General features: G+C 37.9%; 1 long non-coding RNA gene across 1 annotated transcript; it reads right to left on the bottom strand.

Moving 5' to 3' along the window:
• Nucleotides 1-6,604: 6,604 nt before the first annotated feature.
• Nucleotides 6,605-57,561, bottom strand: LOC112849712 (uncharacterized). Its single transcript, XR_015255776.1, has 3 exons — nucleotides 57,334-57,561; nucleotides 9,581-9,749; nucleotides 6,605-8,979 (listed from the first exon to the last, which is right to left on the bottom strand). It is a non-coding gene; the product is annotated as an uncharacterized LOC112849712 (long non-coding RNA).
• Between the last annotated feature and the right edge of the window lie 3,600 nt (nucleotides 57,562-61,161).

Genomic DNA, 61,161 nt, shown 5'->3' with positions numbered 1-61,161 from the left:
AAATCCACTTTATTTGTCAATGCCCACTGATTTAAAAAATATACAGAATTTGAACCACTTATTTTTCTTTAAAAAAATGGCATGATAGTTTCTTTCACCTTTGATTTGAACGGGATGGAGGAGGGGAAGTATCTTTGAAAAAAAATAGCTTTTAAAGTCTGCTTTCTTCAAGCACAGTACTAATGAATCAAGGCGGTTTGAAGTTACAAGCTTCTGGTTTTGAGCTGTCATTTTCTTCACTCACTCTGGCTCCAAATTCCCCAGCTTCTGCTCCCCTGCCACTTTTGTTCAACCTGTGCCTGTTGTTATTGGTGTTGATATAATATACACAAAGCAAGATTTGCCTTTATGGTTGCCATGGAAACACTGCTTATTAATAAAAGTCTTTCTTCTGAAAGGAATTGTGATGTGATGCATTCACCCAGGTCTGTAAGCAAGTTTTCTACATCCTGAAATTACATATTTAATAAAGACCTAGCTCTGAAAAATTGACCTCTGGCATTTACTGTCCCCTTTAGTGACCTTGTACTGTTTCACAAGATACGCACTATTTTTCCAAAGTTGTGACCACATCCTTCTGGCCACAGGGAACTAAATATAATAAGTAAAGCAGGGAATAATTCTCTTCTTCCCTACAGCACCCTCCTTCCAATTTGAAAACTTGTGACAATTATTTACATGTCTCCCTGCTCTATGCTCCAGTCAAAATTATGGCTGAAAATACTTTGTAAATTTATCCAATAGCATGGTGTTTACAGCTGGCATGATCCAGTTGAGAAATTTATTGCAGATTGTCTTATATCGTGTGTTGTGTCCTATATATTTACATTGTCACTTCCACTGACTATGAGTCAAAGGCAACAGCACCCTGTCCTGTGCTAATTATATATTCCTCTCTTTCTTCCCTCTTGCTTGCCTTACTAGCTTAGGGATGAACAGTAAATCACTCAGTTGACAAATGTTTATTAAGCTCCTACTGTGTGCCTAGCACATTCTAAGAGCTAGAGATACAGCAGTGAATAAGATATGTTTCTAGATTTTAATTATATCTGGAGAAAACTTGATTTGCTTTGGGTATAAATAATCTTTTCCTTTTGCCCCTTTTGATTAAAAAAAAAAAAAAATGCCACCCAAACTGTTTTGTTGGTGCTGTTCATCACTGAGACCCTTTTGTTCCTCATTTAAACACATAAAAGTGACAGTTGTAAATGGAAAAGTTAAAAAGATGCAGCATTGCTCAAAAGCAGTATCAGTAACTTTGATGGAAAAGTAGTGGGGCAGAAGCTCTGGAAATAACTGGAGAATGGCTGGAATTTTAACTCCTGCAGTGTGAGATGGTCAGGAGACCAGAGTCTGCCCATTGCTTGAATTAGAGGCCTGGGGTAAGGAGCACCCCAGCCCATGAAAGGAAGAGAAAAACAGCTTTTGACCAACATCTGGGGTTACAGCTTATGTAAAGTTACTTAACCAAGATGATCCGGCACCCAGGTCTCATGCTCACCTGCCTACTGACACAGTGCCTTCATCTATATTTGTTCCAATACAAATACAGATGAGCTCGGAGTAAGCTCAGAGTCTGGACTGGGGTTCCCAGTTGTCTAGGCGGTGTATTAGTGGGAAAGGTAAATATACAGAGAGCATATGGGATGCCTGGGTGGCTCAGTGGATTAAGCACCTGACTTCAGCTCAGGTCATGATCTCATAGTTCATGAGTTCGAGCTCCACATCAGGCTTTGTGCTGACAGCTCAGAGCTGGAGGCTGCTTCAGATTCTGTGTCTCCCTCTCTGCCCCCGCCCCCCCCCCAGCTTGCACTCTGGCTATCTCTCACAAAAATAAATAAACATTAAAAAAATTGTTAAAATATACAGACAGCATAAGAAAACAAGTAAAGAACATGGGAGGAAAAAAAAAAAAACTTCCCTAAAAATGAGCTTGAAAACCAAAATTCCAAAGTACACCAGAAATATAACTGAAAAGATAACCAAGAAAGTTAAAGATTGGGGTAAATAATCACTCTGAATAAAGTGGAAATAAGAGAGCAATCTGAAAAATTAAAGCAAGTATGTTTAAGATTTTAACAAGATATTTCAGAGAGAGAAAATATAACAGTCTTAATATAAAGATTATGAAACCAAAAGCAATAACATATGTAAAGGAATCAAGTAAAAACTTTGGAAAGGAAAAATATTATTATAGACAAAATAACAAACAGAATGAACTCAAGACTAAATGCAGTTGGAAAGAAAATTTTAAGACATTAGGAAAGGGGCACCTGGGTGGCTCCATTGGTTAAGTGTCTGACTCTTGATTTCAGCTCAGGTCATGATCTTATGGTCCATAAGATCTAACCCCTCCCATTGGGCTCCATGCTGACAGTGCAGAGCCTGCTTGGGATTCTCTCTCTCTCCCTCTCTCCCTCTCTCTCTCTCTGTCTCAAAATAAATATAAACATTTTAAAAATTAAAAAAATAAAACATTAGGAAAAGTGTGCTTAGAAATATACACAGAATGCAGCCCCAGGAGGTAAGACATTGAAAATACGTATATTAAATAGTAGTCATGGTATTATACAGAACTGAAAAGAATAAAATTTCATTTTGAAATACCACATAATACATAGCAGGATGTATTTAAAAATAGACAATTATTTATTTCAGTGAGAAGATTCCCCCAAATAAGCCTTTGTCCATTGTGACAATGTAAACTTCAAAGGATGTTGGTGAAACAGTGAATTGTCTACTTACAGAATTTATTACTTTATTCACACATGTATTTAAATTACGTATTATTAAAATACAGTAATTTAGAAATGTTGTTTTTTCTTCCCCACTCACACTTTAAAAAGATTCAACCTTTTCAAATGCATCTTTGACATCAGCATCTTTGTTAGTAGAGTCTTTTTTTAAAGTTTTTAAAATGTTTGCTTACTTGTGTGTGTGTGAGAGAAAGAGAGAGAGAGAGAGAGCAAGTGGGGGAGGAACAGAGAGAAAAGGAGACACAGAATCTGAAGCAGGCTCTACGCTGTCAGCACAGAGCCCCATGTGGGCTCAAACTTACCGACCAGCAGACCATGACCTACCTGAAGTCAGACGCTTAGCCAGTTGAGCCACCCAGGTGCCCCTGTCAGTAGAATACTTTTCAAGCATCATAGCAGCATCACCTGTGCCTCAGTTGCTCTGAGATAGTCTTTTATGACTGTATGTGCAATGTTGGCACTAGACGTTCCCATTCACATACATTAGTATAGTTTTATTTTAATTTTTATTCTTCTTCTGGGTTTATATTCCTCATCCTCATAATGCAAGAAGCACTTCTTATTTTTTTTAAAGATTATTTATTTTGAGAGAGAGAGGGAGAAAGGGTGTGTGTGCATATGTGTGTGTGGGGTAGGGGCAGAGCGCGAGGGAGACAGAGGATCCAAAGCAGGGCTCCGCACTGTCAGCACAGACCCCGATCCTGGGCTCCAATTCAAGGTGCGAGATCGTGACCTGAGTTGAAACCGAGTTGGACCCTTAACCAACTGAGCCACCCACGTGCCCCGAACCACTCTTGCTTTTTAAAGTAATCTTTAACAGCCTTATATCTGATGGCCTCCAAACCTTGCAAACATAAACTCAATTCCAGAAATAAATATTGAAATTGCTCATCCTCCTTGCCTTTTTAAATACTAATTTTAGCATATGATCTTTGTAAACATCAAAACTGACATTAATTGTAGAAAAGACACCGTAGGGTAGTTTCTGGCTGACATGTTGTCCTAGGCAGTATTTTATGGCTTATGGAAGTGATCCATAACATTAGAGATTGTGTAGGGACCCATATCTATACGGTCATTCCTTTTCTATAATTGTTGGGGGAAGTTTTACCTTATATTTGAGTTACGTCATCACAAGCCTGGCAGGCATGTCTCTCATATACACCACACACACACTTACACTCACCCCCTCATGCTCGCGCACACACACACACACACACACACCTGTTGTGTGCTGCCTGGAACAGGTCCCAGCAGCTGCTGGGGTGGGTGGAATAAGACAGCTGAAGTTGCCTTTCTGTCTCGTAGAACAGCTGGTGGTGGAAGGAGACATGTTGGCAAAGATGCAGGTGAAGAGTCCAGTTTTTCCTGCCAAGCTTTTGCCTGAAAACAGTGGCAACAACACCAAATAGGCCCCACTTGAACTTCATGAAAAAGGCAAATGTGTGGCGAGAACCTATAAAGCTCAAACTAGGACAAGTCAGGTGAGGCAAATGCAACATTTAAGGTGGCCCTCAGTGAAGGCGCTGACTCTGCCCCTGCAGGCCCTTGAGGGTGAGTGCCGCTTAAATTTTGTGCCGCTCCTCTCATCCTATCCCTGCCAACTTTGCTCTTTGATGTGTAGCATCTCTAGGCTATAAGCCACCCATGACCAAGAATAACGTGACAAGAAAATCTCAGTGAGGTAGCAAGTGTAGTTTTCTCCCATTGATGCATCTGGGAGGTATTTGATAATGGACTTAAAAGAAGGACTGCGTTGAGGATTCTGAATATCAGTGTTCTTCTAGGTTAATTAAGGTGTGTTTTAGGGGCACCTGGGTAGGTCAGTTGGTTAAGCGCCTGACTTCAGCTCAGGTCATTATTTCATGGTTCCTGAGTTCTAGCCTGCGTTGGGCTCTGTGCTGACAGCTCAGAGCCTGCAGCCTGCTTCAGACTCTGTGTCTCCCTCTCTCTGCCCCTCCCCTACTCACACTCTATTTTTCTCAAATATGAATAAATGTTAAAAAAATTTTAAAAAGTATGTTTTAAAACTGTATTTTATCTGCACACATACTCACCTGCGTGAACAACAGAGAAAACGTTTAAGTTGATCAAACTATTCGAGCCTCCTGTTTGTTCTTTGTTCTGGGTTGGTATCCTTAACTGATCCCAACTAGGTTGCTTTTTTTTTTTATATCATTGACTTAATCGCCAGTTACAGAGAATGTTCTCTTCATCAGCAATTACTACGAGTTAGTGTCTAAGTAATGTTTGTCTATGGCTACAGTTACCTGTACTCAGAATTACACAGGGCTTAATGACATTCTTTTGCTCCCAGCTATATTAACAAAATGCTTGCCCTAACTATTTATTCTCCAGGAATGATATCTCTGTATTTGTGCAGCATTCCACATCTCTGATTGGTCCCCCATTGAGAAAGTCTCATCCATTTCTGGATTTTAGCCCAACAACTTCCAGGTTTGTTGTAACCTGAGCAACTCGTCCAGTGCATGAAAAAATTGACTCTCTGTTGCCCTCTGAGTTGTCCACAGAGAATACCATTGCTGGGTTCTAATATTTAACCATTTCATGTTCATTATCATGCTGGTTTTCCATATGACATATGCCTGTTTCTGTTCTAAGTTCTGTGAAAAATGAGTCACCAAAGCACAGGTGGAAAGTCCTTTAGCTCATTTATGCTTTTGACCATGAGATCCTAAAGTCCTATTTAATGCCCTTAGGGCCAAGCTGGCCTCCAATGTATGAATTAATCATCCATTCATAAGACAAACTCTTTCCTGTCTGCCTTTTCGCCTGTGTGCCCCTGTCCTTCCTGGCCTGATTCAGAATCCCTAAGGCAGGAATCACAACGTCAAATGCATGGGGTCTGGTCAGAATATATGGATGAATGAAGCTGACCGTTGGAAGAGAAGGGTTACAGCTGTGACAAACTGGCTTACAGGGCTTCTCTACAGGTCCTGCATGGACTCCAAGTTCAAACCCAGATGTAAATGAGATAGCACAATACATAGATATAAAATAAAAACGTCATGTAAAAGGTGCTTATGCACGTAAGTGTGTACGCACACGTGTGTCTGTGTTGCATTCCAATCACCCCACTTGGAAGGGGGCATTTGTTAATGTAAAGTATTGTATATTATTAAATTTGTGGGCATAAGATACACCTCTTTTTTTAATGTTTATTTATATTTGAGACAATGCATGAGACAGAGTGCAAGCGGCAGAAGGGCAGACAGAGGGACACACAGAATCTGAAGCGGGCTCCAGGCTCTGAGCTGTCAGCACAGAGCCTGATGCAGGGCTGGAACCCATGAACTGTGAGATCATGACCTTAGTCGAAGTCAGATGCTTGACTGACTGAGCCACTCAGGTGCCCTTGATACACATCTCTTCATAGAGCCAAGTAAAAGTGAAAATTTGGGGTCAGAAACATTTCACAGTTGATCCAGAAGTCCTGGAGGTAAGCTAAGTATAAGCCAGTAGTGTCTCCAGGAAGGAGAAGCCACAAAACTCAATTTCTAGATGAAACAAAATGCTAAAAATAAACTCGGAGCGGTGAGCCTGCGAGGAGGATTTAACAGCAGTGTCAGTGTCTCACTCACGCTACCAGGGAGATCAATGAGAAAACATCTTTGCCTACAATTAATGGTTGTAGCATTTCAACTTGAAAAAAATTCCAGAGCAAGCAAAAGCACCCCTGAGGCAGTACTAAGAGCAAATACACTGATGATTCTGCTGCACTTGTAACTTTCCATACTAATTCTTAAATAAGTATACCCTATTCACTTGGAATCTTGAACTATGAAAGCAAATACCACACACACAAAAACATTATTCAAAGCCCCATACATTTTATTTATTTTGAAAAGCAAAGCTCAAAAATTGGGGTGTCCTGAAATCAATCTTCTAAGTGAAAACTTAAAAAAAAAAGTTACTTGTACTAATATTCCCTAATAATTAACTAAATTTTTGGTATTATTCATAAAAAAAATAGCATACAAGCTTAAATGACCAAGGACCAAAAATTTAATTTCAGACAGTAATATCAATATAGCAAGATGATTTGATTAAGTAAGCATCAACAATGATTAAATTATATGTAGGGCTGGGTCTGAACAACTATTCTTAAATTGAAAATGTATCTACCTTTAACGAGGACATGGGAAGAAAAACAGAAAATAATGAAAGAGAGTTTGTTTTATAATGCCATATTTCTTGGTAAAACAAACAAAAACACAGTTGTTCTCACAGTATTTCTTGAAAAACAACTCTTTCAGACAGGTGAATTAATACTTGGTACATAACAGAAATGATCTGGAGCCACCTTGTGGTAGTCACCTGTAACTGGCTGTGGTGTTGAAAACCATCCTAGAACTGTATTCTAGAATAAAGGTTTTTTTACAGCTAAAAAATTATCTAATTTCTTTCAGAATGCTAGTGTTTCAAACGTAGACAACATATTTATATGGCATTAGTGCCAAACAAAAATATTTTTGTAATGGAAAGTGGTAATAGTAATTACAGTAGCTGTCAATCATTTATTCAGTGCCTTCTGAGTGCCAGGCACTGAGCTGTGGGTCTTGTGTATCTTCACGTGCCGGATGGAAAGAAGTTTTTAGGGAAAAGCAAGGTAGACTAAATCACTCTCTTACCCATGGCCCCACAGGTTTAGTAACAGGCATAGCTGAGATTTGGAGGTCAAGTTCTTAGTAACTACCAGCCCTTTAAAAATGCCTGCTGTATATCAGCCATCATGTTAAGCATTTTCTATTTGTTATATAATCATGATAATATTCTTATGGGATAAATATTATTACATACATTATATAAATGAAGAGATTCAGGCAGATTATATAAACCTGCCTTAAGTTTTAGCCCAAACTGACAAAGCTGGAATTTGAACCCAGGAAAGTTTAATCCTAAAAATCGCTCTCTTATACTGTTCTATGTTCGTCTACATCATCTACATCATAATACTTTAATTAATTGTTTATATGTGGATTTATTCATTCATCACTCAGTCACTCATACACACACACACACACACACACACACACACACACAAATGGAGGGTGTGGGGTAAGGAGAAAGAGAGAAATATTAAGACACAAGCTGCTGGGTTTGAGGCTCCAGGGTCCATCTGACAAGGTCTAGGAAGGATCTATTTTCTGCAAAGCTGGTAAATATGTTTAATGTGGCTTCATTTATGAAGGAGAAAGGTTGAGGGAAAAAACACACAGATATAGATACATCTGGTTATTATGGAGGACATGTTGAGTTGTTCTCGCTCATTTACGCACAGACACACACACACACACACGCACGCACGCACACACATGCTATGGTGCATCTTTCTTTAGCTGGCATACTCTCTCCTCCTTCCCTTGGGTAAATATTCCTTTCCAAGTTGATACTTAGACATTGGTTCCCAGAGAAGCTTCCCTGGCCTGCTTCCCCAGTCTACGTGTCTCTGTAGCTTCCACACACTCTACCTTCTGCTCTTCCTAGCACTTTGCACACTTCACTGTGATTGTATTTTCCTATCCACCATCAGACTCCAAACTCCGGGGGTCTTCATGCCATTTCCTCCCTTGGTGGACCACCAGCGTTCAATAAAAGCTTGTTGGCAACTGAATTAAGATGCTCAAAGTATAGGTCACAAAAATAAAAGCCATAAGTACCAGAAAATGCTGGGTACAAGTATAACTAGGGTAAAGCGGAGGCATGGAAGGGGCAAAGGGTCCATTTTATTTGAGGAAAGAGAAGGTTAAAAAGATTTTTCTTAAGGAGATGATATTTGATCCGTGGAAGGGGCAGATGGAAAGGACATAGGTGTCACCATAAGGATTGAGATGTGGCTTGCAAATATTAATGTACGTGAAAAATAAATTGCCTGGAGAATTTGTTAAAATGTAGATTCCTTGGCTAAATGCCCAGGAATTAGATTTCAGTAGAACCTCGGAGTCAACATTTCTAAAAATACCCCCAACTGATTGTAGTGCTGATGATCTTTGGACCTCATTATGAGGAAACCAGAGGCATGAAAAGCATGATGTGTCTGAGGCCATATGCAAGAAGTTCATTGTGGCTGGGGTTTGTGATACAAGGGAAGAATGTCGGAAGGTGTGGTTAGGAAATAGTTGAGGCCAGATTATGAAGAACCTTGTGGGTCATGCCAAGGAATTTAAGTTTTATTCTGTGGTACTATGGAGCCATTAGTCACCTAAAAGAAGAGAGTAGATAAGAGCGAATTACATTTGAGTTCACTGTAGAGTGTGGAATTCATGGGAGAGACCTTAGATGCTGTGCTCACCAGACACCCCCCCCCCCACACCCATTGCCTCAATGGGTGTTTTTTCTTTTTTTATTATTTATTTATTTTTTAAATTTACATTCAAGTTAGCGTATAGTGCAATAATGATTTCAGGAGTAGAATCCAGTGATTCATCCCCTATGTCTGACACCCAGTGCTCATCCCAATGTGTCTTCCCTAATGCCTCTTGCCCATTTAACCCATCCCCCCACCCACAAACCCTCTAGCAACCCTCAGTTTGTTCTCTATATTTAAGAGTCTCTTATGTGTTGTCCCCCTCTCTGTTTTAATATTATTTTTGCTTCCCTTCCCTTATGTTCATCTGTTTTGTATCTTAAATTCTACATATGAGTGAAGTCATATGATATTGGTCTTTCTCTAATTTCGCTTAGCATAATACCCTCTAGTTCCATTCACGTTATCGCAAATGTCAAGATTTCATTCATTTTGGAGTAATACTCCTTTGTGTATGTATGTGTGTGTGTGTGTGTGTGTGTGTGTGTGTACATACCACATCTTCTTTATCCATTCATGTGTCGATAGACATCTGGGCTCTTTCCATACTTTGGCCATTGTCAATAGCACTGCTATAAACATTGCCAATGGGTGTTTTTTCAAAAGCCTCCAACTTCCCAGGCATATTCTTGGGATCCATAAAGTTTCTATGATCATCTATTTTGCTGTGTCAATAATAGTTTAAAAAATATTTTTATGTTTATTGTTGACAGAGAGAGAGAGAGAAAGAGAGACAGAGTGTGAGCGGGGGAGGGGCAGAGAGCGAAAGGGAGACACGGTATTGGAAGAAGGCTCCAGGCTCTGAGCTGTCAGCGCAGAGCCCAACATGAGGCTTGAACTCACAAACCACGAACTCATGACCTGAGCCAAAGTTGGACACTTAAATGACGGAGCCACCCAGGCGCCCGAGTAATTTTCGATGAAGGTAATCTTCCCCCAAGTCATCTCACTAGTTGTTTTATGACTGATACCTGTAGAAAATTCTAGTGGCTGTTTGCATTTGTGTTTCTCTCTGCATCAGGCCTGTGAACCAGTAAGACAGTTCAGTGTGGCAGATATGAGTGTGCACAGTAGTTCCAGGCTACATAGGTTTAAATCCCAACTTGGTCACACTCACTGGTTGTGTGCCCTTGAGCAGGTTATACACCTCCTGTACCTCAGTTTCCTCACCTGTATAATGGCAATAATAATAGTGCTACCACACAGAAGTATTGAGACGATTAAATGTGTCAATAGCACACATGTGAAGTGTTAGAATAATGCCTGGGACAGACTAAGGACTACTTGAGTTTTCACTGTTTTTGTTACTGCTTTTTGTTAGAAACCTCTCCTAAGCTGTGGGACTTTGTTTTACTGCCATAATTGCAGTTACTTCGGCAGCTGCCTGACACAGCCACAAACCCCTTCCAAAGCCTGAGAGATATGTTCCGACTTGGCCTTACTCACATTTACTTTATTATTACCTCACTGTTAGGGAAGGAGCCTCTTGACTTTGTAGCTGAGATCCCTATGCAGAGAACATACATCTCTATCATGACCTCGCTTACATGATTAATTACCCAGGGTCATAGTGTCAAGCTTGAGATAGTAGGGAGCTTGTTTGGGCACTAAATTTTATTGTCTTCTTTCCGATATCTGAGGACTCCAAATGGTTACTGTACATGTCCCTTATTGCTTCTCCTCTATCTGGATTGGCGGAAGTTTATAGGAATAAGGCATTTGGGAATGTGGGATTTTATAAGGTTGAGCATGTGAGGGTAAGTATCATGAACTCCAGACTCTCCTCCTAAAAGAAGTTCTTACCCTGGGGCACCTGGGTGGCTCAGTTGGTTATACGTCTGACTCTCGATCTTGACTCAGGTTATGATCTCATAGTTCGTGAGTTCAAGCCCTGCATCGAGCTCTCCACTGACAGTGCAGAGCCTGCTTGGGATTCTCTCTCTCTCCCTTTCTCTCTCCCTGTCTCTCAAAATAAATAAATAAAACAGTTTTTTTTAAAAGGCAGTTCTTATCGCTCCTGTCCACTCTATTGAGGCCAACACCTTAATGTTCATGGACTAATTAGAAAGCAACAGAAGCACATGTGTTATGTGTAACTCTCATACTTACGTGGAATGATAACAAAAGGGTCTCATCACTAGCAAGTTACACACACACATAGAACCCTGGAGAAGGTTCTACTAGTGTGTTACTTCAGAATCAAGGGATCTACAATAACTCATCCAGGGTTCTCCAAAGAATTAGGACTGGTTTTTCTGTTCTATCCAGCTTGCCCTGGGCACCGGACTTTAGCCCTGGATTTTTGGCACATCTCTCTCTCTTTTTTTAATATTTATTTTGTTATCTTTGAGAGAGAGACAGACAGAAGGCAAGTGGGGGAGGGGCAGAGAGAGAGGGAGACACAGAATCTGAAACAGGCTCCAGGCTCTGAGCTGTCAGCACAGAGCCTGACATGGGGCTCCAACTGGGAAACAGTGAGATCATGACCTGAGCCGAAGTCAGATGCTTAACTGACTGTATCACCCAGGAGCCCTACTTAGCACATCTCTCTTGGACTACTTGTCACCTACAGTCCCCAGGCCCATCTCTGCTGGAAACCTCTCCCTCAACATTTGTTTCCCTTTTTTTATCCTGCCCTGACTCCGGCCCTTGGTTTTGTTGACTGCTTTCCCCATACCTAGAGTTGCCTCTCCTCATTCTGATTCTGCCTGGATTGAGCAGGGTTCACCAGGGCCCTACTTGAAGAGCCATTTGGTACTCAGACCTCTGCGTATTGGTGTCAGTGTCCAGGAGTCGGGTATACTGTTCACACAAATAACGCTTCTCTCAGGCCACACTTCACACACAAGAAAGTGGCTAAAATCTTCCTCGGTCCACCAGCAAACACTGGCCCTCATCGCCCTTCTTATGACTTTGCATTATACTTACGTTCTGTAGGAAGGCCTAATGGCTGATCCTACATGTGTAGTTCATCACTGTTTTTCTGTGTCAAGGTATTATGCCAAAGGCATGTGGTAGCCAGAAGGAAAACCCACTCTGAGTTTCTTCTTCAACTTACATAAATGAAGGGAGGTGGCCATTTTTGCCCCTGTAACTGCAATGGAGAAAAGTAGTTGAAGCTCCTACCTAAATGACAAGAAATGGGAGTGAGGAGGGGGTTATCGATCGTAATGCAGTCTATCTGTTCTTTGGTGCCATTGTCTCTCACCTTGGGCATAGAGTTCCTAGAGAGTTCCACTCTTTGTTAGGAGGTCTCCTGGGAATAATAGGACATTTGATTCGCTAATTGAAACATACTTCAGAGAAAACCAGGTCCCAGAATTCCTCCCTTGGTGGGAATGGGCTCAAGCTGGGAGCCCTAGGATTTCTGGGCCACCAGGAACAGGCTTTGAAGTAGCACCTGAAGGGAGCCGTCACCGTAGACAAGTCATTTAGATCAAAGCTGCCTGGTTTTATTCTCCTTCAGGATAGAGTCAAAATCACATTAGAATCGAGTTTGCTGGTTTTTATCAACTTCTGCCAGTCCACCACTGGAGGCAAGGTTTGCCCCTCAGCACCCTAGTCATAAGCAGATGATGTGGAAGGGGTGAGGGTGGGGAGTTCTCACTCCTTAAATTTGACCCTGAACCTATTGGCTGCTCTTTCCTAGGCCAAGACATCCTGACTTTAAATCACATGGACTGTTCAGTGTATAATAATTTATATACTTGTAATTTTTCTAGATTTTTTCTCTACCATCGTGATTAGTTATCTGAAATGCAAATGTATTGCCAACGACAAAAAATGCTTTATGGTCACTTGAATCATTAAGCTCTCTGAAAGTGCCATCCTTGTGGAATGCTTCTATAAAGGCCACAGTCCCTCAAACTCCATTCAGTACCACCCTTCTTTTTTTCCAGGCTTTGTCCCTTCTTTTGGAGGGAAGAACAAGCACTTCCAAACTTGCAGCTTTTGGTTTTATCTTTCCTTCCACACCCACATGCTCCAGCTAAGGTAAGTCTGCCACCACCCCATTTTCACTATGGGATCTGTCCTGAGAGCCTGCAGTGGACCAGGACCTTAGAAGGGACTGAGGTGATACCGACTGATATTGCTACTTTGGCTCAGATCTGGGGTCTGGGCCAACTCCCTGCACGGTGCCCACAACCTCTTACCCCACAGCTCCCTCCAAAAATTCCAGATTGATATAATGCGTTGCACCTTCAGGGCACTCCCAGCAGCTCAAGACCAAGAGGCCTATGATCTGAGGCCTTGCAAAGGGCATATGGCCAAATGTCTTTCATAGATTTGAAAATAAGTGACCTTTTGCCCCCTCCTGGCCTGGCCCTCCATCTATCTGTACTCATATCTTTGCCTGTGGAATTAGTGGCTTCAGAAGAAGTAACCCGGTGCTAAAGAGTGGCAATTCTGAGGGAGAGGGAATCTGATGAGGTTATGGAAGATTTAGCCTAATAACAGGCCCAGGCCTATAGCCCAGAGGACTTTCTTTCTCTGACATTCAGCATGTTTTGTCCTACAATAAGAATATTAATAACTAACGGCTTATAGTGCTTGCCCTGTGCCAGGCGATCTTCTAAATTCTTCACATACATTAACTCAGTCCTGTTAACCCCGACACTACTGAGAGATTTATGAGGGAGCAAAACCCCAATTCTGTAATCTCACCCATGAGTCACTTCGCAAGCAATCCAACTGTTTCTAATTCTGTGTCGAAGTATAAGACTACTGTAACAATCTCTACTGGTTGTTCTCCTTGGCCTTTCTGTAGGACAACTCCCATCCAAACTGGCCCCAGAGTTAGCCTGGTCCTGACTCTCTATTGAATGTTGACTCAGCTACAGACCTGAATGCCCCCCTGCCACTGCCCTCCCCACTTAGAGGGCACCCTATACACCTTTAGTGTTCACATCATGCCCACACTCAGCTATGTTTGGCCATTAGAGTAGAATGTCCATTACCTCTGATCTATATGATGATGCATTTCTGATAAAGCAGAACACTATAAAAAATTTCCGACAATTCCACACAGTAACTTTTCAAAATGTAACTTCAGCATATTGCCCCTGTACTCCATTGCTAGAAAAAATAAATACTTTAAAAACATCTATTTCCTTTATTATCCTTGACAGATATTTCAAAAGTCCTCTTCTATTGCTTTAGAACTCCTCTTTGGAGCCCTTCTTCATTCAATTCAAATAAAGTCATGACAGTATACCCCAGGAGGTCATCTGTCTCACGTAACTAGCAACCTGGATGTAATTTTAAGCTCAGCTGGGAATCTCCATGTACAGAAATATTTATTAGTTGGCTGACTGGAAATAGTGATGTGTTACATAAATGAATTGTCCATTTCTTTCTCTGAGTGGACAGCCTATAGCTTACTTAAACATAGCACTTCTGTTCTGTCTCCTTTGTCCTTTCTAACATAAGCTGCTTCTCTGTTATGCATACAGTTTTAGTTTTCCACACACAGAGATACATTCCCTCTTCATAAACAGTACTTATTTGCCTCTGTTTCTTTTGAGGAGACAATACTATTACATTATTGTATTAGTTAGGATGCTTTTGGTACCAACTACAGAGACCCTAACTCAAATTAGGTTAAGCATTAAAAACAACTTATTGGTTTATGTAAAATAAAATCAAGAATTAGTCTAGGTTCTAGAAAAGGCTTGATCCAGTAGCTTAGCAAATAATAACTTAGGAAGTGACTGGACTGCTTAGTTATCCTAAAGTGTTACAAATGGCTTTCAACTGGTTCCAGTGGCCATATTCACACCTAACAGTCAGGATTCTTCTGTGGATTTCTAGTAAAAGCAAAAAAGTTATTTTTTTCAAAATCCCCAGTGCACGTTTTCTTGTGTCTCAGTGTCTGAGTGGGTCACATGCCCAACTCTAGGCAATCGGTTTTAGCTGGCAAATGGCACATGCTGACGGGCTTAAACTATGCAGTGCTCACCTTTGATAATGAAAGTGGGATCAGCTTTTGCCAGGCACAAGAGGCTGTATTGAGGAATGTATTTTCATAGGAGGAAGTAGAGCTTGGATAGAGCAAACTACCCTACCATAACCACAATTGTACCATAAATCTAATCCCGCTAATCTTCAAGGAAGCCTATGAAGTGTTACTTATCAACTCTTGATAGCGTGTGTTCCAAACGTGCTTTGTGTATTTCCCATGTTCTTTGCTTTGGTATGTGCAGATATCTGAGGCCGTAAGCACTCTTAGTGGAACCCTTCTCAACTATTCTCTTTGTGAATGGCTAGGTCCTGAGCCAAGTGCTTTATATGTTTACACATTAGAATTTCACAAAAGCCTTGTGCAACAGATGCCATCAACTTCTTTTTACAGATGAGGAAACAAAGTTAATTAATTTGCTCAGTGTCATATAATTAGTTAAGTGAGGGACGCAGGATTCAAATGGAGGTAGACTCCAAAACCTATAGGCTTAATTCAGGACAGTCCATGCCAACTACCGTGTCTCTAATGACCTGATATTACCAAAAGTGCTAGAAGAGCAACATGCACTATTTAGTTATATTCAGAAAAAATGAAGAGAATAAGTAAGTTATAATCTGTTAGTTGGGGCTAAAAAATTATTAATTTTAATGAAAATGACAAAGAGTAAGTAGAGCTCTTTTATTTCTACATTGCTTTTCATCTCTTCTGTTAGGGGAGTGATTTTTGGTCTGAAATAGTAGCTCAGTGGGGTGCCAGCATGGCTTAGTGGGTTAAGCATCCACTTGGGCTCCAGTCATGGTCTCACAGTTCCTGAGTTCCAGCCCCGCGTTGGGCTCTGTGCTGACAGCTCAGAGCCTGGAGCCTGGTTCACATTCTGTGTCTCCCTCTCTCTCTGCCCCTCTGTGCTCTCTCTCTCAAAAATAAATAAACATTAAAAAAATGGAAATAGCAGCTCAAATACTGGCAATAGGGAATAGATTTTGAAGCTGGGTGAAGACATTACAGGAGAATATGCAGCCACTTCTGTGAGTTCTTGTCCTCATGCCTAGACAAATTCAATCCCAGGACCTGAGAGAAGCTGTGCCTGAGGCAGACTGCTGAATCAATGGCTGATCTATGGCAATGGAACCTACTCCTGAAGGCTAGAGACTGACAAATGTAAAAAAAAAAAATCCTAAATAAATAAACAAATGAACAACAAACGAACAAATAAAATTTTATACTAAAGATTGAAGAGGTGTTGATTGTGGCCAAGTGCTAAAGTAGCTACCAAAAACATAATTTATTAGCACTTAGAAAAGAACCAGCTCTTCTAAATAAAAATGGCAGACTGATGATGGATGTTTACTTCCACTTCTTTCTTAAGGCTTAAAAATCACCATAAAAAATTTAAAATGCATACATCTGAGTATATGTAATAGCAGATGAGAGGGCCTCATGTTTTTGAAGCTAAAAATGAAATACATGCACTATTACTAACCTAGACGTCTATAGAAAATGAAACCTAAGGTTCTGATAAGGCCGAAAAATCAATGAGAAGTAGGTCTGTCCACTACAGACCTAAAATGACTTGCGGAAAGGAGACAGAAGTGGGGATAGCCATCGTGCATAAATGGGGGATTAATTATAAGTTATGAGGACTCCTTTTTCCTGCTTGGATCATATAGTCTGGGGTCCAACTATACGCCATGGGAACCTCTACCATGCCCACAGTTGGAATATTTCTCTCTAGGAAAAATGACATATTCAAAAGAAAACCCTAATAGTTGCATAATGAAACCACATTGCTTTCATTATTTGGATTCAGGTGTGTCCCCCTTCTCATTAGGCCATGGGTTTCTCAAAGATAGAGACCATATTCTCTTCCAGTCTGTATTCCCGCCTCTAGCCCGATATCTAGAAAAAATAAAAAATGTATCATAAAATATTTTTATTGTTAGTTGGATACAATGGGAATTTATACCAGCTGACTCAAAAGAGTTCTCTTTTGAATCCTGAGATACAATGACTATAAAACAAAATTAGTCTCCCAGGAAATTATCAAGATTGTGTGTAAATGGAATGTGACATTTAAACTGTATAATTGAGAAAGTGGGAATCCATTGTAAATACATGGTATAATATTTCACACAGGAAGTAGTGAAGAAAATTCAATCATTTCCTCAAAATATTAGTGTTTTTCATTCTCCATTCATATATAGGTTACTTTTTCCCTTCTCTTCAATCTGTTCACTACTCTCTTCACATTTAGAGAGCATGTAATTTTGTTCTGTGTGTATGGTGGAAATCATGTATATCAGTGACTCTCAGTCTTTCAGAAACCACATAGTGCCTGGTGTCCCCTGGTTAGTCATTCCTTGTGTTTAGAGTTGAGGACTTTGAGAACACAATCTTAGGAACCAGTTTCTATTGGAAAGCTTTTGTGATTAACTCTGGGGAGATTTTGGGATTTATAAGCCATGAGCCATGTGTCTATAGCATGTTTTCTTACAGATAGGCCTCATGGAGTTGTAGGAATAGAGTTAATGGGCTTTTATTTTCTTATTATGACTGGCAAGGCTACAAAATGTCTCTTCCTAGCTATATAACACCACTGATTTATTTGGATCATCATTCTTGTTTTGGAGATAATTCAGTTCCATAAAATTACATAGACATATTAGAAAAAAGTAGGTATAATACAAGTAAATGAGCCATATTTCATTTAACTGAAAGGTTCATGAGGGCAGGAATCATATGTGTTGTGTTTCCCACTGTATCTCTAACATCTAATACAATACAGAGTACATATAATACAAAGTAATAAAGAGTAGACACTCAGTAAAATTTGGTAAATAAATGAAACACATAACTATAGTGAGCCTTTAAATTATCTCCTTAGATATAAATTTACAATGCTATTATAAATTCTGAACCAATCCGATGTTTTTGATTATTGTATGCATATAAGCAAAAATCTCTTCCATAATCAGGACAGTGTGCTATTGGCACAGATTAAGCAAAATGATCAATGAAACAGAACAGAGAGTTCAGAAACAGACCCAATAAATAGAGTCAACTGATTTTTAAGAAAGCAACAGAAACAATACAATAAAGATAGTATTTTCAACAAATGGTGCTAGAACATCTACATGCAAATATATATATCTCATTCAAAAATCATCAAGAATTAAAAGATATACACACAAAAAAAACTTCCCTCCTTTCATTGACTCCATACACTTCTTATGTATCCTTCTAGAGAGCTTCTATACAGCACATAAAAATAAATATTCCTTTATTCCCAATTTTACACAAAAAGGAACATGCCATGTATAATGATTTGCACCTTGCTTTTTGGTTTGTTTGTTTATTGCTGTAATAATATACCTTGGAGCCCCTTCCCTCCAGTGTATAGAATGTCTTCATTCTTTTTACAGCTGCCTAGAGTTCTTTGTGTGAATATGTAGTTTATGTAACTGTAGGAACGCTGACGACACCGATTCCGTCTTTGGCTCTCCATCTGTTCCCCCCTCTGACCAAAAGGTGGAGCCAGTTGAGATTACTAGTAGAGATCCTTTCCTGCCAGATGGTGCTACTTTAGATAACTAACTACCCCGTGACCTCATTACCATACCTCTCCCTATATAAAAGCTGTGGGTTGAGGTCCAGGCTTTGTAGAGACTATGGGGGCAGAGGATAGGCGTGGAGAATGTCCAAGTACTGCCTTGATCATCTACCTGCCCACTCACCCGCTGGATACCTTCTGTGAGTAAGTTACTCTATAAACCTGTGTAAGTGGTATGGAGTGGCTTGCTTTGTTTTTTAAAGTGTCTTTTCTTTCTGGAGGATACATTACTGACCCTCCTCCATTTTCTAACATTAACGAGCCTCCTATTGGCGGGCACTTGTTTATAGCCTTCCTGACTTTACAAACAATACCGCAATAAAGAACTTGGCATGTATGTGGTTTTACAAATACTTGAGTATTTAGAATCTTATGAAACTATCCGACTTTTGCCAAACTAATGGATAAAAATGGTTATCTCAGTGAGTTTCAATTTGCATTTATTTTATTATCTTTGAGTTTAAGAGCCAGTTGTACTTTCTTTCCTATGGTTTTCAATTTTCCCTTAATAGTTTGTATTTTATATGCTGGAAAAGTCATCTTTTAAAATGTAATAAATGTTTTTTGACTAATGCATAACACCAGGGTCAAATTTTAATGAATTAATTTTACCTAAGGTTATATTAATTTTACCTGTGGCTATATTAATGAGGTTCCATTGTGCTAAGTGGCTTAGGGTCACAAATATAAAATGTAGCATGCCTTCATTCTTGATCTCATAATTTACTAGGGATGATAAACATATTTAGAGATAACTTGGATAAAAGGTGGAGGTGGGTAAGGGAGAAGTTAACCCTGACTAGGGAATCAGAGAAGACTTGTGTTGGAAATGTGGACAGGGGTGGGTAGATTTTGTAGAGCAGACTTAAAGGAGGAAAGATCTTAAGTGACCCTTGAATTGGGGGTCTACTGGGGGTTATGTGAGCACAAATTGGTGGAGAACAGGTCTTGAGGTGATGTTCTGTAGCATGAAAGACAGCTTGATAAGGAAACTCAGTTTTTGAACTTTAAAGGATCATGATGCCCATTAAAATCATTTTGCAAATGAAGAAACTGAGGCCAGAGAAATCAATGGCTTCTCCTAATATCTGAGTTATGAAGAGACTGTGCTGGGACTCAAAGTATGGATTCCTGCCCCATATTTTTTCTCTACTTATACTCCCTCTAGAAGACAGTGGTCACATGGAAGGAGGCTTTGAATGCCCTCAAGGAATATGGAAAGGACCTGGGTTGATTAGATTTATAGTTAGGGTATATTAGAGGGAAGAGAAGGTAAATGTAGGAATTAGGTGAAATCTGCATTATCAGAAAAGCCAACCTCCGTTCCATTTTGAGGTCTCACAATGTCCTGCATAGGAAGCATTTTGTTACATTGCTTTCTACCCTTCTGGTTGGAGGAATTGTATGGGCATGCAGGAAAATCTAAGTGTCTGTGTCTGTATTTCCTGTGCGGGGTCATTAGCATGAATAACAGAATGAAGACTATTTAATATGAACGTCCAGCTTTGCCCTTTTGAGTCACCCTGGCCATGTCCCATGTATTACCATCACTCTAAGGACACTCATCCAAAAGTTCACTCCTCCCCAAGATTGCCCCACAGGAAGGAAATAGTAATCTAAAGCAAATGACTACTTCATGCAGGCATAAAGTCAACACATGTAATTTAATACTAAGTCTGCAACTCATTTCTATGAGCTTCATTCAATATCAGCACATAAGTACAGGCTTTCATACTTTATCACTTTTTTCTCCATCAACAGCCAAATGTTTCAAGTTCATCTTTTGTACAAGCAATCAATTCTCAGGAAAACTGGCCGTCAAGCCTAGAGCTTGAAGGAAATAAAAAGGGAAGAATATCAATAAGCTTCCTGCTGCTTTGTCCTTTATAAATGGTCAGATTTATGCCTTCTATGCTACCTATTTTCTGAAGCTGAAGCAGTTGGCTTCCAAAGGTGGAAAAAAAAGCCCATGAACTATCCGCTTGAAAGATCTTGCCATTTACCTCTGGGACTAGTTAATTAGCTTTTTGGCTCTTTGCATTTAGATGAAAGGCAAATTAGAATCAAGAGGAATAATTACATTCACTGGCATTATAGATCTGATTTTATTATTACTTTAGGCTTGCTCATTGTTGTGGTTGGCTGTTAGGTCTAACAGCCAGAAAACAGGATTCACAGTTGAGACGATTGAGTGACCATAGGAGGTATAATTACTTCATAATTGGGTTTTTATATTCATGACTAATGACCATAATTGTTCAGTTTAAAAGTAAGGAAAATAATGTCCATAGTTGGGAGCTTTACGATGAAATACATAAGTAATTTGCTAATAGTGGGAGCTCTGTGGTGATTTCAGCCACAGAGAATTTAGCAATAATTAAAATAACCTTGCATTACAATCAAACAATTACCTCTGGGGACTGATGCAAGCCCATAATCCATTTGATTGTTGCCACAATCACGCTCTAAGAAAAAGCTTTTCAGATGGTACCAAGAAATTTACTCTCATTGAGAGCTCAAAATTTGGAGGCTTATAGAACATTCAGTTTAGTCAGCACCCAATCTGAAAGTAAATGGAATCCTTTCAACTTCAAAGTTTGATAAGCTTGCAGATGGGAACTCCACTAAGCTATTGATTTGCCAGTAAATTGAATAAAGGAAAAACGAGATGTTGTGACTGCATTACCTTCATCCAGACAGATTAAGGCTTCAGTACATAAATCAGATTGTTCTCTAGCAGCTGCTTACTTAGTGGATCAATCCTTGAAAAAAGTTTCGGAAATATGCGTCATAATAAGTTGAAAGTTCAAGAAAATGTGATCTTGGAAATCTTTAGAAAATCAAACACGCTTTTCCCAAATATTCATATTTACTAGGAAAGTGATATACTACTCTAAGAAGGTAGGTTCTGAGTTAGGAAACATAGAAAGGCCAAATGATTATGTCTTTTTAGTTCTCTAATGTATTACCCATTTGCTTAAAATGTATCTCACCTTGAGTAAGTAGCTTAATTTTCCAAGTCTGAATCTATCTTTATGCATAACAGGAGAATACTGTTTATGTATAGGTGTAAATCCAGGCAAGACTGGATGATTCACAAGAGCAGCTGCTATGTTTGCACTGGGATGTGAGTTAAAGGGGTCCAGTATTGCACCCCAATAATGCAGAAGGAAGCCTTCTTTTGGAGCCCTTCATGTCAATATTATGGTTCATATATTATCTTTACCACTTGGGAGTTAGATGGAAGTTTAGTTTTCTTCTCAACCTCCTCTCCACTAAAGCATTTGATTTTTTTGCAGTGACTTTGAATGCAAGAATAATTACTTCTCTATGCAGGAATTGGCAGATTACAGCCAAGGGGGGTCTGTATGGCCTGAATCTGTTTTATATTTTTATGTATTGCAAATAAAACAAACAAAAAAACAAAAAACAAAAACAGAATATGTGCATGGTCAAAACTGTACAGGCCTACAAACTCCAAAATACATGCTATCTGGCACTTCACAAATATAGTGTGTTAACCCCTGCTCTATGGGCTTATATAACTTTCCAGGATCCTTAAGTGAGAAATACTAGATAATGTATTTTTATTCTTCATTGTTTCAAGCCCCTGTGGTAAAAGTGCTTTCTTCTCTTTCAACCTGTCAATATTTACATTCAGGGTTGTGGCCATTCACATCAAAGATGCTGTGTTTGTTACATGAGTTCATTGCATATCAAATGTTTTAAGACTTCGGACATTCATATTTTATTTTATAGTTTGAGTCTATTAGGTTTATATGTGTATCTTTTCTTCAGATGCTCAACATTAGAATCAGTCAATTATTGGAGTGGCGGTTTGGCCAAGGGCTAAAAAAGTACATGATGTCAGGGAGTCTGATTTGAATTTGAGCTTTACTACTTGTCCAATGTGTGACCTTGGCCAATGTAGCCAAGTTCTCAGCTGTATTTCTACACTAGCTACACAGTCTAATAGCACCTTCCAGAGTTGTCTGCCTTAAAAAAATTTTTTTTGTTTATTTTTGAGAGAGAGAGACAGAATGGGAGCAAGGGAGGTAGGGCAGAGAAAGGGAGACACAGAATCCAAAGCAGACTCCAGGCTCTGAGCTGTCAGCATAGACCCCGATGTGGGGCTCAAACCCACAAACTGTGAGATCATGACCTGAGCTGAAGTCAGACGCTTAACTGACTGAGCCAACCAGATGCCCCAAGAATTGTGTGACTTTTAATGAGAAATCATAATTGAAAGCATCTTGCTCAGTTTCTAATGCATAGATTCCCCCAAAATATTAGTGAACTCTGAATTTGAGGTCAGAACAATGAATGAACATTCACAGATTGAACTCCATCTTGGACCAAAAAAATAATACAATTTCTTACAAGTAAGAAATTGATTCATTATCTTTTTATCTGGTTGATCTTTATCATTTTTCTTGTAGTCTGAATTTATTATGCATGACAAGTTTTATGACCTATGTGGTTTTCTATATTCTTTACTATGAGAATCTACCTTAAAATGTTGTTTAATACATAAAATGATTTTATTATCAGGCACATTATTTTTAACTGGGAAATAAATTTATAAAGTGAATATTTAAGGGGCATATCCATGAATATTTGTGTAAATGTAATGAGTGATGCAGGGTCACTGAGTGCCTTCAGGGAGATCTATTTCTTCCCACATGTGTGTTTATTTTTTAACATCGATTCGTTTGGAAACATGCTTAAAAGCACAGTATCAGCAATTGCTAGTGGCTTCCCAATATCTATTCTGTTTCTTTTTAGTAAAAGAGCCCTTATTTTTAACTTTACATATTAGTACCTAGGAAAAGTCTACAGTATTTGATCATGGATGATTGCTGAAAAGTTGGTGGTAACTTCTAGGTAATTTCCTACAAGAGAATGGTTATACCTTTCTCTCTCCTCCATCTTGCTGTCTGGAATGAAAATATAGATGGCTGGAGCTCTAGCAGTTAAACAGGAACAGGAACATGAGGACAAGCATCGCTCTTGTAGGGAGGGCAAAGTAGGGAGGGCAGAGAATGGCAAAGTGCCTGGATTTCTGAATTTTTCAAAGTCTTCATAAAATCTGTATTGTCTTCCTCCAGAGGTACTTTATGTGAGATGGAAAATAATCTCTATCTTGTTTCAGTTACTAGTTTCTTTTCTGCCATAGGTGGTAAAATCCAGTTCTATCTGGTATAGATATCAACAAATTTAATTTATTCATAGTAAAAATGAAACATCAATGTATTTAAAAAGTGGGACCACACTGATGCTATAGCAAGGGTCATGAAAAGAAAATGTATTTAAATTTGCATCTTGACATTGTCTTTAAACCCATCATTCATACCACTTAATAATTGTGTGTGTGTGTGTGTGTGTGTGTGTGTGTGTGTGTGTAATGACTAGAATACAGAAAACTTCTATAGACCACTGTATTAAGTTACTTGAAGTTCTGTTGTTGTACCTGTTCTTGGGAAGAACGGATTAGTCAGTCAGAGACCTTACATCCACGAAGCAAGAATAAATGTTATCCAGGTACATTTCTTTAGCACTAGTCAACTTTATCATAGAAAGAGTTAAGAAATTCTGCCAAAAATGTGTGGGTTATATTACTTTGAAAGAAAAGTTATGCTTTCCATTTTACTTGCATTTTGTTCCTTCATTTACAACACTTGTCAGGTGATACTAGTTCATTAATTGTTACCAGTGAATAAAACTGCTATTTTTGTGAATAAAACTGCTAACAATCACATAAGATGTCTTCAACAAATAGATGGTATAGTTGTACGTCCGCAAATAATACACACTGACCATATCATAATTTTAAGTATTTGTTATCTATGAATTTTAATAACCAGGCAGTGTGGAAAAGTGTTAGATCCAATTGTGAAATAAGAAAAAATACACATGTGTAATAATTCCCGGAAATTTATTTTTGAATTTTTATTAGGAATAATGGATTCAAAGATGAAGTACAAATGACTTATAAAATACTAAAATAACCAACTGCCTTGTAATTCACTCAAAGTATAAGCATGAATCTCCTAAAAATAGGAAGCATCTCCTTTTTAAATATCAGAAAACTGAAGCATAGTAAGACTTAAAAGTCAAATTAAGTAAACACTAAAAGTAGATGAGAATTCATATTTCTTCATTTCCAAACCGGTGCTTTCTTGGATATGTTACACAAAGTTTTAGAAATGAATTATTGATAGATGTCACACTGTTGTTGACTCTTCTGAGCATGAGATTTAAAATTCAATTCTAGCTTGTACAAAAGCTTTGGAATTAATTGTAGACACCTGCCAATTTCTTTGCTCTGTCCTTTACCTGAGGAGATTATCACTAGACCTCTGCCATTCCTGTCATCACATTCTGCCCCCAGCTGGGTTCCACTACTTGCTCATCAGAGAAGCCACGGAATCCCCCTACAACTCAGAGGCTGAAAATGATAGGGAATCAAATCATACTCAGGGAAATAGGAACCCTGAAGTTTTAATGAAATAACTAGTTTTGGTGTTTCAAATTCTCTGCTTCATTAATAAAAACCTTACATTTGCTGCTACTATCCCAAAGCCTATAAATATTGTAAAAGATCAAATGCTTCTCAAAAATATCAACATTACTAAATTATTTACAAAGTAACCAATGATATTAAACACAGAAAATGGAAAGAGGGAAGCTACCGGACAAAAGTAAGTCACATGGGAAATATTCTGGCCAGTTGGCTTGGGACAAACTCAGAGAAAAGCACTAAGGAGGTAGTTTCATAAAGAGGAATGAGGGTCTAGATAATTCCTGGATGTTTGTTGTTACCAGTAGTACCTTCTAGAATAAAGTCACAGATAGATGGGTGCCCAATGGGAGACTGTAGGCATAAAGAGGGAGGGGCAGAAGGCCACGTTCGGGATCTCTCTTGACAGCCTTCCCCTACATTACTTGATGACAGCCTTCTAGTCTTTCCTTGACTCCACTGTCATTATTTCTGTGTCTCTAGGCAATAAATTTTCTTTTCGCAATGAGAAATAAAACCATATTAGCTGCTTTGTTATCAGATGGTCAAAGTTGTTAACCACTTATTTCTCTTCACTGACTATTTAAGGCAAAGATGTTGTGGGATATTGTTTAGTGAAGGAAATAGATAAAATGAGCTAACTGGATGATACTGAGGAAGTCTGCTGGCATCTGCCTCCATGCAGTGGTACAAAAGGCCAAAGGCTGGTACAAGTTCTAGAGCAGGGGCACCTGGGGGGCTTAGTTGAGCATCAGACTCTTGACTTCAGCTTAGGTTGTGATCTCACGGTTTGTGACATCAGATGGATCCCCAGAGGGGCTCTGTGCTGACAGTGCTGAGCCTGGTTGGGATTCTCTCTCTCCTTTTTTTTCTCTCTCTCTCTCCCTGCCCCTCCCCCACTCACTCTTGCATGCATCTCACTCTCTATCTGTCAAAAATATATTTTTTAAAAAGTTTATAAGTAAACACAAGTCCAGGAATAATTTGACATACATGATGTCAGTGGGTGGAAGAGAGAGAAACAAAAAGACTAAGCCAAGAGGAAAAGTAATGTTATTGTTATATATTGATCATACACAGATAACTGTTGACAATAACTATATATCATGCACAGGAAGAACTGTTTACCTGTACAGTGCCTAGTTACTTCAAGTGTGTCTTTGTGCATTCACATCATTCTTAGGAAGAATGGATGTGCCTACTGTCAGAGGGGGAATATGAGCCAAGTTTTGTGACAGGGTTCCAGAAAAGGAAACTTGTTAATGCCTTTGCGGAAGGTGGAGGGTGGAATGGAAAGTGTTTCTTACAGGAGAAAGGGGAGAACAACAGAAGGAATTGAGTGACAATTCCACCTCTCTGGTCTACAGAAATGACTTGCAGCTGTGACCTCAGGGTATCCAGGAATCAAGACTCAGAAATGGGAGGAACAAGTGTGAGGCTCAGAATGTTTAGAAGGAGAGTTACTGGCCAAAGAGTCTGGATACCTGAGAGAATAAGGATGTTGGCACTGTGTGCAGGTTGCATAGAGTAAAGCCTGGCCCCAGCACTCAAATATTTCAGAGTTAAAGCAAGTTTCTGGTTTTCTGTGCCATTCACATAACTAATACTTGTTGCATCTTTAGTCTCCATTACTCCAGTTAAATGTCTAATGCACAGAAGTGTCAAGTAGCCCCTGTAACACCTCTTTGGAGATTGCTTGGAAGTGAAGGGTCTCCAAATTCCGTGAAGCACTTGACTTTCCACCACATAACTCAGACTTGAGCAATTTCAACACAGTGGTGTCTATTAGGTATGAATAACTCTTACTCTTAAGGGAATGGTCTTAAATTCTCAAATTGAGAATGGTCTTAGATTCTCAAATTGAGAGGTGGGGGCTGTGTCTCTGCCTTTGATCCTGGGCTCTGTGGCTAATAACATGCAGCATAGGTGACATAGTGCCAGTGTCAGTCTCCAAGATGAAGAAACTGGCAGCTCCCTCTACCTGTCTCTTGGGCTAGTGGGTCTTGATACCCAGCCATTGTTCGATGAAGAAGCCAGTCAGTCACAGGGGAGATGACACGTGCATACATTCTAGCCAACAACCCCAGCGGAAGTCCTGGCCAAGAGCTAGCATCAACCCCCAGATACTGAATGGATGAGACTTCAGATAATCTTACCCCAGCCCTTGAGTCACTCTGGTCTTCCAGCCATTAGAGCTGGCAATGCATCCTAGATGCATAAGAATCTGTCCTAGATTCTTAGTGGCTAAAGAAATCTATCTAGGTACATCTCTCACTGTGGATACTGGATTTTTCTGAGAGAAAAATTTTGGTCTGTGTCTTTCAGGAAACAAGGTGGGAGACATTGTAGATTTCTTCTTAGATTATTAAAATTTAGGTTTGGCTAATGGATGCATTTTGTGAATCAACATGCTTCATATAAAATGAGAGCAAACTTATGTAAAATGTATTCTTAGAGCATTGAATAGGTCTGAGAAGAAATCTAAGGATTTTTTTAGTCTAGATTTTCAACCATCTTATAATTGTCTACCTCTGTCCTTCTCAGAAACTTTATGCTCTCTCATCAGCTCCCTTCACACCCACCGTGGTCTATTGCCTGTATCACTATGTTAGACAGACTGCTACTTTGGTAAGCCTTCTGTTTTCCTTCAAGTAGAACTACCACATTTTCCCTATCCTTCATGTCCCACCTCTGTTTTGTTAGCTTCCAAATAGTACTTAATTCTGGCTGGATGTCAAAGTTGACGTGCTAAAATTGTGAATTTAGTAAAAATTACACATTATCAGGAAGATTTAGGGCTTATCAGCATCTGGAACTCTAGAATATTGGGTATTTATTTGGATTAAGTATTCCCTATCCAGCTTTTATGGATTTACTTCATTTTCTTCTTTATAGTTTTCCTGGACTTCTAGAAACCAAAGAAATTAAAATAGGGGCCTAATTAACGGAAGCAGATTAAACCACTGAGCTATATAATTTGTAGTAACAAGTTCAAAACTGATTGTGCACAAACTTCTAAAAAAAAAAAAGAACAAACTGTCAGACATTTCAGTTTTCAGATAAATACTTATTGTGACTGGAAGAAAAAAATGAATATGTGATTCCATGCAGAGTTATTTTTATTCTTGGCATTTATATTTTTAAATGTTTGTAACATTACTTAATTTAAAAACATTTATGTAAGTAAATTGTGTGAATAATTTACATGCTATATTCTTTGTTAAAATTTGTTTCTCTTTTGAAAATTACAAAATACATATTGTAGAGAGTCCAAGCAATATATAAAAATATGATATTAACAGAAAAAATCTGTTGTAATAACTCCGACCTTCCCTATGAAATCTTTTCTAATTTGTTATTCCTATTCCTACCTGGTGCCCAAACACACCTGCCAAATTAAGTCTTCACTGTGGTAAAATTCATGAATCCTTTTTACATCATGCCTTTGACATTCACTAACAATGTAAACATGACAAACCATTAGAATCAATTTGAAAAAATTTATTTTAGAATGACATACTTTGTAATCCATAAAGTTAACTGTCATGTCTGAAGATGGAACTGAATCTTGTCTCTTTCCTAATCTAAATGTCAACAGATGAACTTTTCAGATTTGTTTTGCAGTAAGCATGAGAATATTTTAAAATACATTGTGCCTTTATATTCATTATCTTAAATTGTCTGAGGAATTTATTTCAAAGAAATGAGCACTGTCACTTTGCATGATAAATTGGGGGCTCAAAAAGTTAAGCAAATCTTCCACATATATAAATAAAAAGCAGAAATGGCAGTAACCCAGAGCTTCCTTGCTCTCCCAAGTCTGCATTCCTGAGCTGACAGCAATTAAGTAGAAGTTATCATTGGATAATTCAGGTAACTGCAGTATAAATAACGTTGTTCCCATTCTGTCTGTTGTCATTAAATGCTGCTTGTTATTCATAGAGTAAAACCTGTCCCCTATTGAACTTTTTTTCCCAGAGAGATGGGACAAATTGAAGGAACACCTAAATTCACACTTTGTCACAAAAAACTTCTGTTGTAATTTAAACCATGGACTTATATTTCAGGATTTCCCATAGGTGATACAGAAAAAAATTACCAGGATGACATTTTTATCACAACTGAAACTTGATGATATTGCCATAATCTTATCAGATATTAGAGCATCTCTTAAGGGAACAGTGGCCTTATGCTAGTTAAAAGTGTATGTCAGGGGCGCCTGGGTGGCGCAGTCGGTTAAGCGTCCGACTTCAGCCAGGTCACGATCTTGCGGTCCGTGAGTTCGAGCCCCGCGTCGGGCTCTGGGCTGATGGCTCAGAGCCTGGAGCCTGTTTCCGATTCTGTGTCTCCCTCTCTCTGTGCCCCTCGCCCGTTCATGCTCTGTCTCTCTCTGTCCCAAAAATAAATAAACGTTGAAAAAAAAAAAAAAATTTAAAAAAAAAAAAAAGTGTATGTCATCTGGGGAAGGAAAACACCTGATCACAGTGTATTGTACTTCATTCAGCAAACTTTTACTGAGTACTTATTACGTGCCAGACACTGTTACAGGCAAGGAGGATAGAGCAAGGAACAAATCAGTTTTAGTCTTAGCTCTCATGGGGCTTATAACCTAGCGAAGGGAAGCAACAGACAACCAAACGACAAACGTGATAATTATGGATCTGAATAAATTCAGTCAACAAATAAAGTGGTGAAATGGGGAGAGGAGGACTAGAATGAAGATGGATTGGTGAAGGCCTCTTGGAGGTAAGAACAGAGCAATGTCCTTGAGGAGGATGAGTTTCAGCCCTGACAAGCGTAGCAGGGGACACTGAGGCAGAGCTAATCCAGGTCTGATACTGGACACATGAATGTTTCATAATCATCACATGCCTAAATTTGAACACATTGTTTTCTATTTTCCAGAAACTAGCTTTCTTTACCAACTATCTCATTTTCTGTCGCTGATCCTATAATGCATTTATCATGAGCAGAAATGGCCGCTTTATAAATCTGTGGCAGCTAAGTTGCCCTCTCTTGCTGGTTGGTTCAGGAGTAAATTTGGTTATTGAACATTAATGTTCCCTCGTGAAAAAGCAGAAAATCTAATGCAGAATAGACAGTTCTGGCTCCTGTTAAAGAAGGAACAAATCAGATTGAGACTCAAGAGAAAAATAATCTAAATCAGAGAAAGAATTAGGATGTCAAAAGAAGATTATCTAGCCCATTAACAGACAAAGACCATGCTCTAAAATAGGTTTAGAATAAGTTAGATCCATAATATAAGTTAAGCTATCCTATATTCCATTTATAGTGATAGTTATATGTACCATGTGAAATAATTGTTGAATTAGTATACAAATTATCCATTTAAAAACCTGCGGACAGTTCATACATGGTGTTGATTTAGGTTTTCCCCCTTTTCACAAGTAATCTTTTTCATGATCTGTTTCCAGAATTATAAAGCAGCATTATTCCTTCCAACCACCAATTTGGCTAAATATTCCATATCTGAGCTCTTAAAGTTCTCTGCACAAAGCCCTTTGTCTCTTGCCAAAGCAGAGCAAGATGAGGCTATAGCTACTTCAAAGACTGGGCCGGAGTCTTACCAGTCATTGTATGTAAATGGTGCTTGATACCTTCTCTGTAAGTGCTCAGTACATGTTAATTGGAAATGATGACTCTGACTCAACTGGCATTGCAATCGCTATTTCTATGTTCTGAAAAGGACTCGTAGTTAATCGAGACTTTTCATAAGAAAACATGGGAGAATTCGTTTAAATTGATCGAGTAAGGAAGACCTGTCTCAATTATGGCTCAAAATTCATAAACCACAAAAGAAAAGATTGGACACACATGCATGCACACACACACTTTCATGTTGCAAGAAAGCTTTACAAGCAAAAGCAAAATGTATATTCCAAGCAAAAGCAAAATGTATATTCCAAGCAAAAGCAAAATGTATATTCCAAGCAAAAGCAAAATGTATATTCCAAGCAAAAGCAAAATATATATTAAAACCCCAGGGAAGATACTTGCATCTTGTACTCTGGATGTAAAGACAAATTTCCCTAATTTATGAAGCAATCCTAGAAAGTGAGAAGAAAGCGACCATTGAATACAATAGAAAAGAGGTAAGAGGCAAGGATGGCCGATTCACAGAAGTAAATGAAGAAAACAGACCACTTACTAATAAGAGAAATAGGAAGTCCACACTGAAATTTCACTTCTCAGATTGCCAAAAATTTACAAGGTTGAGAACATACTCCATTATCAAGGTTTTGGAGAAAGAGGCCCTAAGGAAGAGAACCTGGCAATGACCTCTAGGTCTGAAGATGTATTTACCTTTGACCCAGACATACCACTTCTGGAATTCTATTCCACAATTATGCCTATACTTGTATGAAATCATATATTTATAAGGTTGCTTATTGTGACATAATTTTTAATAGCCAAAGATCAGAACAAAACCCAACTGTATATTGAGGGAGCACCAGTTACATGAGTTATAGCCTATCCACACAGTGAACTATTAGGCAAATGTAAGAATGCAGAGGACATCTAGTTACTGATACAGGCTGAGCTCCAGCATAGATTGCCAACAAAAAGACCAAGATGCAGACCAGGATAGAGAGCGTAAGAGGGAAGAAAAGGCTACACATATTCATATTCTCTTGTGTTAAAGAATCATGGAGGCCAAACAGCAAACTAATAAAATCATTACCTAGAATGGGTAGAGGAAAGAATGAGGAGAAAAGGCAGGGGTGGGGATAAGACTCTGCTTTCTAGAAGCTCCCTTCCTTGCATATAATCATATACTATGACAATTCTGACAGCAGGCATAGTATTTTCTTGCTTTCTGGTCATCCTAACAACTCTAAAAATGTAGCTGAAATCCTACTTCCAGCATGAAGACTTCTTTCATAGGGATTCGATTCCATTTATATTTAGGTATACAAAATTTATGAGGTTTTTAATTTTACATACTATTTGTCTCTTAAAAACCATAAGATTTTTTTCTTTTCCACATTTAAAAAAATAAGCACATAAAAATGCTCAAAAAATTTTTGTTGTCTATTTTTTGTGTCTATATAAGACAGCCTAAATATTAAGTAGTGAAGCCTAACTTAAGTCTACACCACCAATTGTTTTATTTTTTGATCTGTACATCCTTTAAATAATGACTCTTTGCAGTCTGCTAAATGTAAATTTTTCTCTGTATCTAATACTTGCAATTATTAAGATTGCTTTCAATGAAAAAGTAGTGTGCCCAGGAATTACTAAAAAGCTTATATTTTGGGCATAATAGCATTCAAATATTTTCCATGCTAGTGTTTTATATCATTATAAGTAAGGTTTTAGCACCATAGAAACTGGCATTTAATTGTAAAAATGGCTGGGACCCTGGGTGACTCAGTCAGTTAAGCATCCAACCTCAGTTCAGGTCATGATCTTATGGTCCATGAGTTTGAGCCTGGCTTTAGGCTCTGTGCCTATAGCTCTGAACCTGGAGTTCTACCTCTCCATCTCCCTCTGCCCCTCCCCTACCCGCATTCTGTCTCTCTATCAAAAATAAACAGGAATTGTAAAAATGGCAATCATCACAATTTTTTACTTGGCGACTTTTTAAACATTTATTTTTCCTTGTATTTTTGAATAAACTTTATTTTTTTAGAGTAGTTGTAGATTCATAGCAAAATTGGGCAGAAGATAGAGTTGCCATTTATCCCCTGCCCCATTCATTCATAGCCTCCCAACATCCACCACAAAGTCGTCCAATTGTTATAACTGATGAAACTACATTGATACAATCACCCATAGTCTATAGTTTACATAAGGATTCGTTTTTGGTTTTGTACACTTTATGGATTTGGACAAATTTATAATGAACTGTATCTACCTTGATAGCATCGTACAGGGTATTTTCATGGTCCTAATTCACGGTCATAAAAATCTTGTGCTCTTTTTATTGATCTTTCCCATTCCCTGAATCTTTGGAAACCACTGGTATTTTTGTTGTCCCCTAGTTTGGCTCCTCCAGAATGTCCTCTATTTGAAATCATATAGTATGTAATCTTTTCATCTTGGTTTCTTTCAGTTAGTAATCTGCATTTAAGTTTGCTCTCTGCATGACAGCTTGTTTATTTTTAGGGCTGAATAATGTTCTACTGCCTGGATGTACCACAGCTTTTTTTTTTTTTTTTTTTTTTTTACCCACTTATCTACTGAAGTACATCTTGGTTGCCTCCAAATATTGGCAATTATGAATAAAGCTGCTATAAACATCCATGTGCAGATTTTTGTGTGAACTTAAGCTTTCACTTCATTTGGGTAGGTCCCAAGAAGTGCAATTGCTGGATCATATGGTAAGAGTATGTTTAGTTTTGGAAGAAAGCATCAAACTGCTTTCTAAAGTAGCTTTATCATTTTGCATTGCCGCCAGCAATGAATGAGAGTTCTTCTCATGCCATGCTCCTTCCTCTCGTTCTCCTCACCACCATTTGGTGGTGTTAATGTCCGAATTTTGATCATTCTAGTAGGTGTGTAACTCGTTCTAATTTGCAATTCTTTGATGACACATAATGCAGAACATCTTTTCAAATGCTTATTTGCCATCTGTGTGTCTTCTTTGGTGAGGTGTCCAAGTCTTTGGCCCATTTTTTAATTGGACTGTTTGCTTTCTTACTGTTGAATTTTAAGAGTTCTTTCCATATTTTGGATAAAAGTCCTTGATCAGATGTGTCTTTTGCAAAAAATTTTTTCCAGTCTGTGGCTTGTCTTTTCATTCTCTTGACATTTTTTTTTTTCCCACAGAGCAGAGTTTTTAAATTTTAATTAAGTCCAACTCATCAATTCTTTCTTTATCAGATTGTAACTTTGGTGTTCAATCTAAAAAGTCACTGCTAAACCTGGGATCCTCTAGGTTTTCTCCTAGAAAACATCTTCTGAAGTTTTATAGTTTTGCGTTTTATATTTAGGCTTGTGACCCATTTTGAGTTAATTTTGTGAACGGTGTTAGACCTGTGTCTCTGTTGGTTTATTTTGCCTGTGAATTTTGTTCCAGCACCATTTGCTGAAAGGACTATCTACTCCATTGTATTGCGTTTGCTCCCTTGTCAAAGATGAGTTGATTGTATTTATGTGGGTCTATTTCTGGACTCTGTATCTGTTCCATTGGTTTGTCTGTTCTTTTGCCAATACCACCCTGTCTTGATAATGGCATTTGATTACCCTTTAACATGCACTTACTATGTTTTAGCATTTGTCATTCTAAGTTACCTACACAAATATTTAGCAATCCTGCAGAAAATGGCATATTATTAAAACTAAGTCAGAGGAGTGGGCCTATCCCTTCTTAAGAAATTTTCACATCTTACATGTAGTTCTCAGTTTCACTGTTTCATGTTTCTTGAATGTCAATTCAGTGTTATTTTTTGTTCCTTTTTGTTTTTTATTTAAGCGTTTATTTTGAGAGAAAGAAAGAAAAAGTGCGTGAGCTGGGGGAGGGGCAGAGAGAGAAAGAGAGAGAGAGAGAATCCCCAGCAGAGTTTGTGCTGAAAGCACAGCTGAGATGGACAGGAGCTTTGCGATAGTGACCTGAGCTGAAATTGAGTTGGACGCTTAACTGACTGAGCCACCCAGTTTCTCTGGCAGTTCAGTATTGTTATAACTTTATCCATCTTAACTTGGCAAAATTGAATTTTTGTTTTTGTTTCTGATAGCATAAAATTATAGTTGAATTGAAAGAACACCCAAGAAACAACTTAAAACATAAAATTAATACCGATTTTATATAGACGGGCATGTATTTATTTCTGCTTGATAGAGTACAAATTGGGGTGAAAATTGGCAAATGACCATGGGATACAGACTTAATGCTACTCCTCAAAAACCCTTTATTTTCTTCTTTTTAATCATACTGTCATATTGCAGGCATACAAGTGTGTGCCCTTAGACACCGAGAACTGACAAAATCTAGTTTGTCTTTGATGTTAGAAGCTACTTCTTTATATATACTTCTTTGGGTTAAAGAACTTGGTGAGGTTGGAAGGTCAGGAAAGAGCACACGTGGGGGAAAATCAAGAGTTTGCTTTGCTATGTTACTTTCTTTTTTGTTTGTTTGTTTTGTTTTTTGTTTTTGTTTGTTTTTGCCATGTTACTTTTGGAGATAACAGACAGCTAGAAATATGAGCCTGAATTTGTGGAGTGTTTCAGGGCTGGTGGTAAGAAGCTGATAGTCATTGGTACAGAGATAGTACTTAGAGCCTGAGGATTGAATGAACTCACCCGGTGATAGTACATAATGGAGAAGAGAAAATGTCTTGTCTCTCTCACCAGGGGGCAGTCATCTGGAATGGTCACTGTGGATAAAACTCAGTATAGGCTTAGTATATTTTTTCAAAATAAATGGTGCAGTTTGGGCTTGTGTGAACAGCAAGTCTGATTGAGGTAGAAGGTGAGTGTCTGGTACAGGATGATCTACTCCCAGAACCCTCACTGAGATAGAGCAAAACACCATTAAAAAAATCAACTTCGGATACTTCTTGCTTCTCTTCATACATATTTTTATTCCAAACCCACTTAATAAACTCCGAATGTTCTCCTTAATGCTTTCCTGTTACTTCTTGTGCCCATTACTCCTATGAAATTTGAAGAGACGTTTGAGGAAAATAAAAATCAGACCTTTTAAGTTAACAAATTACATACTACCTCTTGCCAGTATCAAGTAGCTCAGTCCAGCCTCCTCCCTTCTGGAAGAGGATAAACAAGGGCTGATATAAAGTGGAGTTAGTTATAATGACCCACTGAATTGAGACAGAAAAAAAATGATTTATGATTCACATTAGCCCTTTGAAAGTGTGACAAAATCAAATGCAATTCAGAATGTGGTCTTGGCAACTAGGAGTGGCTCAAGCAGAAGATATTTTTATGATTACAAATCCAATAACTTCATTCATTCACTCATTCAATATTTCTTTTTTTCTATTTCTTTTCTTTTTGTAAACAGCTTTATTGAGATAGAACAGCTTTATTGAGATAGAGCTTTATTCATATACCATACAATTTACCCATTTAAAGGGTACACTACAATGTCTTTTAGTATAATCACGGAATTGTATATCCATCATCACAACCAAATTTATCATATTTTTATTATCTCAGAAACTCCCCACGTTAGCTCCCACCCACCAATCCATCACTGCCCAAGTCCTAGGCAACTAATAGTCTACCTCCTGTCTCTAAAGATGTGTCTATTTTGGATATGTCATAGAAAGAGAATCATAAAATATGTGACTGGTTTTTTTTTTCACTTAGTATAATGTTTTCAAGGTTTATCTATGTTTTTATTATTCTTTTATTTTTTAATTTACATCCAAGTTAGCATATAGTGCAATAATGATTTCAGGAGTAGATTCCAGTAATTCATCCCCTATGTATAATACCCAGTGTTCATCCCAACAAGTGTCTTCCTTAATGCTCATCCTTAGCCCATCCCCCTACCCACAACCACTCCAGCAACCCTCAGTTTGTTCTCTGTATTTACGTCTCTTATGCTTTGTCCGCCTCCCTATTTTTATATTATTTTTGCTTCCCTTCCCTTACATTCATCTGTTTTGTATCTTAAATTCCACATAACTAATTCAACATTTATTAAGAAGCAACTATGTTTTCAGCATTTCCCTGCCATCCAAAGTGATAAGGGAACATGACAAGCTGAAGTCTAATCAAATGTTTCTACCTGGAACATTGAATCTGGAGCATATGAATCTTGTAGCTTCCTGTTAAGACAGTTCCAACAAACAGACAGTATTTTACTTGTTCTTTATGATTCTCTGATACTATCCTAGTTCTTATTTGGTTCCCAAACTTTGGTCTCCAGCTTTCCATTAACTCTGTGAAATTTTGTTAAAAGTCTTATAAAAATCTTTTCTGCTTAAGAGAGCAGGGTCCCTTTCTGTCATTTGAAAACATGAGTTCCGGTTGCCAAATGTCAGAATTGGAGAACTACAAGGGGTTAAATGAGACTTTCAAAGACTAAATGTATAGACACAGCAAATGGCTTTATATCAAGAATTAACTATCCAAGACTCAAAATTTTCTCCAGGAAACCATTTACTGATTCAAGAATAGGCAGAAGACAAACTCTGCTTACTACCCAATTATTTCTTGCGTTAGCTCTCTTTTACTGAATCCTAACAGAAAATGATTTCTTGATGTTCGTCTTGCCATAGTTGAAGACTGGAAATTTGGGCTAAAGGACGGAGACAAGTATAACTAATTGCTAAGTCAAGCAATGTAAATTAGATGCAATGTCTAAGGGCTATTAATAGAAACTCTCCCCAGAACCTTGGGGTTATAGAGCTAAGTGCCACAGAGAATAAAACATTGAATTGGTCTAGCCAATCATTTCCAATTTGATGATCAAGAAATGAAAACACTTGGGGGAATCTATTCACAAGCTCAAAATATTTCTAGTTCTCTTTGTCAGATCTTTAGGGTAGACTTCGGGCTTTAAAAGCCAGGAGTGATAGCAAGTCATTCTAAAATGTGCAGAAATGGAAGCATGATGAAGCATGAGCACCCAGTTTTCTCGTTAGCCTTCTGGGTGGAAAAGATAAAGAAAACCAGAAAAAAAATGACCATATCTTTTTTCCGGCAGCCATAGGCACCTTCGTTTTTTTGCTCTTAAAAGAAATGCCACCAGAAGGCATTTATTTAAAAGGGGAAAAAGTGTTCTTTGTAACTTTGGGAAGTTAGAAATAAAAGGAAAGAGGTCTACTTACCAACTTGACCTGCATGTTAGAAATAATTCTGTTGCACACATTTAAACCAATAGAAGCCATATATTTATGCATCATTTTACAGCTTTTAACACTTTTTTACATCCATAATCAAATCTGAAATATGAGGTAATTCTCCAGGGATTTCAGTAAAGTTAATATCTCCATTTTGTAGATAAAAACTCTCAGCTCAGAAAAATCAACTTACCCTAAATAATACAACTAAGGAATTCTGGAGTCCAGATCAGAAGATGAGTCAAGATCATAATGATTTCATAAAGCAATATCTTTAGTTTGCATTAGCATAGATAAAACATTTTTATTACATATATAAATTTATAGTAGTAACTCCAGAAGACACACATGCGACATTGTCAACATCAAGTCACCATTTCTGGCCTAATTGACCACATGGGTTTATTACTATGCATAACACAGAGTCATGATAAAATAGGATGCCATAGTCAAAATAGTTGTGGTGCCTAACAACAATTCCTCAAAGGCCTATTGTTAGGAGATAATTAGAATGAAGATTCTAGAAAGAGAGATGTGACAAAATTGGACATATCCTTACTGGGCTGCCACTATGTGTTTGGTTTCAAAATATGAAATTGCCTGTTTGTTTTATAGGGATAGATGATTTTTTTAATTAACTAAAATTTTAAAATGGACTTGTAAATTATTGTATTCTATATTATAAGTTAATATACATCGGTTAAATTATCAATGGACTCTACTTGACATTGTCATGGGGTTGGATCTACCAAGAGACTTACATATTGAGTGCTAATTTTTCGAGAAAGCTTACAGAAGATATACTACCAGCTCTTGCAATAATAACAATGACAGCTAGTATTTATTATTTAATATGAATCATATCATTTAATCCCTAAAGCAGTCTGTGAGACTGGTGCTATTGTTCCCATTTTACAGTTGAGATAACCAAGTCCCAGAAAAGATAATTGTCTAAATTATCCAAAGTTATGCAGCTGGGAAGTAGATGAGTGGAGAATTTGAACCCAGGTAGCTTGGTTCCATCATCTCTCCTCTTGATAATTACTGCCTTCATCAGATACAACAGAGGTCAATAAAGGTGGATTCCATTTACTAGACAAGAGATGGATTTTAATGCATTACCTTATATTTGAGATAGTGTGACCCGAGAGATGTATAAATAGCTAGCGCACCACCATGTGCTATTGGAGTGAAAATAATCCCAAGCTCTCATCTTAAAAGGTTGGGATTTCATTTCTTAACCCGCTACTTAGGTGGACTGCCAAGGGCAAGTCATACAGGTTCACAAGTTGCTGCTGTGGGAAATAGATGTAGTTAATTATTGTCATTGTCTTCACCATCATCATCCATATCTCTTAGGAGATAATATATGAGAAAATATTTTCAAAACTATAAAATACCGTATGATTTAGAAATTATTTACTTAAATGATAAGAAAAACTGAGCCCAAGAAAAATAATGTGGGAAGTAATATGGCTCAAAAATATGTTTAGGACTATTTGTTCTTAGGGATTCCAACTTGCCTTCTGACAACCTTATTTTCTCACTGTCAGTAAGATTAACAAGAGTTATTTACAGTAGAGTTGGCATTCATTGAGCCATTTATTATCTGTGCCCTGAAACCAGCCAAAATATGTCAGATGGGGAGGGTACCGGGACTTACAGTCTGGTCAGTGGTCTCTTTAAAGAATGGTTACCCAGTTGCATTATTCTGATAATGCATATCTTCAAGAGAATGAACTGCCATTTTCATATTAGGCATTGGAAAATCTGGAGATAAAAACAGAAGAGATGAGAAAGATGAGAAGTGATTTTATAGCAATCAGGAGTAGAGAGCCAATGAAAAGGGTTGATGATACAGATAGAAAAGGAGCTCCATGTGGTTTAGAAACAGAGAAAGGGGCAAATGAGATGGCAGATGAAGAGAAGTGGTAAGGTAGAGCTGACATTTAAATCTGAAAACTCAAATAGCAATTATATGATGAGTGAAGAACCTGAAACTGACATACCATCCTAAATTATGGGAGTGGTGCTTCAACTAGTAGGTCCTTCTCATAAAGAAATGAAATCCAAGCCTTCTAAGATGAGAGCTTGAGGTTACTTTTGCTCCAATATCACATGGTTACTTACACATCATTAACTATTGTGCTGAGAGAAAGTGTTGGGTTTCCGGTTTGAGAGGCTTGGGGAGGGGGATGGAATTTCGAGGTGGGGGGAAACTATAGTGACTCAATAACTTTTATTGCCACTGTAAATCCCTAAGGGAATATTTTCTATATGTGAGAACTGATAACCCCCTTCTCCCCTCCCACTTTATCCTAAAATACACTTGATCTCAGCTTCAGAAAGCATAGAATACATTTATGTATGCACACATACATTTGTATATTTGTATACACACATAAATACACACCTACTCATCCAAGGCTTCAGAGAGTTCATTTGGTTACATATTCATTTGGGATTATATTTTTTATAGTGGAGAATGTAAGCTCTGTGAATACATTCATTGATACATGCCCAGTGTCAGGCAAAGAATCCTATAAATAAAGATGCTCTGTAGATAATAGCTGAGTGGGTGAATGCCATTCATTCTTGGTCTTGTAACAAATCCTCTAACTTTCTGAGGTGGACATTAAAATCCCAATGTTACCATGGAATTACTATGGAAGACCCAATTTCAAATGGTAACCTTCTTTGGAAATAGTTAAAAATAAATGCACACTTTATGAAGAAAATCTTAATACTTAATAGTACTCTTTAGTCCTATAAGTAGGGCGTGGTATTATTAGGATCCATATGATAAAATGTCCAAGAATTCAACAATTAGGAAAATGTTTACATCTGTCCAGAATATACAGAAATTGATGGGTTAATTTGCAAACATATTTCTTTGTGAGCTAAAGTATTACTGAAAGCCATTGTCTTTTACAAATTGGAAGTATGCAAAGCTCAGTTAAATAAAGATATAAATGAAAACTAACTTTTAGGAACTAATATTGAAATGTCATTGATGTCAGTTGAGCAGTGGTGGAAGATATTAAAAGCTTCTCAAAACTGACATTTTTAATCAAAGTAATATTTTTCATAATAGCTCCTCCGTGATCATGGCAATCACTTGTGTTATTCAAAGTCTATTTTTTGACACACGTACATAGGTGCAGCTCTAAATGTGGGTGGTGTAGGCAGCACATAGACAGTGTGATGTGAAGGTCACCAAAAGGGCTGCACCCTCAAATCCATCCATACAGTCAATAATATGGTGTTAGGTTTGTAAAGAACTCTATAATATTATTTGAATATATTATTATATTAGTCTCAACTCCAGCACATCAAATAGGGTAAATAGTAACAGATGCTTGAACAGTTTAAGTGACTTGCTGAGGCCACATGGCTAATAAGTAATGGCACTGGGACTGGAGCCCAGGTCTTCTTACTCCTAATCTAATGTTCCTTTCACTGTAACACATCAATTCTTGGCACCTAAATCCCCTGTGCTAGGATTCTTCCTTTAGGTTAGGGCCAGTTGTGTCTCCAGAAGATCCTTGTCAAAGTTCAAGTTGATTGACAGATGTAATGCACTGAACCAAAAAAAAGCATTCTTTCTAACCCCAGAAAGAAAAATGAGTAGTTAAACCAGATTAGATGCAAAAACAACAACAACAAAAAAAAGTCAGTTTGGAAAAATTTGAAGCTCCACAAATGGAGCACTGCTGTTGCTGGAGACTCTGGACCACCCAGGTAACACCACGGGAGGCCGTGCATCCTGGGATGTAGGTCTGGAAAGCATACAAGTTCTGGAGATTCCCACAGGAGCACAAGGAACCGGCGTATTTGGAAAGTGGGTCTGAGGAAGGTCTGAAGCCAGAGAGCAACACTTACTTGTTTTCAATGAGAAGTTACCCACATGTATTTTTATCAAAACAAGTAATTTGCTTTGAAGAGATACCCTTTTTTTCCCCCCAAAAGAAAAGTTTTCTGAAGGTCTAATTTTCAAATGTTAGACATTTTAAACTCAAATTATTATGATTTTCTAGATGGTTGGACACTTTCACCAAAGTTATTCCACAGGGAATAAAAAGGAAGACCACCATAAATATGTATATCACCGCCACCCAGCTGTTCCCCACTCAGCAAGGCACACACATATCTAGACACTAAGGGTGAATATATTCCTTGGGAAAAACCTGGACTCTATTCATCAACTCTATTCATCCCCTAGGACTTCCAGAACCCCACAGGGATTTCCATGCTGAAGTGCCATGTTTACTGATCTAGACATCCATGGGAAGTATTGTAGTCAATGTGCAGGGGTGCCTGAAAAAGAGATTTGAGCCCCAAAGTTGGCACATGAAGTCTTTAGGTCCAGTCACTGTAGGTGACCAAGTATTTGTTCAGAAAAGCCAAATAAAGAGCTAACATTAGTGCCTTCTGCAGAGCCTTTTAACCTTCATTTCATGGCCTGATATTAAAACATCTTCCGTTAAGATACTAACAGTTGATAAAAAAAAAAACTCAGATTAGGTTTTGCTAAGAGAAAATCTAAGTTAATGTCAAACTGTTTGTCTTTTTTCTTTATTTTCTTTCTTCTTCTTCTTCTTTTTTTTTTTTTTTTTTTTTTTTTTTTTTGCATTATCATTTTGAGGAAACTCTCTTGAGACAGAAAGTGTAAGGCTGTGAATAGGCTGTTTCCTGAGGAGAGGCCAGGACTGTTAATGGAATGGCTTTACGTATGTAAAGTATTTTGAAGGCTGATTTTAGAAGCAGCATTTGTAGTTTAGTTTCCATTGTATATTTTATTCTTTTTCTTTTAAATCAGTTTTCAGTGTGGCTCACCAAATTTCCAGCAATAACTTGGCATTTTATAAGATGCTATAAAGACAGAGACTTATTTTCCTAAATCTGACCCTTTTTTTCCCCACATATTTTCTTGAGCAGCTAGTAGATAAATTTATGAGGGAAAAATGAGATAAAGAACTTTCATTAACATGGAATCACCATTCATTTAACAAGTATTTATTGAGCACCTGCAGTATGTCAGGTTGTTCTAAGAGGTAAGGATACATCAATGAAAAAAAAAATCAAAACAGAAGTCTCCGCCTTTGGGGTTCTTTTTTTCTAGCTGGGGGAAGACAGAGAGTTAAAAAGGAAGTAATTTACACAGGATGCTAGAAGGTGGTAAATGCTATGGAGAAAAATAAAACTTGAAAAGGAATAGGGAGTGTCAAAATCTGGTGTGGGTTGCAGTTATGAACAGGACCACTGGGACAAGCCATGCTGAAAAAGGGATATTGAGCAAAGACTTAAAAGAGGTAAGAGAGCAATTGCGTGGGTATCTAGGGGAGGAGGTTTCCAAAGAGAGAAAATAGCAAGTGCCCAAGAAAGGAGGCAAGTGAATGCCTGGCAAGTCCCAGAAGAGCAAGGCAGCCTATGCAGCTGAAGTAGAATGATCCAGGGGGAGAGCAATAGGATATAAAATCAAAGAGGTAATGGATGGCCCAAACCACATTGGGTCGTGAATGCCAATGCAAGGTTTTAAGGCTGAAAACAGTGGGGAGCCATTATAAGGTTTTGAAAGAGAACTGACAGACTTACAGTTTAACTGCCTCCTCCTGGCTGCTGTGTGGAGAACAGACTGTAGAGGGAACAGGGTGGGAGCAGGAGACCAACTCCGAAGTCATTGGAATAATCCAGGGGAGCGATGATGCTGGTTTGAAAACAGCGTGAAGTGGTCAGATTCTGGATATATTCTGACCAAAGCGCCAACAAGATTTGCCCAGGATTTGAATGTAATGACTAGGGTAAAGAAAGCAATCCAGGAGGACCCTGAGGTTTGGGTCTGAGCAACTAGAAATATATTGTTGCCATTTATTGACATGGGAAGGACAGTTTGGTAGAGAGACCCAAGTTCTCACTCAATTTGGACACAGGAGGTTGAGATGCGTGTTAGCTGTCCGAATGCAGATCTCAAGTAGGAGGTGGTTAAGAGTCTGAAGTTCCAGGGAGAGATCAGTGCTAGAGATTGGGGATAGGTTTGGGGATTGCCAGTCTGTGGGAAAGTATTTAAGGCAACAGAACTGGATAAGATAACAGAGAATGAGCGAGAGAAGACACAGGACCAAGTGCTGAGCCCTAAGACACATGGATATTAAGAAATTCAGGACAAGAGCAGAAATCAGCACTTTCTCCTGAGATAAAACAGCCAGTGACCAATGAAAGAGAAAAAAAAAAATAAGAGGGAGTGTTATCTTCCAGGCCAAGTGGAGAAAGTGTTTCAAGGAGGATGGACGGATCGGCTTTGGAAATACTGCCCATAGGTTCAGTAAAATGGCCATTGGCCATTGTATTTAGCACTGTGAACTTACTTTTGGGGTTAGATTTAAAGTTTCTTCTACTTTGGCTTTTGCTTGGCATACTTTGTGACAGGTAGCCTTGTTTTCTGAAGCTAGGTTTGACTCGTCCTGGAAATAGAGCTTTCAAATTCTGGCCTGGTGCGAGGTCATGTGCCAGTTTTCTCTGCCTCTTCAACTTCTAAAGCAGCCGATCTCTCTGACAGGGTTAGGCCAAAACCTCTCCTAGCTCTGGAAGATATAAAGGATGTGAGTCATTACACTTCAAGAGCGACAGGGTAGGTGACCCTATGATGTTGTATTAAAAAATATGGAAAACTGAAAAATATGGGGGAAATACAGGTGTTACAAACTCAGAATTTAAACAGTAATGTTGTACATCATTTATTATGTCATAAGTTGGTCAACATCTAGTCTAGTCACCCAGCTCGTAAATCGGGCATTGTAAACTATATAAAACTATATATAAACTATACACAAAATATGAGCAAAAAGCACTTAATATGAAGGAATTTAGAACTTCTTTATAAGTAAAATTTCCTCAGGAAAATAAATTTTTGTTTTCAGCACAGTGCAAACAACAGATAACTAAATTCTAATACTTTGTAGGCTGGTGTAAAGAGAGCTTATATATATTTTGACTGCAGAATGAAGTTAGGGAGATGCAGGTCACAAGTAATTTTATTATATGATTTTATTATATTTGTACTTTTATGCTAATTTTTATAATTATGGTTTTGCTTTGCATAGGATTTTAATAATGGAAAATGAATACATTGGTCTCAATAAACATGTTTGAATTTTACAAATCTATTATAGACTAAGGATCCAATTTCAACATTTATTTATTTTTGGGACAGAGATGGACAGAGCATGAACGGGGGAGGGGCAGAGAGAGAGGGAGACACAGAATCGGAAACAGGCTCCAGGCTCTGAGCCATCAGCCCAGAGCCCGACGCAGGGCTCGAACTCACGGACCGCGAGATCGTGACCTGGCTGAAGTCGGACGCTTAACTGACTGCGCCACCCAGACGCCCCAGGATCCAATTTCAGAATACAATTTCTTTTTCATTTATCTATTGTTACGTAATAAATCACCCTAACACTTAAGGCCTAAAGCTACAATTTTTAACAAATTTATTTATTTATTCTAAGAGAGAGAGAGAGAAAGAGAGATGCAGGAAGGGCAGAGAGAGAGGGAGAGAGAGAGAATCTCAAGCAGGTTCCGCACCATCTGCACAGAGCCCAGTGTGGGGCCTGAACCCAGGAACCGTGAAATCATGACCTGAGCTGAAACCGAGTCAGTTGCTTAACCGACTGAGCCACCCGAGTACCCCTAATTTTTTTGTTTAATCTTTGGGATTCTTTTGTTTAACTGGGTTCAGCTTAATTGTTCTTCTGTTTCATGGAATGGTGTCTAGGGCCACAGCCCTGGGATACTTGGTTGAGTTAGAACATAAGTCTGCTCACTCACATGGCTGGCAGCAGTGCAGGCTCTTCTGAGGAACTCAGCTGAGGCCATAGAATACCTCCTTTCTTCTGCATGACCTCTCCATGTGTTGGGGGATTCCAAGAGGCAGAAAGTAAAAGCTGTCAGTGATCTTAAGGACTGGGCTTGGAAGGTTAAGAATGGCATTTCTGCTTCATGCTCTTGGTCAAAACCTGATACAGGATTAGCCCAGATTTAAGGGGATAGAAAATTAGCTCTACCTCTTGTTATAAAGAGTGGTACATGCATTCAAAAAGGGAAGAAATGGTTGAGGACCATCTTTGGAAAGTAGCTGCCACCGTTTGTCCTCTGACCCCAACAGTCCATGACCCTACATGAAAAATAGCCTCTTCCCTAAAACCCCTAAAGCCTCATACCGTTATGACAGAGCTCAAAGTCCAGGATGATGTAGTCTGGTCATCTAAATCTGGTGCATGTGTGGATGGGGCTCTTCAGGTACAGATCCTGGGTTGCAGAGACCTTTAATAGACAAAGTATCTGTGGTCCACACTCCTAACTTAAAAATGATAGTAAGCACAGAACAACTGCAATAGATACCCCAGTTGAAAAAGGGAGATAGCTAGGTGGCCCTTAGAAGTCACCAGTCCATAGCAATTTTCAAATCCAGCTGGGCACATGTTGCCATTTCCTCTGACTCCAGGGAGGTTCTGCTCCCTACAAGTGAGTTCTATTGTTCTATGGTTTTTGGGTTCCCCCTGGTCCTTGGACTCTTCACTCTATCCTCTGAAGCATCCTTCTCTTTCCATAATAAATTGCCTACATTTACAGTGGAGTAGCTTCTCAGTCTGCTTCCAGTCCATAGGAGGGTATTGGTGGGGGTTCCAGAGACCCCTCAATTTTCAATTCTGTACCATTTGACTCAAGTTTGTATAATTGTTTTAAGAAACGTAGGTCTTCTGTGCATCAAATTAAATCTTCATTAGACAAAAACAATACCTGTATACTCCTTTCAGCAGGCTCTTCTATCCCTTAAGCTATGGGAAAGCACCTTCAAGAGTCTTAAAAGCCCCCCTCCCCGCTTTTTTTGTAACAGAAAGAATATAAGAATCGTGTCTTTATGATTCCCGAAGGGCCAATTTTTTAATTGAAAGGGTCTGTAAGACATGTTCTTAGCTTCTTAGAAGTTCTGTAGTCTAGCTCAGATGGTATACAAAGTACTCCATTACATTTTTCTGAAGTCCCAACAAAGGGTCTTACAACCATACCCCAAACTGATCTTGACCCTGGGGCCATGTTTTACTGGCTGGGCTCTGGCATTCCCTTCAGGTTTTAATTTTCTTTGAGTATATTTTGTGAACTGGGATTTGGGGAATGACAACAAATTTTATTTTCTAAACTAGTAATTCTGGGATTGGAAATTTTTCTTCCATATTCTACTTGAAAACCTAACAAGTCTTTCTTCAGTTCATCTATTTTTATCTTACCAAACACAGTTAAAAGGAAAACATTTGGCACTTTAAAAATAGTGCCTAGAAGTGTTCCTAGCCACATTTGCAGTTTTATGAACAATATACTCCTATTCAGGGCGCCTGGGTGACTCAGTTGGTTGAGCATCTGACTCTTGATTTCGGCTCAGGTCATGATCTCAGGTTTTGTGAGATTGAGCCCCACATTAGGCTCTGTGCTGACAGTGAGGAGCCTGCTTGGGATTCTCTCTCTCTCCTTCTCTCTCTGCCCCTCTCCTCTCTGTCTTTCAAAATAACCATTAAAAAAAGAATATACTCATCTTCTTTATTATAGGTAAGAATGTTGCCGAACTTTGTCATTACATAATGTGGGTAATGCTTTCATCAGTCTTTAATAATAGTGTCCTTTGTCTTCCCGGGGAACAATTTGCAATCTCCTTGAAGCCGTTCTGGCCTATGCTAGCTACTAGTCATAAAGCCAATGTCACATGTTTAAGGATTTTGTTACAGCAACCTACTTTTAGGTATCCATTTTAATTTCAGTTATAATGGTACTGCTAAAAAAAAATTAAGGGTATTTAGAAAAAAAAAAACTTATCCTTAGGAATAGTAATGCTAAGAGAATGAAAATTCACAAATTTGCTAATCATTTTCCATGCCTCTTGATATCAGAGTTAGTCTTTTACCAATAATATACACATGAGTTACATAGCCCAGCTGTGAATTTTTGTCCAGTGATGAATTGGCCTGTAAAAATTATTAAGCCAAAATCAGGGCATCAAAATTATGGTTTTAGGGACTTGTCTAAGATTATTTTCTGTTAAAGATACTATATTCTCCTCTATTCTCTGAGTTACCTTTAGGCTCAAAAATGTGAAACTTTCTTGACTTTTTCTGTCCTCAAGCTAATCATCTATTAGGTTCTCTAGATGCAACCTTTACAGTATCTCTCATAGCTATCCCATCCACGTCATCTTTCACCTCAGTTCAAATTCAGCCCTCCTTGTCTGTCTAGTTCAATAGCCTCCTCATTTCCAGCCCCTTGCTGTATCTATTTCCCTTTCTCACCATTCATTCAATAAATATTGAGAAGTGATACGAAACATGTGCACTCTAATGGGCTGTAGACATTAAGTGAACTAATTATGGTCCTTTATCTTGAGGAACTCAACCCTATTGACAAAGGAATTTTCTTTAGTGGTGTCTGGGTGGCTCAATTGGTTAAGTGTATGACTCTTGATGTCCTCTCAGGTCACGATTTCACTGTTTGTGAGATTGAGCCCCATGTCAGGCTCTATGCCGACAGCGTAGAGCCTGCTTGGGATTCTCTCTCCCTCGTTCTCTGCCCCTCCCCAACCATGCTTCCTCACTCTCAAAATAAATACATAATTTTTTAAAATGAATTTTCCTTAACCACAAATTGAATCTCTTTACTCACAATTCAAAAACAGTAGAAGAAAATCAGATTCTGTTCCAGGATCCACATTTCATTCACTTGAATAGCTCCTTAGTCTACTCCAATCTGTGACCATTCCTCAGTCTTTCCTTATCTTTCATAATCTTGACACTTTTGATCAGTACTCATCTGTTATTTCATAAAATTTCCCTCAATTTTTTCCATATAATGTTTTTTTCATGATAAAATTTTTGTATCTTTGGCAAGAATACCACAAATGCCATGTTGTGTCCTTTCCAATGCATCATATCAGGGGGTACATGATGTTGATATGTCTTAACTACAAGAGATGTCAACCTTGATCACTTAGACTGGTGTCTTCAAGGTCCTCCAGTTACTATTTCTCCTTTTATTATATATCTTGGAAGAGACTATAATAGTATGCTATTTCTCCTCAAATCTTCACCCACTGATTTTAACATCCTCAGTGGATTTTGCTTACAACAGTTGTTACCGTGATGTTTTCTGATTTTATATATTCCCCATTCCCTCTATATTTATTAATCAGAATTAGTCTGTAAGGAAGAGCTACCTCATTTATTTATGTATTCAAATATATCTTGGCATAAGTATGGACTCCAGCATATTTATTTGTTGGGGAAAAAATCAAATGCTATATTTATTTTGTTGCTCATAGTTCAATAGTCCACCTTTTTAAAGGAAGGTTTTTTTCTTGAATTACTCCAATTGGATGTTACCGTGCTCTGCTCTGAACCTGAAGAGCATCTCATCTGCGGTGTTCTTATGTTTTCCCCTACGTTTAGCATTATATTGTAGAAATTTCTGCATATGGCCATTCTCCTAACCCCCCCTCCACTTCCTGCACTAGATTATTGAGGTTAGAGGTGACATATTAGTAACTTTCTATTCCCTCCATGATTGATGCACATTGTAGGAAATCAGTAAATATGTGTTGAATTAAATTCAATTGGCTAAAATATTCTTGGACAGAACATAATTTAGCAACACCCCTAAGAGCCTGACACTGATGTCTCACTCATTTTTACACCTGCTTTTATCTCAAGGTTTCATTGTCTTTGAATTCTTAAATGTTTGACTTATGTCCTCATCTCTCAGTGTTCTATAATATTTGTGTTTAAAAAAGAAAAAAAAAACCCTTTCTTTCAAATACTTAAAATTGTTAATAGAAAGATGGGAAGTTAAGCAGGAACATCACAATTCAAAACAAAGTAAACATAAGACATAATTAGGTCCAGATAAAGACAAGGGATGAGGGGAAAAAAGCAACTAAAACACAGACCCTAAAAAGAATCAGACACAGGCAGTAAAACAATAACTAGAGAGCTAACTTCTATTCAGCTAGAACAATGTGGGTCTGAAATGTGGAATTTGGATTTTCACAGTTTTGATCTGATTCTCCTGACTGATTTACTTATCTATTGGCTATATCACACAAAATGTGAGGATTGTGTCCAGGTAATATTATAGTGCAATGTGTGTGTATGTGTGTGTGTGTGTGTGTAAGAGAGAGAGAGGTGTGTGTGTGTGTGTGTGTGTGTGTGTGTGTATGTATGTATATACACACATATGTATGCTGAGATTATTCTTTATATCTGTGTAATTAGTCTTATGGAACACTCTTAATTAATTTATTCAAAAGTATGTGCTAAATACTTATTAAGAGAATACTATGAGCTATTGATGTTTGGAAAATACAGATACCTTGCCTTCCACATAGCTCTCCAATTAATCATGTTTGTACCATTTTAAAAATACAGAGTGAAGTTACTACTGGTAATCTGGGATTTGAACACAGTCTGATCCCAAAGCCTAACCACTGATTCTAAACTGCCTCTTACTAGGTATTTATTAAAATGTTAGGAGCACCTGAGTGGCTCAGTGAGTTAAGCTTCTGACTTCGGCTCAGGTCATGATCTCAGGGTTGGTTCATTGGAGTCCCACATGGGGCTCTCTGTTGTCAGCACAGAGCCCACTTTGGATCCTCTGTCTCCCTCTCTCTGGCCCTACCCCAGTTGCACTCTGTCTTTCCTGCTTTCTGTCTTTCACAACTAATTTACAAAAAATAAACAATAAAAAATAAAATGCTGTGTTCTTTGTGAACTACAAAAATAATTGTATATAATATTAGGGGGCAATTCTATATTTTGTGATCTCCTAAAAGCTGGGTGAAGTACGTAAACAACTGTAACCCAGTGTAAGTGTGACCTACTGTGAGGATGGGCACTACAGTGAATTGCTACAGGAAATCAGAGAAGAGAGTATGTTCTGTTTGATAAAGTGTAAAGATTTTGTGGAGGAGTTGACATGAGAACATTTGATTTGTACATACAGAGGTGGGCATGAAAGAACATTGCTAGCTGGGGGTTGAGGGGGGCAGACTGAAAAGCAGCAGGTAGATAATTTTGCTGGAGCACACATTGTGTGAATGAAAACAAGGGAAAATAAGGTTGGTTAATACTATACAAAAACATTAAAGGATCTTCCATGTGATAATGATTTACTGTGTTAAGGAAAGTAAATGAAACATCTGGAAATATGCTTCAAAAATTAGATCTCCCACAGCGTTTTGAGTTAGCAACACGTTTTAGATTTATAGATTGAGAGTTGAATTGATCAGGTGTTTATTTAAATACAGGAATATTACAGCCCGTATTTGGGTAAACTACCACCAGGTGGTAGCAGATAGGCTGATTTTTCAGTCCAGATGATTTAAGCTACAAACATATGTGCATGAGAGTCCGTTCAGAATTCTGTGATCCAGGCTCTTATGTGTTTGAAGGTTTGTTTGTATAGCATATAATTATATCAAGGCCCAGATTTGTATAAAATAATTTACTTTTAACAGTATAGTAGCAGCCCTATTTCAAGAAACAATACATGTTTCTTTGCCAGACATTTTTATTCTTAGAAGTAGAATGTACAGGGATATACACTAATCCAATGGGGTGGTTGGAAATTACTATCCTAAATATCATTTCAAACAAATTAGAAAATATAATATGTTTATCTGGAAGTCTTGTGTTTAAAGGAGTGAGGCTGGAAATTGGGTTAAGATTGAGAGAGAGAGGTGGGGGGGGAGGAAAGGCCCTTGGCTTATTCACAGATGGTGGGTGGAATCTACAATGCTTCAGACTGTAGGCAGATCTGCCTTGAAGACACAGCTATCATCTTCTCATTTTATCATCTAATTTAATCCTCCCAATAGCCCTATGAAGTAGAAAGTATTATCTTTATATGAACAGAAGGAGACTGTCGCCCAAAGAACTTAAGCAATTGCTTAATTTATTTATACAAGTGCATAACATCTGCAATTTGAGCCCCCATCTGCTTTCACTTTCTGAGCCCTCTCTTCTCAGTACCCAAGACCTACATACTCTACCTATTTCAGAAAACCACTGGTCTTTGTCTTCATCAAAGCAGGAGAGGAAGTGATAATATTTTATAGTGGGTAATTAATCTCTGCATTTGCTCCACATTTCATTAAGAGAAACTTCAAACAAAAAATGTTTAAAGAATTTTATATCGCACCCTTCATATATCCACAACCTAGATTCTACAATTTGCATTTTACCTTGCTTGATTTATTACATATCTATCCACCTTTTCATCCCCCTGTCTAATCATTGACCCAATTTTCTATGCATTTTACAGTAAATTGAAGACATCAGTACACTTCACCCCTAATCACTTTGGCATGCATATCATTAACCAGCACTCAAAATTAACTTAGAGGCTTTTTAAATTTTTGAGATAAACTTTGCATATAATGAAATGCACCAATCTTAAGAGTATCATTCAGTAAATTTCAGAAAAATGCATGCAGTTATACAACCCAGATTTCTCTCCAGATACACAACATTGCTCTTAGACTATACATTTGTTTTATGTCCCTTCTCAGTCAAGCTCCATTTCCTCCATCTCTCCCAGGACATGGCCATTCTGTTTTTTAGTTGGCTGTTTAATTATAGGTTAATATTGCCTGTTTTAGGATTTTTAATAAATTAAATGAAAGTATGTATTTTCTTTTCTATAAGGCTTTTGTCATTCAGCATGTTTTTTGAGAGTCATTCATTTTGTTCTATGTGTAAATGGTTTATTTTTATTCCCGTTGATGGACAGCTGGACTGTTCTGGTTTTTGTCTACTGTGAAACAAAACAGATGTAAATATTCTGGTACCAATATTTTATTTCCTTTGGTAACTACTTGGAGGTGTAACTTCTGGGTTGTAGGCTAAGTATAGGTTTAGTTTTATAAGCAACTGCAAGAACTTTTTCCAGAATGTTGTACCACTTTACACTCCCACTAACAGTGTATCAGAGTTATGGTTGCTCCATATTCTCATCAACACTTGATATTGTCAGTCTCCTTAATTTTGTTCTTCTGGAGAGTTTGTATTGTTTTCTCATTGGGGAAGAGAGCCATGCACACTCAGCTTTGGCTGGACCATTTATTCCATTTGAGTCACTTCCGTTGTGAGCTTTTCCTACATTTTTTTGTCCTACCATGTAACTATTCCCCAACTTCCCATTCATATTTTTTCTGCTTCCTCACAACATTTTGTTTTGGGGGAATTCTCTGACTTCAACATATTCTATTTCTAAAAACTAGCTCTGTTAATGCCTCTTCTTTCAATGCAATAGCTTATTCCTTTTGTTTAATATGACATGTAATTTTCATGTTTCTTATTGTTAGCAGTCAGGTGAAATAATTTATCTATGCAAGCTCTTTGTAGTCCAAGTTGTACAGTAGTTAAGTAAAGAATTCTGTTAGACATTTGAATAGGATTTCAGGCTCAACATTTTAAGTTATATAGGAAGGAACTGCTTTCATTTTCAATGAACTTCTAGGGCTTGAGTAGAAGTAGAATTGTTTTATGGCAAAGTTGTGATTGGAAGTTGCTTGATCAGCTCAATAATGGTTTATGTGAAAAACTGGTAAATGAAAGAGTAAAAGGTGATGAGCATCAGGTTTTGTTTGTTCTAGTTTGGCAAGACTCAAATGAGCAAAAAAGCAAAATCTAGGGATTGTCTATGTTAAACTTTGTTCATTTGATTGTATTGGTAACACGTTGTGAGTGACAGAGGTTTTTTGTTTCTTACCTGCTTCGGACTTAGAAAATCTACTGGAAGCCTTCTTGAGAGAGTATGTTGAAGTCTGAATATTACTTTTAAAAAAGTTGCTACTTTGTAATTTGTAGTATTGTGTACTTTATCAATAATTAAAATAGTTTTATCTGATTCCTAAAAGGCACATACCCCTGCTAGAATCCACATTTCAAAATGACATTTAAAAATTTCATGACAGTATGCTTTACATTGAGTAATGCTCAAAGAAGCTGGTAGCATAAATTTATATTTTCATTAGGGAAACGTTTCACAACAACTTATACATGTGTCTACATTCATCAAGAAAAAGTAAAAAGAAACATGAAAACTTCCTGCTCTGAAAACCTGGCTTGAAATCAAGAGAAAATCTTACTAGTAACAGAAAAAAGAAACAAACTTGAATTGGATGACTGGATAATATAAGTTACAAAGCATGGAGATAAAAGTAAATGGATTCACAAAATAATACTTTGGCTATCAGAGCAATCTCTTCCACTTTTTAGCTGTGTGATCTTGGACAAGATTTTTAAATTCTCTGAACCTCGTAAGGACTTTTAAAATGAAATAAAATAACAACCTACTTTCAAATATGCAATACATAATGATTATAGTCACAATACTGTACATTATAACCTCATGACTTTTTTTATTTTATAACTGGAAGTTGTGCCTTTTGACCCCTCTCACCCATTTTGCTCATGCCCAGCTCCCCCTCTTCTCTGGCAATCACCAATCTGTTCTTGATATTTATCAGCTCAGTTTTTTGTTTGTTTGGTTTGGTTAGATTCCACATATAAGTTAAACCATATGATACTTATATTTCTCTGACTTGTTACATTTAGCATAATGCCCTCAAGGTTCTACTGATGTTGCAAATGGAAAGTTTCCATTCTTTTTTTTCTTGCTAAGTAATACTCCATTGTATTTATATACTGCATTTTCTTTATCCATTCATCTATCAGTGAACACTTGGGTTGCTTGCATAGCTTAGCTATTGTAAATAATGCTGCAATAAACGTAGGGGGGCATTTCTCCTTGAATTTGTGCTTTCATTTTTAGGGGCTAAATACTCAGTAGTGGAATTGCTGGATCATAGGGTAGTTTTATTTTTAATTTTTTGAGAAACCTCCATACTCTTTTCCATAGTGGATGCCCCAATTTGCATTGCCACCTTTTCTCCACATTCTCGCTGACACTTGTTATTTCTCCCCATTTTGATAATAGACATTCTTACAGGTGTGAGGTTATGTCTCATTATGGTTTTGATTTGCATGTCCCTGATGAGTGATGCTGAGCATATTTGATATGTGTCTGTTGGACATCTGTACATCTTCTTTGGAAAAATGTCTATTCAGGTTCTCGGCCCATTTTTGAATTGGATTCTTTGTTTTTGTTTTGTGTTTGTTTTTTTTTTTTTTTTTTTGGTATTGAGTTTATAAGTTCGTTATATGCTTTGGATATTAACCCCTTATTGGATATATCAGTTACAGATATCTTCTCCCATTCAATAACTTGCCTGTCATTTTGTGGAGGATTTCATTCACCGTATCGAAGCTTTTTATTGTGGTGTAACCCCAGTAGTTTAGTTTTTGCCTTTGTTTCCCTTGCCTCGGGAGACATTCTAGATAAATGTTTCAGTGGCCAATGTCAAAGAAATTACTGCCCATGTTTTTTTCTAGGAGTTTTATGGTTTCAGGACTCACATTTAGGTTTTGAATCCATCTTGAGTTTATTTTTGTGGATGGTATCAGAATGTAATCCAGCTTCATTCTTGTGCATAGGAAACTGTCTAGTTTTCCAGCACCATCTGTTAAAGAGACTGAATGTTCCCCTTTGTATATTCTTGCTCCTTTGAGGATGTGTACTTAGAGTGAAATGCAATTGGCATAATCATGAATAGGAAATAATAAGGTGATACTGTGAAAAACAATGCAAAAGAAATGAAGAGTCAAATGTTTATTTTACCAAAAACAGAACTATCATGACATTTACATTTTCCCTCAAATAATGTATTTTGGAGTAATGTAAGTGATAACTGTCATCTATTTCTCAGGACACATTAAGTATGAATTGTGCGTACATCAATAAGTTTTGTGAGAAGAGATGTTTTAGGTGCACTTTGACCAACTGTTTCATTGATGAAATAACTGGGCATAGTCTCCAAATACAGCTAGTGGTTCGTGATTTTAGAACGGAGATTTCAGGACTTCATTTTCCCTAATCACTTTTTTTTTTCACTATTCTACATTTCCCCTCATATCATTTGCTCAGCTTTTTGTGTACTTTACATAAATTTTTAATTTAACCTGACCTATGCTTTAATCAGTTGTCAGAACTTCCTTCTACTAATACCAAAGATTCTTCCTAATTGTCCGTAATTGGAGATAAACCTACATTGGCTGCCATACTAAATTTTTCTCTATTCAGATTGAAAGCATTTTTCCACTGTTACAAAATACCCCAGATTGCTTATTTAGAATCAACAGAGGCATGGTTCAGTGTAATAATGTGCTTCAACTCAATTAAATGTAATTACATTCCCCAACTGGAAATGACACTGTAGAAAGGCAGTCTGCACTATCATTAACTTTACTTAGTACATGTTTAGCTGTAGGCACTGAGGCATGAAATGGCTAACGATGTTCATTATTGTTTTGGGTTTTGTAGGATTCTGTTGACAATTTCCACCAAAGCTACGTTACCAGAATAAATAAAAAATGTACTACTAATCACCATCTTATTATATTCCCAATACAGTAAGGAATACCTCACAAAATACAAATTTAGAGTTCGAAGTGTGTGTGTGTGTGTGTTACATGAAATATAGGTTTATTTTAGTATACAAACTCTGACTATCTGAATATTCCTATACATTATAATAATACCACACCAAGCTACAAAACTTACAAACTACTCACTGTGCAAACCAAACCCTGCTATAATGAGTTTGCTAATGCAAGCCAGCAAAAACATTTAAGTTGTGCTGGAGTTCAGTGAGGGAAGTGAGTGCCTGGTGTCTCCGTTTTTCTCCTGATGAGATCCAGTTCATTATATTCATCAGCTTCTGTGCCCTTTCCTTGACAGATCTCCTAGGTGCTAGCTTGTTGCAGCCAGTAATTCTAAAATGCATAGGGAGGGGCACCTGGATGGCTCAGTCTTTTAAGCATCTGACTTCAGCTCAGGTCATGATCTCATGGTTTGTGAGTTTGAGCCCTGCTTCAGGCTCTGTGCAGACACCTCGGATCCTGGAGCCTGCTTCAGATTCGGGGTCTCTCTCTCTCTCTCACTGCCCTCCCCTGCTCACGTTCTGTCTCTCTCAGAAGTAAACATTAAAAAATTAAAACAAAATGCATTGGGAGATGTAAAAAAAATGTTTAATAGCCAAGGTAATGTTGAAGTGTAAACCTGTACACTTAAACTGTCATAAATTAAGACCTATTGTAAAGCTAGATTCATGGAATGTAATATAACGCAGCAAAAATATGGTAATATATTACCAAGATGTGCTGCCAAGATCCAGGTTATAAAATGTTTCTTATATACAGAGGAACTTGAAAAAGAGACTTTCACTTACCCCAATGTAGTGTGATATTAATCCCACTTTCAGATAATTTGTTTTCAGGCTTTTTTTTTTTCTTTTTTACATCCTGCCCTAGGATTGACTGATGAGTCACAAACAATGCAGTCTGCAGGCAGCTTCCACCTGTTCACCTCTTTCAGCATCTGCCTCAATTGCAAGTAGTTGCTTTGCCTGGGGCTTGCCCTTAGCACAGCCCCTATCTGGGAACTGAATAAGGGAGAGGAGTAAATGCTTAGTCATTTCAGCTCAACGCAGGCCACTCTATGGGCAATTTTCACTTGAGCCTTTGTCAGGTCTGCTTCACAGTTCAACTGCTTTCTCTGCCCAATCTTCTTTCCTCCTTACGGAGCAGTAACTAGCATGTTGCAATCCGCATTGCAATTGCAATGCAAGCTTCTCCGCATTATCTTTGGAGAACCCAGCCTTCAATGGAAAAATAGTGAATGAATTGTTCATACCTAAATTTGCATAGGAGAGGGGCACCTGGGTGGCTCAGTCAGTTGAGTGACCAACTCTTGGTTTCAGCTCAGGTCCTGATCTCATGGTTTGTGGGTTTGAGCCCCATGCACTCTGTGCTGACAGTGCAGGAACTGCTTGGGATTCTTTCTCTCTCTCTCTCGCTCTCTGCCCCTCCCCCACTCAAACTCTCTCAAAATAAACAATAAATAAATACATTGCACAAAAGAAACCAGACACTAAAAGGAATATATTATATAATGTATAAAAATTCATTTCAAAAACACATACATTAAAAGAATCATACAGCATGATTAAGTGGGATTTATTCCAGGGATGCAGGATGGCTCTACATCTGCAAACCAAGGTGAAATACAACATTAACAAAATGAAGGATAAAAATCATATGATCATCTCGATAGATGCAGAAAAAGCATTTGGCAAAATTCAACATCCATTTATGATAAAAACTCTCAACCTAGTGGGTATAGAAAGAATGTACCTCAACATAATAAAAGCCATATATGACAATACCACAGCTGACATCATACTCAATGGTGAAAAGCTGAAAGCTTTTCTTTAAAGATCAGAACAAGACAAGGATACCCACTCTCACCACTTTTATTCAACATAGTATTAGAAGTCCTAGCCAGAGCAATAAGGCAATAAAGAAATAAAAGGCATCCAAAGAAACAAAACAAATGAGCTAAAGAGGGGAAAAAGAGAGCGGGCAAACCACAAAACAGACTCTTAAGTATAGAGAACAAACTAATGGTTACTGGAAGGGAGGTGGGTAGGGATGGGTTAAATAGGTGATGAGGATTAAGGAGTACCCTTGTGGTGAGCAGTGCGTGTCATATGGAAGTGCTGAATCACTATATTGTATACCTGAAACTAATACTACACTATGTATTAACTAACTGGAATTTAAATAAAAACTAAAAAATTTTTAGAGTCAATATACAAAAATATGTTGCATTTCTATGCACTAACAAACTATCAGAGAAACTAAGGAAACAATTCTATTTATAATACGTCAAAAAAATACCTAGGGCTAAATTTAACCAAGGAGGATAAAACATCTGTACACTGAAAGAAATCGAAGACTACACCAATAAATGGAAAGATATTTCATGCTCATGGATTGGAAGAATTAACATTGTTAAAATGTCCGTATTACCCATAGGAATCTACAGATGCAGTGCAATTCCTATCAAAATTCTGATGCTATTTTTTAAGAAATAGAACAATCCTAAAATGTGTATGGAACCACACAAGACCCCAAATAGCCAAAGCAATCTTGAGAAAGAAGAAAAAAAGGTAAAGGCATCATGCTCCCTGATTTCAAACAACATTACAAAACCATAGTAATCGAAACAATATGCATTGGCATAAAAAGACATATAAATCAATGGAATAGAGCCCAGAAATAAACCCAGACACATATGGCCTATTGATCTACAACAAAAGTGGCTGAAATACATAATGAGGAAAGGACAGTATATTCAATAATGTCGGAAAAACTGGACAGTCACATGCAAAAGAATGAAACTAGACTGCTATCCTATACCGTATATAAAAATTAACTCGAAATGGATTAAAGACCTGAATATAAGACCTGTAACCATAAAACCTAGAAGTAAAATGGGCAGAGAACCTGAGTAGACATTTTTCCAGAGATTATATATGATGTCCAATAGATACATAAGAAGATGCTCAGCATCACTCATCATCGGGGAAATGCAAATTAAAACCACGATGAGATATGATTTCATTGTGAGAATGGCTATTATCAAAATGATGAGAAATAACAGGTGTCAGCAAGAGTGTGGATAAAAGGGAATCTTCACACGCTGTTGGTGGGAGTGTAAACTGGTATATCCACTATGGAAAATAGCATGGAAGTCCCTCAAAAAATTAAAAATAGAACTACCCTATGATCTGGTAATTCTACTGGGCATTTACTCCTCAAAAATGAAAACATGAATTTAAAAAGATATATGCACCCCTATGTTTATTGCAGCATTTTTATTTACAATAGCTAAGATATGGAAGCAACCCAAGTGTTCATTGATAGATGAATGGATAGAGAAGATCTGGTATCTATACAATGAAATATTGCACAGCCATAAAAAAGAATGAGATCTTGGGGTTTGTGACATCTTGAATAGATCTAGAGGGTATAATGCTAAGAGAAGTAAGTCAGAAAGACAAATACCGTATGATTGACTTTTCTCATTTAAATGGAACCTAGGGGCGCCTGGGTGGCGCAGTCGGTTAAGCGTCCGACTTCAGCCAGGTCACGATCTCGCGGTCCGGGAGTTCGAGCCCCACGTCAGGCTCTGGGCTGATGGCTCAGAGCCTGGAGCCTGTTTCCGATTCTGTGTCTCCCTCTCTCTCTGCCCCTCCCCCGTTCATGCTCTGTCTCTCTCTGTCCCAAAAAGAAATAAACGTTGAAAAAAAAAAATTAAAAAAATAAATAAATAAATGGAACCTAAATGAGCTAAGAAAAATAGATACAAACAAAAAACACACTCTTAACTATGGAGAACAAACTGATATTTACCAGCAGGCAGGCGGCTGGGGAGATGGGTGAAATAGGTGATGGGGATTAAACAGTATGTCTATGTGATGAGTACTAAATAATGTATGGAGTTGTTGAATCACTATTTTATACACCTGAAATAACACTGTATGTTAATTATACCTCATTATACTTCAGTGTATACACATACACATACATTGGTATACAGAATCCATGCCCTACATAAACTCACCAGTTTTGACTTTTTCATATGAGGAACAGGATATAAGTGACTAAACGAGAGTTTCAAACCGTTAGCATTTGTATTAGTTTCCCAGGCTTAAGAGTGCTCAGCATACCATCAACTTTGATAACCACAGAGCATAAGGAGAGGTATTAACAGATGAATTGCTTCATTTTGCTAACTGATTGTATCTGCCTATGTTTAACAATGCTTTCCCACTTCCCGTTTGCAACTAATAATTCTGTAGTTCTGGGTTGACCTTTGGTGCCAACACTAATTTTGGAAGTGACTGGCTTTAAGACCATGTTGAAAAGAATTCTGAGGCCCCCTTTGGGCTTGGAAGAAAAATGCATTGTAATCAATAAATGACAACTGCTCTAGGCATGGAAGGAAGCCACGGCCACACATGTGCTACAGATTGGCCAGCCCTCCTGCCTTTACTACTTCATGAATCACAGTGAGTGTAATGATTTCTGAAGTGGAAAATACGTCATTATCATTTGTTGGATACATTATATATCACATAAATTATATTAACAGTCTTTGCTCCCTCCTCCTGCCTTTCTGCCATCCAGCTGGAGTGGGACATAGGTTTATA

The sequence above is a fragment of the Puma concolor genome, chromosome C2 (assembly GCF_028749965.1).
Source record: "Puma concolor isolate L17-30 chromosome C2, mPumCon1.1.hap2, whole genome shotgun sequence".
Taxonomy (NCBI): Eukaryota; Metazoa; Chordata; class Mammalia; order Carnivora; family Felidae; genus Puma; species Puma concolor.
Note: the sequence above shows the minus strand (reverse complement) of the source record. Positions and strands in the feature narration are given on the sequence as shown.